General features: G+C 44.6%; 1 protein-coding gene across 3 annotated transcripts; it reads right to left on the bottom strand.

Moving 5' to 3' along the window:
* Nucleotides 1-18707: 18707 nt before the first annotated feature.
* COX18 (cytochrome c oxidase assembly factor COX18) lies at nt 18708-63464 on the bottom strand. 3 transcript variants are annotated; one of them, XM_077476438.1, is made up of 7 exons: nt 63328-63464; nt 41592-42078; nt 37855-37955; nt 35087-35253; nt 23563-23690; nt 20329-20436; nt 18708-18977 (listed from the first exon to the last, which is right to left on the bottom strand). In XM_077476438.1, the coding sequence occupies exons 1-7, from the start codon at nt 63330-63332 to the stop codon at nt 18804-18806; spliced, it is 1170 nt and encodes a 389-aa protein (XP_077332564.1). In that variant the 5' UTR covers nt 63333-63464; the 3' UTR covers nt 18708-18803. The 3 variants fall into 3 exon arrangements, with proteins under 3 accessions (XP_077332564.1, XP_077332565.1, XP_077332566.1); XM_077476439.1 differs by lacking the exon at nt 63328-63464 and adding an exon at nt 41192-41519 and having other exon boundaries at nt 37855-37959; nt 41592-41717; XM_077476440.1 differs by lacking the exon at nt 63328-63464 and having other exon boundaries at nt 37855-37959; nt 41592-41740.
* Nucleotides 63465-72089: the final 8625 nt, after the last annotated feature.

The following is a 72089-nucleotide window of genomic DNA, read 5'->3' as shown; positions in this document are numbered from 1 at the left end:
CCCCTTAATGACCAGGCCATTTTTTGCGATTATATATATATATTTTCTACTTTGCAACTTTAATGGCATCCCAGTCTTAGTCCGTAGGGTTCAATATAGGGTTGGCCCACCCTTTGCAGCTATAACAGCTCCAATTCTTCTAGGAAGGTTGTTCACAAGGTTTAGGAGTGTGTCTATAGGAATGTTTGACCATTCTTCCAGAAGCGCATTTGTGAGGTCAGGCAATGATGTTGGATGAGAAGGCCTGGCTCACAGGTCTCTGCTCCAATTCATCCCTCAGTTGTTCTATCGGGTAAAGGTCAGCACAGTGCAGTGCAGGTCAGTCAATTTCTTCCACCCCACACTCGCTCATTCATTTTTTTATGGACCTTGCTGTGTGCAGTCATGTTGGAACAAGAAGGGGCCATCCCCAAACTGTTGCCACAAAGTTGGAAGCATGAAATTGTTAAAAATGTCTTACTATGCGGACGCCTTAGGAGTTCCCTTCACTGGAACTAAGGGGCAAAGACTAACCCCCGAAAAGCAACTCCACACCATAATTAATCCCCCCTCCACCAAATGATTTTGACCAGTGCACAAAGCAAGGTCCATAAAGACATGGATGAGTGAGTTTGGGGTGGGGGAACTTGACTGGCATGCACAGAGTCCTAGCCTCAACCTGATAGAACACCTTTGGGATGAATTAGAGCGAAGACTGCGAGCCAGGCTTTCTTATCCAAAATCAGTGCCTGACCTCATAAATAGGGATCGGCGAATGGTCCGCCTGAGCATAAGTTTGGGTCGAACTTTCGCTGTTCCGACGCTTGACGAACAGCTGAACAAACAGGTTGTTCGACTGTTTGTTCGCCCCCCCCCCCCCCCCCCGAACCAACCACAATGCATCGTGGCCCTGAACAGAGCACTGCAAGCCCTGATTGGCTGAAGCAGTGAAAGCTTCAGCCAATCAGGGCACAGAACACTGTCAGAGTTATGATTGGACACTGTCATCATGACTTTATCCAATCATGGCTTATTCCCGCCCCACAGTATAAAAGTATTAACGGCAGTTTAACGGCATATAGTTTTGTGTGCGTTACTGACAATTTAACACCATATAGTTCTGTGTGCATTACTGCCAGTTTAATGCCATATAGTTCTGTGTGCATTACTGCCAGTTTAATGCCATATAGTTCTGTGTGTCACTGTACGTTTGGTGCATTATATTGCAGTATGTTATAGTGTATCCGTGAAGTGTGAATACTCAAATTAAAGTGCACCAAACACCTCTTTACATTGATTAAAGTGCATCTACATACAGATTTCAACTTCTTCTTTACATTTACTTATAAGATTCACCCCCTCCCTTCCAATAATGGTTGGGAGAACAGCAAGGAGAGGCAGACATTCCCTTGGCACTGTAAGGGGGCCAGCAACAAATGTGTCCACAAGCAAAGGTGGACGTGGTGGTCAGTCCTCAGGCAGGGCATCATTTCATCTGTTTAGTGAGTTTGCCCATGCTATCCAGCCACAGCATGCAGAGGAGGTGGTGGACTGGCTTACTAAACCTTCCTCATCCTCTGTCACGCAAGCAGAGACAAGGGTGCAGCACCCTGCAGTTGCCAGAGTGGATAAACCTGTCTCCTTGTCCACGTCTATTCCTGCCATAGCCCCAACATCAGCCATTGAGGAGTCAGCTGAGTTATTTGACCACAACATCAGCCATTGGTCCTTGATGATGCCCAGCCATTACTGGATTCAGGTGTTGGTTCTGAGGTTGAGGATGACAGGAACATGAGCCTAGAGAGAGGGAGGAACACTGGTAAACAAATTGGCATTCATGTTCCCCAAGCCGCAGCGTATTGCCAAGTTGTCTCCAGTGGTAATGATGAAGATGAGGTCACTGATGCAACTTGGGTGCCAGATAGAGCAGAGGAGGAAACTGAAGGTGAGGCAGCACAAAGCCAAGGAGGCCGACATCAAGAAAGAGTAGAGAGCAGCCACCCTATTCCATCACATTCTGTAGCTGTTATCTCTGGGGCCCACTCCCCACAGCTCAGCTGACAGGCAAGGCAGTCAGCCATAAAATCCACCTTACCGCCTGGCACATGTCCTCGATTTGGTGGTGCAACGTTTCCTAAATACGTACCCAGGGTTGCAAGATGTGCTAAAGGTGGCCAGAAGAGTCTGTAGCCATTTCAGGCGGTCATACATAGCCAGTGCTCGGTTGGCTGAAATTCAGTGGGAAATCCACCTGCCCGTAAACTGCCAGATTTGTGACATACCCACTAGGTGGAACTCGACTTTGTCAATGCTGCAGCCGCTATACATGCAGCAGAGGGCTGTCAACGAGTACTTGTGCGAATACAGCACTACAATAGGTACAGCCTTGCTCTGCTTTTTTTCCCCACACCAGTGGCTGATCATTAAAGATGCATGCACTGTATTGTCACCATTTGAGGAGGCCACAAGGATGGTGAGCCGTGACAGTGCACGCATCAGTGACACAATCCCTGTTGTGTTCCTGTTGGAGCAGAGTGTGCATGGCAATATGGACAGGGCACTGGAGGCAGAGCAGCCGGAGGAAGAAGAGGACTTCCTTTCCTCTCAAGGTCAACTTTATCCAGACACCATAATTTCTATGTGACAGAACACATGGGAGAGAGGGGAGGAGAATGAGGAGGAGGATTCTGGCACTTTCATACGCTTCAAAGAAGAGGAAGACGTGTCTTCCAACCCCAGAACCACTGGGAGTAGTATTTGGCTGGCAGGAGGAAGTTCCAGATGCTGTCATCCTGAGTGACCCCAAGGTGTCTGCTTCTCAAGCCTTGGCAAATTTGAGGTGCATGGGCAACCTCATGCTTCAAAGCCTGTGAAAGGACCCAAGAATACATGGCATAAAGGAGAAGGATGATTACTGGTTGGCAACACTCCTTGACCACCGTAATAAGGGGAAGGTCTCAGAACTCATCCCGTCCTCACAGAGTGCAGAAGATAAAATCTCTTGAGGACAAGTTAAAGAGGATTTTATTGAACGTTTTTCCTGACTCCAGTAGGTTACAGTGTCATGGAAAACATTGTTTTGAGTCTTCTGTTGGTCAAGAGAGGAGCATTGGAGAAGGCGTCCGCCTAAGTGAGGCATTTCTGAATTTTTTTAGTCCTCGCCGCCCAGTGCTGTCAGCTTCCATATCCATTGGCAGTGTCTGCGTCACATGGTGGACGATTACCTCTGGGCCAAAACAGAGATGGAGAGCTTTCCTGCTGATGATCCATTGACTTACTGGGTCATGAGAATAGACCACTGGCCAGAACTTGCTCAGTATGCTGTTGAGTTGTTGGGCTGCCCTGCATCCAACATGCTTTCAGAACGGGCATTCAGTGCTGCAGAAGGTTTTGTTACTGATCATAGAACGGGTCTGTCCACAGACTCCATGGACCATTTGAATTTTATAAAAATGAATCAGTCCTGGATTACCAGCTATGAAGCCCCTGATGCCAATGTCGCTGATTAAGTCTTTTTGGAATGTGGAATCTCTGCAGGACTTCAAGGCTGCCTAGCTTTGAGGGTGTTCAATCGTTTCATCACCTTCACCTTCCAGCAGGACAAAGACAGTAAACATACAGCCAGAGCTACAATGGAATGGTTTAGATCAAAGCATATTCATGTGTTAGAATGGTCCAAAGTCCAGACCTAAATCCAATTGAGAACCTGTGGCTAGAGTTGAAAATTGCTGTTCACAGATGCTCTCCATCCAATCTGACAGAGCTTGACCTATTTTGCAAAAAAGAATTGGCAAAAATGTCACTCTCTAGCTGGTAGAGACATTCCCAAAAAGACTTGCAGCTGTAATTGCAGTGAAAGGTGGTTCTACAAAGTATTGACACAGAAGGGCTGAATACAAATGCATGCCACACTTTTCAGTTATTTATTTGTAAAAAATTGGGAAAATAATTTTTGATTTTCCTTCCACTTCAGAATTATGTGCCACTTTGTTTTGGTCTATCACATAAAATCCGCATAAAATACATTTACGTTTTTGGTTGTAACATGACATGTCTTAGTTAAATCAGCTAAATGTATTCCAGGTGCAATAAAGCAAAAGGTGTTCAAAGACTTATTGTTTTTTTTTTTTTTCAGAAAACAGCCACAACCTGAGTAGAAAAGTCTGTCCCCTGCTAGCATTCTGTAAAGAGGACACCTGTTCTCTGTGTGGAAGCAGTGGTCTCTCTGCTGCAGTCTGACACGTCACCTGCTAAATCTGACCTATAACTCATAACTATCAGCAAAGCTTATGTTTCATGCCGATTGGAGAATTCTAGCTCTTGCACTTAGCAGGAGAGATCACTGCTTCCATAAAAACAGAAAGGGTCCTTATTCATAGCATGCTGGCAGAAGACAGGTTTTTCTACTCAGGCTGTGGCTGCTTTCTAAAGAATACAATCACTAAGACTTTGAGCATCTTTTATTTTCAAGCACTTAGCTTATGTTTAGTTGACTTACATGGAAAGGTCAAAAAAGTTTTACAGTGTAAAGTTCACCTTTTCGTGGAAAATGAAAAGAATCAACACCCTACATCCTTACAACCCCACAACCTAATCCCACCCCAGCCTGGTCCCCACTGCACTTGCCTCACTGGGGTGATTGGCTGTCACTGCCTACGCAGCCGCTCCTTTATCACATTTGATTGTCCACTTTGAACGATCGGAATCACTCTGATCCATCCCAGAAGCCCTAACGAAAGATGGAGAAAATAAGGTAGCATTTCAAATTCCTGGGCTGCTGCACCTGCTGTGTGAGCAGTGATAGCTAATCACCCCTTGGAGATAAATGCAGCAGGGGCCAGGGGAGTGGGAAGAATATAGGGCAGTGATGGCAAACCGTGGCACTCCAGATGTTTTGGAACTACATTTCCCATGATGCTTGTGTACTCTGCAGTGTAGTTGAACATCATGGGAAATGTAGTTCCAAAGCATCTGGGGTGTCAAGGTTCGTCATCACTGGTATAGGGTGTTAGGCCCTATTCACACCTAAGCATAGCGTTTTCAGGCAGAAAATTGCATGATTTTACAGCGTTTTGCCACGATTTTGTGCAGGGCAAAAGGTCACCAATGTGAAAAACAGAAAAACGCCCAAATCTGCCTAAAAAAAAAAGATTCCAGAACTTGTTTGAGCTTCAGGCGTTTTGTAGCTTCTGGCTTCAGGCGTTTGAGTGGAGATGTGAACCATCTCCATAGAGAATAATAGATTTTTTCCCCTCCAGCGTTTTGTAGCTTCAGGCTTCAATCTACAAAACGCTCAGGTGTGAATGGGGCCTTAGTTAATCTTTTAATTTTTTGGCCAAGGGTGACTAACATTTTTAAGAATGGCAGTTACGTGAGGTTGTGGTGGTGTGCAGCGTAGTGGTTAGTTGCTAAATTCCTATATTTAGTACAATAAAACAAAACAAGTAATGAAGCATCATAGAGGTTCCCTTGAGGTTAAAGTCAATGGTGCAGAGATAATCCAGAGCTAGAAGTTAAAGGTTGTAAAATATTTGAATGGTGGACAAAGTGCAAACTATCTGGATTACAGTGAAGTGTATAGCACTGCATAACTTGTGATTTCTCTTTATGGGACTGGCATGGTCAAAATGTCAAGCCCTTTCTGCTGTATGTTGCATTTTAACATTTTGCAACAGGTAGCAGGAAAAGCAATTTTTCTTTTGTAGAATGCGTTTCTGCTGTCTCAGGAAGTAAATAATAGTATTTAATGTTATTTTGATGTTTAAAGGTTTGTTGTATTTCTTTTTTTAAAGTTCTGGACAGTTTTTTTTTTTAAATGTCTGCTAAGGTAATGGTATAAATATGAAACACTGCATATGAATTATTCATATTTATCACCTGCAGCCTGCAGGTGGTGCTGCTAGAGCCAGCAACATCAGGTTTCCTACTGTAATTTGCTGCTATGCTGTGAATATCCTACAACACTTTTCTTTTTTACTATTTAGCTTTGTACAGCTGAACTTACAAACTAGATCACAATGAATGATCATTTTGATAAGCTGTTATACTATCAGCTGGTGCAGGTACACTATAATCCTTTATATCAGGGATATGCAATTAGCGGACCTCCAGCTATTGCAGAACTACAAGTTCCATAAGGCATAGCAAGACTCTGACATCCACAAGCATGACACCCAGAGGCATGATGGTACTTGTAGTTTTGCAACATTCTCTGCTTTATATTGTCAGCTGGCCTTGGTGAGAACATGGAAAGTGAACAGAAGAGGTTTGGGTACATTTTAAAGTTGGCAAATACATCCTTGAGACTTAACTAAAATCCTTCAGGGCAAACATACACCCATAAATCTTCAAGTGGGTATATTTATTCCTAAAACAGGATGTGTTAACCTTATTTTCATTGTGTAGTACAAAACTTGTAAATTGACCATGGCCCACTTGCATACAAACAGAGTATAGTATAGTTCAGCCTTTCTCAACCTTTTTCCCCCAGGGGAACCCTTAAAATGATTTTCGGGTCTCGGGGAACCCCTGATAAAACCCATTCATTGGGGGTCAGTCATAACAATGTCCCTTACTTTGGTGTTCAGTGAGAAGAATGCCCTTTTTTACAGTGGTGGTAAGAATGGCCGCCTTACAGAGAGCTATAAAGATCATTGGCGTCATACCACTGGCTCCTCCAAGTGGCACTGGCTCAGAACTATGTAGGCACCATCAAACAGGCGGTAAATCAGCCACAGCTCAAGGAACCCTTAGCTACCTCTGAAGGAACCCTAGGGTTCCACGGAACCCTGGTTGAGAATGGCTAGTATAGTTAATGAGTTGATGGATATTTTATCACTGCACTATTCTGTATTGTTAAAAGGTGATAATATACACTTCTAGATAATATCAAGTACAGCAATAACCATTTCAGCTTAGTGCCTTTTTTAAACAAAGCATTGGATGAAAATATATTTGGAAACGAAACCAGTGTTGTAAAGTTTAATAGCACTGGACAGGTTAGTAAGAAACAATGTTAAAAGGTATTTCCATCCCTTTTCTATTAAAATAACAGACAGACAACTGCATGAATGACCCACTTCTCTTTTAAATGCAACACTTGTTCTATACTGCCATCTATTGATATATAAGCGAATCACAGTTTCCAGAACTGCATATAAAATATAGCAGCGCTTGTCACTGCGCACAAATATACCTAACACGTTTTTCACTTGGGACTATAAATATCACTAGGTGTTCAAAATGTATTAAATCATTTTTAATAGAGTAGGAAAGGTTTACATTCTCTGTCCGGTTATCATTGCTTTCCCTACTCTTGCTAGGAAATTTGTCACCAGAATTGAAAGCAAGGAACATTTTTATTTCTTTTTATTATTTTGTATGTTTTACACAATTTTTTATAAAAACTCCCTGATTAAAAAAAAAAAGAATAAAAAAAAAAAGGAAAGATCCAAAAGTGAAATCTTAAACATGAACATTTATTCTAGTGACAACTAAGAGAGGAGTTCCCTTACTTTTGAGAGATTTTCTCCCACCATTTTGTTGTGCCTCCAGACTGGATAAAAAAAAAAAATCTTCCCAATGGGTCACATATTTCATACTCTATTCAAAACCCCAAAAAATAGGCCTCAGATATATGTTAATGCAATTAAAAAAAAATCACAATACCGTTCATAAAACTGTATAGAGGGATCATCTTTGTATTTAAACCTCAAAGAAAACATTTATTATAGCTCAGCTTACCAATTCTTCTATGAGATGGTGCATTTGTTTTCTTTTTAAGGTTTTCTTTCTTTTATTTTCACCTACTGACCTGGCCAGTAAGTCTGCTTTTCCAAAGAACAAGCTGTTCTGCCGATGCAACAGTCAGAGGGTTGAGACAAACCATTTACAACTGAGAGGGGTGCCTAAAATGATCATCTTTTATTTACCTACAGTGAGGGGAAAAAAAAGTATTTGATCCCCTGCCGATTTTGTATGTTGGCCCACTGCCAAAGAAATTATCAGTCTACAATATTAATGGTAGGTTTATTTTAACAGTGAGAGACAGAATAAGAACAAAGATATCCACAAAAACACATTTAAAAAATATTATAAATTGATTTGCATTTTAATGAGTGAAATAAGTATTTGATCCCTTCGTAAAACATGACTTAGTACTTGATGGCAAAAACCCTTGTTGGCAATCACAGAGGTCAGATATTTCTTGTAGTTGACCACCAGGTTTGCACACATCTCAGGAGGGATTTTGTCCCACTCCTCTTTGTAGATCCTCTCCAAGTCATTAATTTTTAGAGGCTAACATTTGGTAACTCGAACCTTCAGCTCCCTCCACATATTTTCTATGGGATTAAAGTCTGGAGGCTGACTAGGCCACTGCAGTACCTTAATGTGCTTCTTTTTGAGCCACTCCTTTGTTGTCTTGGCTGTGTGTTTTGAAAGGTCATTGTCATGCTTGAATACCCATCCACGACCCATTTTCAATGCCCTGGCTGAGGGGAGGAGGTTCTCAACCAAGATTTAACGGTACATCCATCATCCCTTTGATGCAGTGAAGTGGTCCTTTCCCCTTAGCAGAAAAAACCCCCACTCCCAAATCATAATGTTTCCACCTCCATGTTTGACGATGGGGATGGTATTCTTGGGGTCATAGGCAGCATTCCTCCTCCTCCATTCCTTGCGTTGATGCCAAAGAGCTTGATTTTGGTCTCATCTGACCACAACACTTTCACCCAGTTCTCCTCTGAATCATGCAGAGGTTCATTAGCAAGCTTCAGACAGGCCTGTATATGTGCTTTCTTGAGCAGGGAGACCTTGTGGGCGCAGCAGGATTTCAGTCCTTCATGGCTTAGTGTGTTGCCAATTGTTTTCTTGGTAAATATGGTCCCAGCTGGCTTAAGATTATTGACAAGATTCTCCTACATAGTTCTGGGCTTATTCCTCACTGTTCTCATGATTATTGAAACTCCACGAGGTGAGATCTTGCATGGAGCCTCAGATAGAGAGGTTGAAAGTTATTTTGTGTTTCCTCTATTTGCGAATAAATGCACCAGCTGTTGTCACCCTCTCACCAAGCTGCTTGGCAATGGTCTTGTAGCCCATTCCAGCCTTGTGTAGGTCTACAGTCTTGTCCCTGACATCCTTGGACAGATCTTGGGTCTAGGCCATGGTGGAGAGATTGGAATCGGATTGATTGCTTCTGTGGAAAGGTGTCTTTTATACAGGTAACAGACTGAGTTTAGGAGCACTCCCTTTTAGCCCCTGTACACACGGTCGGAGATTTCGACAACCAAATCCGTCGGATTTTGTCCGTAGGATCTTGTCCGAAAATGTTGCATACACACGGTCGGACAAAGTTGTCGAAAAATCCGATCTTTCAGAACGTGATGACGTAATTTCGTTACGATGGGACTATGGGACTACGATGGGACTACGTTCAGTCCCATCGTATAGTAGCCAATAGCTTTGATGTAGGAATTTGATCTAAGCATGCGTGGCACTTGGTCCGATCAAAATTCTCTACACATGATCGGAGTATGTCCGATCGGCCCAGTTGGTCGGGAAATATTTCCAACAAGTTGGAAAATTGGGTCCGACAGAATCAGTCCGATGCATACCACACACAATCGGATTATCCGACAACACGGTCCGATAGGACACATTCCGACGGATTCTCCGACCGTGTGTACAAGGGCTAAGAGTACTTCTAATCTCAGCTCATTACCTGTATAGAAGACACCTGGGAGCCAGGAATCTTGCTGATTGATAGGGGATCAAATACTTATTTCACTCATTAAAATGCAAATTCAATTTATAACCTTTTTGAGATGCGCTTTTCTGGATAATTTTGTTCTTAGGCTGTCTCTCACTGTTAAAATAAACCCACCATTAAAATTATAGACTGATCATTTCTTTGTCAGTGGACAAACATACAAAATCAGCAGGGGATCAAATACTTTTTTCCCTCGCTGTATGTAAAACCTTAATTTCAAAAATAAAAATAAAACTGTAGCTGTAAATGCTTAAAAAGTATTTAGCTGGAGTCTGACTTCAATTTGGTAGTGCATCCAAATCTGCTAGTACATTTAGACACTCCCCTCTGTTTAAAAGCAAAGTGCATTTATCTTTTCCCTGTCCTAACCTTACCCACCCTCCCTCCCCTTGCACAGATGCATGCTTACCTCGATCAGCCACTGCTCCTCTATACATCAAGTGCCTGTAGTCTTCACTGCCATGACTGCGCCTGTGTATTGCAACCCTATATGGGGCCCTAATGTGGGCTGAACAGTGAAGAAGTGTACCACTGAAAGTAAAACAGTGGAACAGTAACTGTTGGGTTGGGGTAAGTATGCATCCATAGAGGGGGAAGATGGCTTAGGCTAGGTCAGTGTAAAAGGGCAAAAGGGATAAGTGCGCTTATCCTTTAAGGTTTTATATTTTGTGCAAAGTAATTTAATAGCTAAAATTAGAACGGATGTTGTAAGTGTAATGTATTTAATACATTAGTACTGGATTACCTCTTAACACTTGTCAAAGCTTCATCCGATGCCCTGTATCTGAAGGACCAAGTCTTTTAAGGATCAGCAATTTGAATGCTCAAAGTCACATCAAAGACATGAAGTAACAATGTGGAAATGTAACGCTCATTACAAAGGAGCGATGATTAGGGTTTAAGGTAGATGAAAGTCTCTGGTTAGAAAATAGGGATTTTCATTTTGCTGAAACTTGACCCTGTTGCTGGAAGAACAACAAAGAGACTGAACTGTATCTCCTATGTTCTGCTGAAAGAGGCTCGCTCACCACAATACAGTGGAGGGTCTGAGGCTCTTAATTAGCTGTGCTGTAAGTTACAGAGACTTAGCCGAAGGTATTACATTTTTCTTAGACCTTTTATAAGTATTCTAGAAGGAAGTAATTAGAAAATTGACTGAAGTCTGTCCATGGTGTGGAAATGTGGAATTATTTAGGTAATGATAATTTTGAAAACTACACGTTGCTATTATTCTGGGATCTGCATATACAGCATTTTTACAGGGACAACGTAAGTAGGATTTAGGCATTTTCCGTAAAAGATTAAAACAAAATAACTGTTAGAGATGATTTTAAAGACACAAGACATATGGCATTGCAGTCTCTTATTAGAAAACCCTCTCTCAAAGCGATCTAAAATCTCAATGGTCTTGGTTTCTGAAGATTTGGTGTATTATTGCTATGACAATGTATCTACTCCCGTTCTAGTTTTTTTACGTTTTTTCACAAATTTATTTAAAAGTTTTAATCCCAAAGTGGTATTAAGGAAATAACGGCTTACATAAAAGAAAATGCAGCTTCCAAAAAAAAAAAGAAGTCTTGTCAAAATATGACATTTGCAGACACCCTATGTCTAACTGATCCTTCAGAGAAAAAAATAACTGGCTGAAATTAATTTTATTTGATAGTCACTGTGTTTTTTGATTTAAGCCAGTATCAGGGATGTATGTTCAGTGCAAAAGCATGCACACATGGTCAAAATGATTGTGTTTATGCCACAATTGCTTTATAGAATGAATGGTGGCAATTAGATCTTCCAGTCTTTATCTCCTGTTTATAGCAAGCCTAAGAACTTGAATTCATGGCCTTGGGTTTCAAACCTGCTATTCTACAAGATTTAGTAGCTAAAGTGAAGCTAAAAATCCAGTCCTGCATAATCCCATGCACTCTTAGCAGACCTTTGGTTTTGTAGTAAGCAGTAGAGCGGTGGTCATAGACAAAGAGGGGAGGGTCCTGTGTCCTTATGTCTTCATCCTACATCACAGGAGAGTTTAATTATTACACCAATGGGACATCCAAAAGCAATACTACAAGGGGTGGGCAACACAGCAAACAAATATATAACATGACCGAAATCCCCAACAAGACAAAACAGGAGACACCAAAAACGAAAAACACACAGTCTGTTGGAGCTTCTGGCTAGAGCCAAAATCTGATGAGGTCAGAATGTCTACCTGGTAAAACTGCAACTTATGGGAACCCACTGGAAGGGCAAAGAGGAAAACTGAATGCCTAAGGAGCAAAGAGTTAAATGCTCACAGTGTATACCATAACCCACACATCAGAGAGAAATCTCCCACTGATGTTTCAGAGTAGAACATAACAAGGAATTATTGATGTCCTGGGGTAGGAGGAAAAAGGGAAAACCTCCTTGGAAAAAAGAACCTGTAAGCTTCAGGAAAACCTTAGCCTTGTGCAACACCATAAAAGGCTCCTTGCAAGATAAGGCTGCCAACTCAGAGACTCACTTTGCAGAGGCGATAGTCATGAGAAGGGCTATCAGCTACCGTGCCATAGTGGTCAGCTAAGAGAATAGCCTGTATAGGCTCAAGAAGTAAGAAGGTTTCTGAAAGGCCGAGAGCACGAAGTTGAAATTCCACTTCAAGAAATCATCAGGGAGTAATAAAAGAAGGAGCAACATGTACAACACACCCTAAAAAAATGCCTTAAAAAAAAAAAAAAAAAAAAAAAGAGAGAAGGAGAGGTTGCAGAAAAAACTGCCATTGCCAAGATTTTTTTCCTTGATGGTTTTTAAAGGCCAAATGCTGGTTTTGACCAGATTTAATGAAGGATAAATTGTGTCCCATAGAGGACTAACTCCCACCATGCAAAATAAGTTTTCCAGGTGTACTGGAAGAATTTTCAAGAAATACGTTTTCTAGATTTCAGCAGCATATGGAGATTTGTCTTCTACAAAGCAGAATGGTGGACCATTCCCTGAGACAGGAGGTCCAGACTATCAAGGAGAGACCACAAAGCGTATGATGGAAATCTGAGTTTATGTCTGAATATCACAATCTCCTGAGCCAGTTTGGTGTAAAGAGGATCACCGATTCTGTGTAGCAGTCAAGGAAGGAGCCATAAAAAACTAGCAAAATCTAAAGGAATGCCCAGGAGGAAGGATTATGCAGGACTGGGTTTTCAGCTTTACTGTGCTAGTGTCCAATCACCTGGAGGTGGGACATAACGCACTGGTCTAAGAATTAAGTCTAAGATGTATGAAATAAGCATTTTTATGACACAGGGTTCCAAGTGTGTATCATTATAACACACATAACCTTATATATAAAAATGCATAACTTTTATTGTACAGCAATTAAAAACTCGTAAAATATACAATCATCATCTCTACTTTTGGGGACCTCAAAGCATTTAACCAATACATAGGATTTTGGGTACAGTAATGTATATCTGCCCTACATTTAAGGTAGTACTACTACTCAGCAATAGTGAGGACCTTACTTGGGTATATTTAAACATGTGGCTGTGGCGTGGGTATATTTAAACACTTGAAGCTTTTTATGCTAGATCATTATTGTAATGCGGTTCATATAGTTGCCAAGATGGACTGGCTCGTTCCATTTTTGGTATTTGTCCTTGCCTCTCCACACCCCAAGACGAACTGAACTTTATTATTTTGTTTCTTTGATTGCTTTTGTAAGTATATATATTTTCATTTAATTTTAATTATATACATAATTTTTTTCTTTCTTGTAAGGATATAGTGGTACTTTTTTTTCAAAAGTTGTACAATGTAATGCCTATGCATATTGGTATGTTTTATTTTTTAGATAGTAAATTCGATACACAATTTATATGTCACAAGCATATTTGTGTCATGTACCTGGTAGGAGTCTGAAATGACGAAGTCAGTCTCCTTTGTATCGCCAGCCCTGGCCCCACTGAGAGTGAGACGGGGTTGCCAAGGGACAGAAGGAAGACGAGTGCCTGTAGGTGTTGATTGCAGAACTTGTGGCAGGAGTTGTGGGCTTGGTGATTCCGGCAAAATATCCGGTCAGCAACTGTGATGATGCTGGGTAGATCAACTGAGATTAAAGGGGAACACCAGGCTTGCAGGTTCAGAATATGTGGCTTGCTGAGACTTCCAGCAGACTGGAGACAGGAGTGCACCGTGTCCAACAGAGTTTGGATGAGAGGAAGCCAGCTCAGGTACTCGGAGGTGGCGTGGAGCCAGATAGGAAACAGAAGTGAAGTCAGAGGATCAGCCAGAGTCAGCAGCGAGGTACCACGGCATCAGACAGAAGCAACATCAGGGATAAGCCAGAATCAGGAACCAGTAATCAGCAGGATAATCGGAAATGCAAAAGGTAGGCCAGTGGTAAGCCAGGTCAGCAACAGATAATACACAGGATACAGGCAGGTCATAGGGAAACAGATGTAGACCAGTCAGTGTTGAGCAAGGGTCAGAGCTCTCTTTAAATAGGCCGATCAGCCGGGTTTTGTATGCACGCCTGATACGTTACAACAGTTCTCTTACAATTTGGCTGAAGAAGCAGCATGTTATCACGAAATGCGTAACTAAACCATTGCACGGGGGAGCAATTTCTCCTTTTCCTGTATGGTTTCATATGTGGATCCAATTATATGTTTAAGAGTTTTTAATTGCTGTAAAATAAAAGTTTGTTTTGATGTTGATTTTTTTGTGTGTATAATTGGACAATCACTTAAATACCAGCAGGCCACCCTTAGAGCACCTGCTTGGTTTATCTTCATATTACTTTTCACTAAATGTGGTTAAACACTTTAATTGGACTTAAATATATTTTTTAAATGTAGAAATTTGACTTTGTATAAATCTCCTCAGCACCCAGACTGGGAGAGGGGCAGACACACTAGAAGTGTCCAAATCTGAAATTAATAGTTAACATGCTGACAGGAAAGAAAGCAGAGGAAGCTCACTGTACCATTAGCATTTTACTTCTAAAAATTTACATTTTATAAAAATTGTTTAAATATCAGCATAATAATGTTGTCCAAAAATCACCAGCGTTTCCCTTTAAAAAGGAGCAATTTGGGGGGCGTGGCCTGGATCCGATCCGAGATGGACGCTTAGATCTGGAGCTCCCGTCCTTGAGGCCAGCTACTTTAGCGATCTCACCCTATTTTTTACCCTGCCATGGTGAGGACACCCAGAGCGACCTCCGCTACACGGTCCCGATCGCCATGGGGCTCAGACGATCTCTCCGCCAGACAAATACCGGAGATATTCCGAGAGCGGCCCTCAGGTAGGATGCAGGCCTCTCCGGCAGAAGCGCGGGATCGTAGATCCCCGAGCGTCAGCCCTAACCGACCAGAAGCATCACACGCTGCCAGCCCTGGTACTGACCGGCCTCATAGCCAAGCAGCAGCGGTGAACATAGATGACCTCCGCAGCGTTGCTGCGGACATCAAAAGCACACTAATGGCGGTGATATCAGACATGAGGTCTGACATAGATGCCATGACTCTGCGAGTTGAGGAGGTAGAAGCAATACAAGCAAGGCAGGACACTTCCCTATGCCAAGTCCAACAGATAACGGAACCCCATGCCGTTCATCTCAGGGATATTAACAGGCACTTAGAGGATTTAGACAATCGTGGAAGGCGCCGCAATCTCAGAGTGAGAGGCATCCCGGAGGCCATTGAACCCTCCCAGTTATCTCAAACGGTTGCCCTGCTGTTTAATGAGATACTTGACCACCCTCCTACTACACAGATCAATTTTGAACGTATCCATAGAGCACTGCGACCCAGAGGGAGAGAAGCAGATCCCCCAAGGGATGTTGTCTGTTGCCTCATGGATTTTCAACTTAAAGAGCAAATCCTACATGCGGCCAGAACGCACAACCAGGTCACAGTACAGGGCGCTACAGTCAAAATATACCAAGACCTCTCTGGTATCACCTTACAGAGGAGGAGGGAACTCCGCCCACTTCTGGAATCTCTGAGAGCTAGATCCATTGTTTATAGGTGGAAGTTCCCCTTTGGCCTAACAGCATCTCATCACGGCAAAACAGCAATTCTCAGAGTGCCTGAAGACCTGGATCACTTTTTCTTCACGCTGGACATCCCGCCAGTGGAACTGCCAGACTGGTACAGCGATTTTCGCCTTTCAACACTCACCCGAGCTTTCTCTATGGACGGTATTGCAGAAGCGGGCAATTTCAGCATTGGACGCCGCCGCCCTCATCCACTCCCTCCTCGTTCGCCCCCGCAAGATATCGGAGCACCAAGGAACGGAAGCCCCACGGCTTCCCCGGCGCACCGCAGGGCCCGGATTCACTGATTTTGTCATCCCAACACCGACATCTGCTCCCATCTGACTCTAAGGTACTGTGATTCACTCCCTGCTTCCTGCCACCCGTTTAACTCCCTTTGTCTCAAGCTTCAAGCTACACACTGAGGCTAAATATGCGGACCATACACTGTTTTATCTAGGGTCTCAGACTGCGTAATGACCCGTCCAGCTTGCCCACTCCACGGACCCTTAACAGACCCCCGAGTCAACTCTCATTTCCCTTCATGTGGCTCCAAAACCCCAGGATTAGCCCATTGCCCCACCAACGCTTAGCCTGTTTTCTTCTTCTCTCTCTCTCATCCCCCCCCTCCCCCCACTTCCCCCCTACGATGGTCCACAGCTGTGAATGTACTTAATTTCCCAGAATTTCACCCCATTATCTTTGGGTCCTTCAAGACAGACACAGAGGGGATGTGCCAGGCCCCCAAGCTTAATGTTTTCTGGTACCACAAATCTATGCTCATACATCGGATTTGATTTACTGGACTGTCATCTGTTACCAATTTTAAGTTGTATACAACAGACTATGCAATGTGCCTTCTGCCTGTCCTCACCTCCTTGCATCCCTGATCTGCTCTCCCCTTCCTCACCCTCTTCTAACTGCTCTTCTCTTCTTCTACTCCTTCTTCCCCCCCCCCCCCTTCTTTACTACTTTTTTTCTTTTTTAAATACTTGTTACCTCTCTTCATAGAAACTCTCTGGTCAATGAACTTGCGTGTTAGATTTAGACGCTCACTGGTTCCTTCTATGGACCCGGGATCCTATTTGACTGAATGGGGCAAGGCTGAGGTTATAATTTTAGCTACAGTAACCAACAAAGAGGAGGCCCTGTTCGGGAAGGAGCTTTCTTCTTCTCCGCCTCAAGGGCACCTAAGTGGGTTTTCCGAACAAGATTGATCCCTGATTGTCACGGTTGGCATTGTGACACCCTCCACCTCCTTCGGAGGGCAAGCGTATTTCCGGGCCTACCAACACCTACTGGAGCCCAGACCTGAACATGGCCTCCTCCACCTCAGCATAGAATCTATTTGTAAGTTACAACATCAAGAGGGGGTTGAACCAGCTTTAGAGCAAGCCTAAACCTCAATTTTTCACAAGATAAGGAAAGTTTTTGTTAACAGTTCATAATTCACATATTTAAAGTTAGGCAGTTAACTCTGTTATTGTAGTAGCCTTTACAAATTCAACATGATACTTTTTCAACCACGCTTGTCAGATGGGTAGCAACTTAATAAGATAGGTAAAAGAAATTATATATTAATCAACTATGTATTAAGTGGTCAGTTTGTTTGTTTCTATTATTATACCACTTCCCAGTCCCATGAATCTAGCCTCACACACACATTGATTTCTGACTACAAGACACACAAGGCGATCTATTTAAAGTTCCACCCTTCTTCTTATAACATTCTGGCATAGCTCTCTTATTCCCCAAATCCCCACATCCTCCAGGGTAAAGACCCCTATTTAAGGAACATTTACTGTTGCCCCTCTCCTGATCTTTTGGTTGAATCTATATATGTCAAACATGGGTCTACCTGATAGTAGCGAAGATCCAATCACTGAATTCACCTCACCATGGTTGATATCAGATGTGCGAGTGGGCCGGTCTCAGGGGAAGCTTCGCTCTACCTGGGTCCAGGACTACCTATATCTCCTCTTGATCCCTTACCCTTAGCCTCGACAGGACATAGAGCCCCCGCTCTCGGTCCGTACCCAGCACTCAACCTCCCACGCAGGAGACTCTGGTAGTCTTGCTGACCTTTACCGGTTAATCCCCCCATCAGGCGTAGGTTTGCAGGTCAACCCCGCCAACCGGTTGTCCTCACATCCCCCTCCCTTGGAGTAATTTAGGGTCCCTTAATCGCCGTTTGCTCTCCTCAAATCACATATCCATTCCCCCCATCCACCTTCATCTACAATTCCCCCCCTCCTCTCTTCTTGCCCCCATCTAACGTCCCCTTTACCTGCACGGGTCTCTGGCTTCCCCCCGTTTCTATCCCCCTACTGCCCCTTGGGCCTCCTCCCAAACCGCCATGTCCCGAGCTCAATCCAATTCGGAACATATTACATTTAAAATCCTTTCCCTGAACGTTAGGGGTCTGAACACCCCAGAAAAACGCTCCCGAGTGCTATCTTACGCAAAACAATCTAAATCAGATGTGATCTTCCTGCAGGAAACCCACTTCTGTTCTAAACATACACCGAAAATGATAAGTCCTCACTTTCCTCAGGGCTATCACGCCACCTTCCCAGTTACTAAATCTAAAGGAGTATCTATCCTTCTCTCCAAAAACTCGCCAATCAACATCACAGATTCCCTTCTAGATGAACAAGGGAGATTTGTCTTTCTCAAAGGAACCTTTAAAAATAGACCCCATCACCCTAGCGGATATAAAAAGGAGCAATTTTTCTATACAAGCAATTGTAAAAATTTACAAACAGATGCTAATGGCCTGTAATGTTTAGAGTAGAGCAATATCTAGCAGTGTGACCATAATAAATAAATTGTGATGAAAATTACTGTTCAAATGAATCCCTATTCCATTCCTGGGGAAGTGCATAAATGTCAGGTGCTATGAATAGAAGAGACGTCATATATACACATTGCACAGAGGTGTCTTATGACAAAATTTAATAGAAACAAAGTTTATTTCTACAATATAAAAGTGTATTGTGGCAGACAAAAAACAAAGGGCAATGTACATAACAAGAACTATTTTTTATTAAAGTACTTTGTTATAAATGCTGACAGTAGGTCTTTGTAGGGGGTGTCGGAGTAGGCCTTGGTCCGTGGAACTCTGAAGATGCGTTGTACGGCTGGCGATTTTAGCAACAAATTGTGAGATAGGCCTACTAAGCTGGAGGAGACCCAGTACAGGGCCATACACTGCAAAAAAAATAAAATCATGTCTGCATTCAGGAGCATTCAGCACCAACTGTCAGTTCAATCTACACATGTATCACCTAAATGTTTGTAATATACGAATAATTAGGAGGATCAGCTGATTACACCCTGAGATAAGGTTCTGGGCTTGAATTAGTTAGCTGTTGTGGAACAGAATATGTTTTATTCTGTTTTCTCCCATTAAGATACCAAAGCTGCTAGTAAATTAAATACTGTACCTGTCTAAAAAAAGTTATTATTAGAACAGACTAATGCATCAAAAACATTCTTTAATGCATTTTTGTTCTTTATTATGCCACATTCCAGGTGTGCAGTATACAGTATGTATTGCTTACTATCGTATGTATTGCTTACTATGGTTTCAGTGATTACCTATTACATTCACGCCTTATACCTTGTGGATTGGCTAGCTAAGGTCTCACAAGCTGCAGGTAGTATGGATTAGTGCCCTTTTTTGTATGTGCATGTTACCATAAGCCTGATGGCTCAATATATTCTTCTTAAAGGGGTTATTTTCCCACAGCTCCCAATCACATTCAAACTCGCAGAGCAGGTCTGATGCCGACTGGGGCTTTAGATAAACAACTCTAGCGTCAAAAAGGATCTTGCTAACACATAAGGCTCTAAGGCCCCTTTTCTCAGCAGGAGATCTGTCCGCTGGTCCCCTGCTGAGTTAAGCAGAGCAGGTGGATGAAAGGCTTGTGATTGCTCTGCTGATGAAGATAGGACATGGACACAGCCCACTCTGCTCCGTGGGCAGTTGGATGTAAACAGAATGGCTGTCCATTTACACCCGACTGCCCTTCAGTCCAATCCGCCCAAATGGAGGGGAACAGATCCCCTTACGTTTTTCTTTGCCAAATCGGATTGGAGGTAGGCGGGTGTAAACGGACACAAGTTCATTTACATCCGCTGCATCATAGAGGAAAATGTAGGGTCTGATATGGTCTACCTGAAAAACTGACAAGAGGAACCGACCAAACCACTCGTGTGAAAAGGGGCCTAAAGCTTGGTACAGACTGAATTTTTTTCGTTCAACCCCACAGGTTGAAGCCGCTGTACTATGCAAAGTTAGTGCAGCGATCTCCCCCGCTGAGCTGTTGTGTTCTGACGCCTGCTGGTTTTCCATTATGCTTATATGACATGGGCCAAATGTCAATTTTTTTGAACCGGCCGATGTCTCCCGTCATTTGGCGCGTGTGTACCATGCTTTAATGTAATGTATAGGTTTGTTGCATGGACATCTGGGAAAGAACAGTGCCCTTTATCACTGCCATCTGTGATTCTTTATCAGGTGAACCATTACGGACAAGGCACAGAGTAAACCACTTACCGAAGGAACGCTGGCTGCAATGGGGATCATCACAACAGAGACTGCCCGAATAAAGTTGGACAAGTATCTCTGAAATTTAGACAGCTCAGTCTTACGAAGGGAAAATATCTGTAAGAAGAAGAAAAAGAAGAAGAAAAGGCATATTGAGCGAATATCTGATTTTTAATGCTTCTCCTGACCACAGGGAAAACCATGAAATGGTCTGATTTGAGTGGTTTCAGGATTACATTTGAGTCAAGTGAGGATTCTGCAGAACTCTAGCAACAGAGACTCCCCACAGCGATCACCAGCAATCCTTCTGGAGACTGCTTTTTAGCCCCACCCTGAGATAAGTTAGAACAGAACAGGATGCTTGCAACCCTTATACCTGCACCACTGAAATAAATTGCTTGACTGGGGGCCATCTAACCTTACATGTTAACAGTATCTGCCTCCAGCCTAAACTTGGCTATATGCACAGAGAATAAAGAAACCTTTAAATTCATCATTCAAATGAATCCATTTCTATCTCCAGCTCAAAGTAATGTGAGGAAAATTCAAACTATTTAGAACCAAATTTAAGAAGACCATTCAATAAAGTAATATATGGTACTATTAGAGGCCAAAATGAATTAATGAGTATGTAAACTCTAACAATAAACTTGTTGGTTTGTCAAAACAACATTTGAAAGATCTTTGTTATATCAGTTCAATAAGTGAAAAAAAAAATGGTTGATCCTGTCAGACATCCTGTAAGCGGATTATTTTTGTGCTCTGTCTCTGCTACCCCTATTATCAGTTATCACTGTTTCCATCTCTCTCTGTGGATTAAAGAACAAACCCCATAATATGAAAGAGAAAAGAGTAAGATGTTCTGCAGTCCTGAACACTTACAGTCCTAGGGTGACAATGATGATCCTACCTCTATACAGAATAAGTGTGTCCCCTATTCTCTGTATATTCTATATGCCACACACACCTTAATCTGTACAATGTGCTAAACATTCCCTATTCCACACTGCCTCATTCCATATGACAATCTGTATGTTCCTTACTCCGCATTGGATCATTCTAAAAGAACGGTTGTACATTTTATATTTCAAACGGCATCATTCTGTATGCAGTGTTGTTCATTTGATACCCCAAGCTGACCCATTTTGTATGTGGGGCTGTACCTCTTAAATTCCACAAAGACTTGTTCTATATTTTTCACCCCTTGGGATGCCAGTTAGATAAACCAAAAATTTAATAGAGCTGAAATGACCCAGGAAAAAAAAATTACATTCTTGAATCCCATGTTCTCTAGGACCTTGGGTTGGTCCCAATTCTCCTTGTTAAAATTCTGCTGCCTGTCTCTTTAATTACTAACTCTACCCTTGGTACTGGGTGGAGCTGGAGCTGGAGCTGTATCTGTCCTGCAGTGGTACTGGCTGCAAGAAAAGCTGAAGTGAGCCAGCAGCGGGCAAGGAAGGCAACAGTTGAGGGTGATCCAGCGACCTTGCACACTGTCACCAAGGCTTATAGGTAAGCAAACAGGAGTGGCAGGCTAGGTTATAAGCAGAAGCAGGGAGGAAAAAAAAAAAAAAATGATCTGCTGGTCTCACTTACCACTAGATTACAACTTGCAGTTCCAGGTGGCGAGGTCAGAAATGACCAAAGTAGCTGCAGCCCCTGTTCCCCCCTACGGAGAAGCAATGCCTATGCATCCTTCCACCGGTGGCAGTGCGTCCATTAAGGGCGCACTGGCACCGCCCCCACTGTCACACCACCCCCTATATGTAAAATGGATAGATTCATGCATAGCATGAATCTATCCATGGCTGCTGTAGCCACCCCCGTACACCGGGCGCCTGAATTACAGCGGTGGGGGGTGTTTTATTGAAGCACCTGATTAGAGCCATAGGCTCCAATAGGCTTCAAAAAAGGTGGACTCAGAGTGCAGAGCATTGCGCTTGGAGCCCACCCAAGTGTGTTAGAAAAGAAAATGAATACACTCTCCGCCAATCAGGAAGAGTGGGACTAATACCTGTCACCTGATTGGCTGAAGGCACAGGCATCCCTATTGGTCGCCTAGCGGAATGGAAGAAGAGCCACACAAGAACCATGGAGAATGCAGGAGCCATCACCTAGCATGCTGCATGTCTCACCGCTGTCACCCGCTGTCTGGCTCGCCACCAGGATGGGGTAAGTACCGGTCAGACGGCAAGCGTGCGTGCGGAGGGGGGGGGGAGGCTCACAGTGGTTGCATATGACGGGCACAGAGGCTGCATATTATGGGTGCACAGTGGCTGCATTTGATGGGGCACAGAGGCTGCATTTGATGGGGCACAGTGAGGCTGCATTTGATGGGGCACAGTGAGGCTGCATTTGATGGGGCACAGTGAGGCTGCATTTGATGGGGCACAGTGAGGCTGCATTTGATGGGGCACAGTGAGGCTGCATTTGATGGGGCACAGTGAGGCTGCATTTGATGGGGCACAGTGAGGCTGCTTTTGATGGGGCACAGTGAGGCTGCATTTGATGGGGCACAGTGAGGCTGCATTTGATGGGGCACAGTGAGGCTGCATTTGATGGGGCACAGTGAGGCTGCATTTGATGGGGCACAGTGAGGCTGCATTTGATGGGGCACAGTGAGGCTGCATTTGATGGGGCACCGTGAGGCTGCATTTGATGGGGCACCGTGAGGCTGCATTTGATGGGGCACCGTGAGGCTGCATTTGATGGGGCACCGTGAGGCTGCATTTGATGGGGCACCGTGAGGCTGCAATTGGTGTTTTTCTCAGTATGTTTGTGCCCTCCACCCCCAAAAAACAAATTTGAGCACCAGCCGCCACTGCATTCCACTATGAACCAATACTCCCTCCCTCATTGAAAGTCAATGCCCGCATTCCCCTTATTGAGCACAAATTCCTCCTCTTCCCCCACTGAGAACCAATGCTCCCCCTGTCCAACCCGCTGAACACCGGTGCCCTCCTCCAACCACTGAGCACCAGTGGATATGGATAATATCAATTTGTTTACTTATGTAATTGGTTTATAAATGTTTTAATGTGTACAAAATAAAAGAATATTTAGAATGTCATGATTTTTTGGTATCCTAAAAGACCCATTATATTGCATGTATTGTGGATTTATCTACTGTGGAAGGTGGATTAAATACACCAATACATTGGATTGGAGATGATCTCTGACATGTATTCATAAAAACGTAAAAAAAAAAAGAAGGCTAGTTTCTTTATAAGAGTATATCTGTACCTCTACAATAAGCAGATTGATGAGACCCAAGGATATTGGGAGGATCCAAGTAGAATCTGGAACGGTGAGATCAGGAAACCAGAGTGCTCCTCCTTCCTGTAGTTGATGAAAATAATATCTCATACTCCCTGTTAATGACATAATTAATGAGTCATAAATGATGATGATTTGTATACAGGTAATAACTTCAAAAACAAGAGAAAGTATAAAAAAATAAAAAAATAAAAAAATAAAAAAGGAGGAGAAGAGGCATCCTCTGCGGGACCCCGGTTGAAAACATCTCATTTGACCTCTGCCAGCTTACTTTGAGCAACTCCTAGAAGAGACCACAAGAAGAGACTGAAAGTAACACTAAACTCTGGTTTAAAAAAAAAAAAATTCAAGTATGTAATATGTAAGATATTTGCATTAGGGCTGTTGACTGTCCAGTTCCAGTGGTTGTTGGACAAAGGCACCATGGCTTGCATTTGAAAGAGAAAAAAAATAGGATTTTTAAAACAGCTTACCTGTAAAATCCTTTTCCTTGATGTACATCAGGGGACACAGAGCCGTAGTAGTTACTACATGGGTTATATCGGCTTATCAGGTGCTGGACACTGGCACGGCCCTTAAGGCTTGAACTTCCCCCATATAACCCCTCCCACTACTGGGAGTCCTCAGTTTTTTAGCCAAGCAATACAAGTGTATACCAAGAAGGGAGGGACCTCTGTGTCCCCTGATGTACATCAAAGAAAAGGATTTTACAGGTAAGCCGTTTTAAAAATTATATTTTCTTTTCTTACATCAGGGGACACAGAGCCGTAGTACTTACTGCATGGGATGTCCCATAGCAATGGCAACTGAAGGGGGGGAGACACAACAAAAAAGGAAGTTAGAGGACTTATACTGCAGCCTGCAATATGCTGCCCAAAGGCAGAATCCTCCTGACCCTTAACATAGATTTGATAAAATCTGGTAAATGTATGAACTGAAGACTATGTCGCGGCTTTACAGATCTGAGCCACAAAGGCCTGATGATGCACCGCCCAGGAGGTACTAATCACCCTGGTAGAGTGTGTCTTAATATGAAAAGGAGGAATCTTCCTCTTTAAACCATAAGCCTAACTTGACTAATCTACTTGGCAATAGTGGATCTAGAAGCTGCCTGTCCTCTCTTTGGACCATCCGGCAGGGGGAATGTAGTAACCTCTCTTCCCTAGATTGAGGCTCTGGGAAGAATGAAGGAAGAACAATATCTTGGTTTAAGTGAAACGCTGTCACCACCTTTGGCAGGAATTCAGGACGAGGGCATAAAACCACCTTATCCTTATGCATAATCAGATAAGGCTCCCTACAAGATAGAGCCGCTAGTTCAGAAACTCTTCTGGCAGAAGAAATGGCAACCAGAAATACTATCTTTCTGGTCAACGGAACCAAGGGAATCTTCCGTAAAGGTTCAAAAGGCTGCTTTTGTAAAGCTGACAGAACCAAGTTCAAATCCCAAGGATTTAGGGGTGTCTTGATCGGAGGACTGATCCGTGTTACCCCCTGCACAAAGCTACGCACTAAAGAGTGAGAAGCTAAAGGCCGCTGAAAGAACACCAACAAGGCCAAGATCTGGCCCTTGATGGTATTCAAGGCCAGATTCATCACTAATCCCATCTGTAGGAATTCAAGAATTCTACCTATAACATATTTCCTGGGGTGCCAACCCCTGGATCTGCACCAGGCAACATATGCCTTCCAGACTCTATAGTAGATGATCCTGGAAGCTTACTTCCTGGCATTAATCAAGATAGATATGACTGAAGGAGATAACCCACGACCCCTGTCAAATTTAGCATCTGTAAGGTAGGATGGAATATCGGACCCTGCGAAAGAAGGTCCGGCCGTAATGGCAGAGTCCAGGGAACTCCTACTGCCATCCTTATGATCTTGGCGAACCACAGCCTTCTGGGCCATGAGAATCACCTCCCTTTGTTCCGCATCTTCTTCGCAGGATCAGACAGGAAGTAGCAGAACTGGAGGAGATGCTTAGATCAGAGAAAACGGATCCCATGGGAAGACTAATGTGCCTGTTCCGCAAGCTAGCGGATCCCTTGTCCTTGATACAAAGTTGTCGACTTTGTTGTTGAATCTGGATGCGGACATATTGCAAGAAAGATGTCGGGGTGAAGAGACCACTCTCCTGGAAGCAGTTGTTGGTGGCTCAAGTAGTCAGTCTGCCAATTCTCTATCCCGGGAATGAACACTGCCGATAGGCAAGGAACGTTGTGTTCTGCCCAAGCCAAAACGTGATTCACCTCTCTCTCTGGGCTGCACGACTCCTCGTGCCCCCCTGGTGATTGATGTAAGCCACAGCCGTGGCATTGTCGAACTGAATCCTGACAGGACAGCCCTTTAGTCTGGCCGTCCAGGCTCTTAAGGCCAGATGGATTACCCGAATTTCTAAAATATCGATAGGCAAAGTTCCTTTCCAACCTGGACCACCTTCCCTGGATAGAATCCTCTTCCAGGACTGCTCGCCAGCCTGAAAGACTGGCATCTGTGGTTACTACCTTCCAGGTGGAAGGAAGAAATGTCCTTCCCTTTTGAAGCAATCTTGAATGAAACTGTGTGTAAGGGACGGCCTCGAAGGAGGCCACCATCTTCCCCAATAATCTCATGCACAACCAAATTGAAGGCTTTTTCTTTGCCTTGATGAGGTGAATTAGTTCTACAATGGAACCGATTCTCCTTGAAGGTAGAAATAACTTTCCCTGCCTGGTATCTATGATTAGTCCCAGGTACTGTACTCTCCTTGATGGCCTCAAGGATGACTTTTCTAGGTTGAGAACCCAGCCTAGAGATTCCAGGTACTTTACCGTTGTCACCAGACCGTGGTCTAACCCAGAAACCGAATGATCTACTAAGAGCAGGTCGTCCAAATAGGCTAGGACCATTATGCCCTGAGCCCTTAACCTGGTTAAAGCAGGAACCAGAATCTTTGTGAATACTCAAGGAGCTGTGGCTAGACCAAATGGCAGGGCCACAAACTGAAAGTGACGGTTTTCTACTTCGAAGCGTAGAAACCTCTGGTGAGCGGTAAATATTGGCACATGAAGATAGGCACCCTTGATATCGACTGAAGCCAAAAATTCTTCTCCTTGGAGGATGGCTACTAAAGACCGAATCGATTCCATACGGAAGGATAGGATGCACAAGTGCTGATTTAGATCTCTGAGATCTAAAATAGGTCTTACTTCCCCGTTTGGTTTCGGGACCATGAAGAGTTTTGAATAAAAACCAGTGCTAGAAGGAGAGCCGCCTTCTTTTCTGGGTCCTTGGGAACCCCTGATCTTAGAAACAGGGGAGACGGCAAAACTCGGAACTCTAGTTTGTAACCTAGAGACACCGCAGAAGCCACCCATTTGTCCTGACATTGCTCCTGCCAGATCTTTGAAAATTGCAGGAGCCTTCCCCCCCACCCGAGAGAGTGGGGGCGCCCCTTCATAAGGAGGCTTTAGTACTCTGCTTGCTGGGCTTCCTTCCCCAAGATCTTTTCTGACTTTGGTGCTGTCCCTGGGGTTTCCCTCTTGAACCTGACGGCTGAGGCCGTCGAGACTGCCTAGAGGCTGATGTCCCTGATACAGGAGAAGAGGCCCGCTTAAAAGAGAAATGTCTAAATTTCTTCTTTACTGGCAACAGAGTGCTTTTGCCAGTGGGAATCTTTTGTAAGTATTTATCCAAATCTTCTCCGAATAGCCATTCACCATGAAAAGGGAAACTGGCTAGGAGCTTCTTACACGGTGCTTCGGTTGACCAACTCTTAAGCCAAAGAACTGCACTAGTCCTGACAGACGTGAAATCTGAATGGACGCATCTCTCATAGCATCTACTGTGAAACCTGTTCAACAGGTAAAAATTTAAGCATCTCCTAAAATTGCTCCTTAATGGCCTGGGATACACCCATTGCGGCCAAAACTGTCTGCACTGCTGAACCAGCTAAAGCCATCTGGTTCTTAGAAAGGTGCTCCAGCTTCTTATCCGCTGGGTCCTTCAACATGAGTGCATTATCAACCGGACATGTGAGATTCTTATTTTACGGAGGTAATCACAGCATCAACCGCTGGAATCCTCCATTTCTTATAGAAATCCACTTCCATAGGATACAGTTTGGCAAACCTCTTAGGAGGATAAAACTGCTTATCCGGATGCTTCCACTCTGTGTACATAAGCTTTCTTAGCCATGCATGGATAGGAAAGGCATCTCCAGCCACTGGAGGTTTTAATGATCCTAACTTAGAGATGGGACCATCAGAAGCCTGCGCTGCAGGTAGCAAAAAGGTTGACCAAACCAACGCAGTGAGAGCGTGCACAAGCAGGCTCTCTTGTAGTGATACTCCTTCACTACTGTTAGGATCGTCAGAAGAGGATAAGCCAGTATCTTTCATATCTTTAGGAAGATCTGCCTGATCCCCAGCATCCTGAACCTCCAGAGGAGGATCTTGAGCACTTGAAGGGGATCTACTGCGTTTAACCCTGCTCTGAAGGGATAAAAATCGCATCAAGCTTCTTCTCTAAGCCAGCAATGGTACTCGTACTCAAGGGCTGAAGCGTTTTGAGCGACTGCAATAACAGCTTCCCCCGACGGCTCAATCTAAACCGGCTGCAACACTTTTCGAAGAGGAAGACATTCTTTTGGACAGGGTCTTAGTTTGTTGTGACCCCCTAGAACCCTTAGAGGAGTTCCTGGCCCCCTTGCCACTCATAGCTTACAGTACAAAGCAGAGGCACTATCAGCAAAAGAATGCAACACTTGCTAGGCTATAGTACCTTACAATAACTGCTATTAGTCCTAGCTATACAGTACACCAAACCTGACCAGCAACCACTCTGCTCTGTCCCTCCATCGCCAGACTGCAGCTCTGACTGTGTAGCTTAAAATACTTTCTCCACGTGTGGCCGGCGTCTGATGCAGTTTAATCACACCCCCCAGTGCGAAAACGCCCCCCTTCCCCTTTCAACTAGGGAAGTGTACAAGTGCTGGCAACATGGCGGCCGCCGGGGAGGGGGGGGGTTTTGGGGTAAAACGGCCGTGATTTGCCCCAAAAACAAAAGTTTTTTTTTTAAAGAAAAAAAGAGGCAGCGGGCTGGCATTCAAAGAAACTGCTGCTGTTTCCAGCGTCAGAATAGTAAGTGCTCAATACAGCCTCCAATGGTGACACAGACATGACAATAAAAATACATGGAAGGAGAGATTCCTTGCAGAACATCTCCCCTACCTTTCCTCGCCACAGGGCTTTATCAGAGATAAAAACCCAATCTTCGCCCTTCACGGTAGGCTCCGAGACATTGAAAGGAAACTTTTAGGAACAGGGGTACACTCAGGTAATCCTGCAATCCTGGACCTGCGAGAAGTCCCTGCCAGTTAACTTTTATTGGCCTTACTACCAAAAAGTACTGGATCCCAGGGCCCAGCTTAAAAGCATTCACAAGCAAAACCTTGTGTCTTCGGATGACGAGGCCCGGGTACCGTTCATTTAATCCATTACGGAGACATCAGAACGGATCCGGTCAGGGTGGCTGGTTTGCATCACAGGATTACTGCCCGTGGAGCTCAGTACACACATCCTTAAACGTGCCCAACACCTTAGACAATAGCGAAAAAACTGAGGACTCCCAGTAGTGGGAGGGGTTATATGGGGAAGTTCACGCCTTAAGGGGCGTGCCAGTGTCCAGCACCTGATAAGCCGATATAACCCATGTAGTAAGTACTACGGCTCTGTGTCCCCTGATGTAAGAAAAGAAAACCACATGTAACAGCAGAAATGGAAATTAGGGCACTTATCTATACGATTGGTCCTAGGTGCTACCATGTCTTTTTTGTCAATGTTCCCACAAACGGCATGGAGTGCAATCTGGAAAGATAGGATCCAGTTGAGATCAGGAAAGGAGAAATCATGATAGCCAAAACATCCCCCTTTGCTAAAATCTGCTCCCATCCCTCCTAAACACAAAAAAAGACCTCAGAATATCCCTCCTTTGGCACTGGGGCCACCTGCATGAAATGTGCATGCATTAGACCTGCTCAGTGTGGCAATTAGTGTAAAGGAACAGTCATTATTTTAAATGCTAACTTTTGCAACGCATGAGGAGGCTCAATAAAAGTTACTATGGCATTTATTTTATCTTTTTACCCTTTAATAAATATTGGATTCTGCTGAGAAAGTACAGTTCTACATTTTGCATCTGCCTGACCTACAAGAACTCTACAATCACCACCCTAGATGTTATTTATTTTATTTATTTATTGTACAGAACAACTCTATGTAGCCATATTGCATTTACAGAGGCTACAGATTCAAAAGAAAAGATAATTTTTAATAACATTCAATTACAATATGACTTGTATCGCAATTGTACACGCTATAATATTTTTTTCTTTGCTATTTCCCCCCCCCACAAAAGTGGAGTTACTCTTTAACCACTTAAGGGACGGAAGGATTTGCCCCCTTAATGACTAGGCCATTTTTTGTGATACGTCACTGTCATTTTAACTGACAATTGTGCGACACTGTAGCCAAACAAAATTGATGTCCTTTTTTTCTCCACAAATAGAGCTTCCTTTTGGTGGTATTTGATTACGTCTGAGGTTTTTATTTTTTGCGCAAGTGGTGTAAAAAAACAAAAAAATCTAAAAAAATCGATTTGCTGAAATTTTGAATCAATTTGACCTCTCAACTTGATTCAAGATTTAAATCGTTTTTTTCCCCAGCCCTAGTGATTTGTTATAATTGCTGCTCACCATTTCTTCATTATAGAAAAACTGGCTGTCCACAGTGGCGGTCTCCCTGTAGTACCATTCATACGTAGGGCATGCCTCTATATCCTTGGTTAGAGGTAGCCAAGAGCAGCACAAGGAACGCTATGGTTTCAACATGGTTTCAAATAGAAGTTTGGATGTAACGTAATAACAGTAAAGAGTAACTGCTCTTAAAGTGAAACTTAAAACAAAAAATTAAGGTCGCTAGATGACCTTAGGTTGGCCCCTTTTGCAGGTATAGATAGCGATTGTAAGATATCGAGGCGATTCAGCTCAAGTGGTGTAAGCGATTTGAAGAAACGTGTCATTCCAGACTGCATTTTCAAGAGCATGGCAGCCCACTTTTATTTAAAGAAAGCAAAAACATTCAAACCACCATTATTGCATCATGGTTATACAGCTTACTGGCTTACCTACTGATGACACAGCTGCTTCAGGCCTCACGCCTAGGCCACAGGTCTGTTCCTCAGACCTGTATGCTTTGGTCAAACTCTCTCCTAGCTTACCCAGGGTTCAAAATGCCACCTGCGGTCTCTCTAAAAGAACATGGGTGTCGTTCCAAAACTCACACATAGGGGTTGATTTACTAAAATTGGAGTATGCAAAATCTGCTGCTTTTGTGCATTAGCTTCCATGTTATATTGTCAAAGCTTAATTGAACAAGCTGAAGTTAGAAGCCGTTGGCTACCATGCACAGCTGCGGCAGATTCTGTGTGCTCCAGTTTTAGTAAATCCCCCCTATATACTTGCATCTGTAGGGTGGAGTCCTCCTGAATCCTCAGCGAGACTGTCTCCTTGGGTGGAGCGGTCTCCAAGTGGGAGCTCTGAGCTCTATCCCTGGGATGCATATGAACCCAGCCCACAGGTGTGCAATCTGTTTACAAGAACCAGGGTAAAAGTGCTAATCCAAACCGTGAAACGGGGTTGCCTCTCCACACTATAACATTAAAAGATATGTGTCTATACTGTTAGGCAGCACTGAAAGGCTGCACTGATGAGTACTTATGGGTGGCACTGATAGATTTCACTGATAGGCATCACTGGCAGGCATTTTTCATTTACACCGATTGGCATTTCCCTGGTGGTCTAGGGTGGCATACCTGGTGCTCCAGTGTGGTGGCCCTCCCTGGTGGTCCTGGGCAGGCATCTGAGGGGGGGGCTGTGCTGATAAACAATCAACACAAGCCCCCCTTGTCAGGAGAGCAGCCGATCGGCTCTCCTCTACTTGCACCTGTCAGACGCGAGTGAGGAAAAGCCGATCAACGGCTCTTACTGTTTACATCGTGATCAGCTGTGTCCAAAGAGTCTCTGTCATGTGATGAGTTAGCCATTTGATGGTTTGAGAGTTTGGTTGAGGACACAAGCAAATATTACTATTAGCAATCCCGGCATTCCAGGAATGTAACCGCTTTATGAAACAGTTAAATTGATGGGTTTAGTTCCGCTTTATGATTTACTGTTGCTCATGAGCTCTGGGCTTTAGCAAAATAACAGCCTGTGGCAAGAATAAAACAGGAGCAATTCTGGAGGCAATTTACAGCACCCACTCATTTTGGTAGCATAATTATTAATGTGGAATGTATGTTCCTTGCTAAAAACGTCATTTTTTGATCAGGTTGTGATGGGTAGTTCCGCTTTAACATGGCTTCGTCAATGCAAGGATAGCCCTTCCATTCTCAACCAGTGGAACAGCCCTACTAAAATTTCACAGTGCAAATTCAAATTCAGTGTTTAATCTGATATAAACTGAAAAAGCTCTATTGATGAAGAGCCTATATTACTTTGGCTTTACACTTACACAGTCACTCTTTGTTTCCTCTTGTTGCATGTCTACATTAACCTCCCTGGCGGTATGATTATTTTAGATTTTATGTGCTGATTATTTTGTATGGAAATTTGGCGTTTTATATTGTAGTCCTGTAATTCTTAGGAATAACTCACTTAAATCTGTCCAAACCAGAGTCTAGTAGACATCCCGGGTATGATAAAGTTTGAAAAATGAAATCATAAATTATAATATAATAAATAATTATACCAAATAATAATATAACAATAATAAAAATGATTTAATAATGTAATCAAATCAAAAACACTGAAATTTGCTTAGTTGCAGAATTGTCACGGTCATTACTTTTCAGTATTTGATGACGGATCTCCCCACAAATCGCTATCACTCAATTCTGCGAGTGATTCTAATTTATTATTGCTGTTTTCTAGCTGGTCTAAAACCATTTTTGATGTAAAGGGACAGTTTTGGTTCCTATGGACAATCTCCAGTTTCCAGGCATAAAGAACAGTTTTTATAATATAAAACTGCATGCAGGGCACTGGACAGAACACTAGGGACAAAGGGGATGGGAAATAATTACATACAGCAATGTAATCTGTAAGATTACATTATACTGTATATAATGTGGGTGTTTTACTTTTTGAATTTGGAGCCATTCTCCATCCCCGCGTTTTGCAACGCTCGCAGGGAACAGAGCTTGGCTCCGTGATAGATCGAGCGGAGGACGAGCCGCTCGCACTGTGGGGAGACATCGCTGGATCCAGGGGACAAGGTAAGTAAACTCATCCTGGATCCAGCAATGCAATCCCGAGTCTGGCTCAGAGTTACTGTTCTTGGTTCTGAATTTTCACCCCGAGCCAGACTCGGGAATACCGCCAGGGGGGTTAAAGTGTTACTAAACCCAGGACTCATATAGTGCATTCAAAAAAAGTATTCAAAGCGCTTCACTTTTTCCACATTTTGTTAGGTTACAGCCTTATTCTAAAATGGATTAAATTCATTATTTTCCTCAAAATTCTACAAACAATATCCCATAATGACAAATATGAAATCTTTGCAAATTTATCATAAATAAAAATACAAAAAAATATGCCATGTACATAAGTATCCACAGCCTTTGTTCAATACTTTGTTGAAACACTTTTTTACTTTTTACAGCCTCAAGTCTTTTTTAGTATGATGCTATAAGCTCAGCACACCTATTTTTGGACAGTTTATCCCATTCATATTTGCAGGACCTCCAAAGCTCCATCAGGTTGGATGGCGAGCGTCAGTGCACAGCAATTTTCAGATCTCTCCAGAGATGTTCAATCAGGGTCAAGCCTGGGCTCTGGCTTGGCCACTCAAGGACATTCTCAGAGTTGTCCTGTAGCCATTCCTTTGTTATCTTGGCTGTGTGCTTGGGGTCATTGTCCTGTTAGAAGATGACCTTCACCCCATTCTGACATGCAGAGCATTCTGGGGCAGGTTATTCCATCAAGGATGTCTCTGTACATTTCTGCATTGATCTTTCCCTTGACCCTGACTAGTCTCTTAGTTCCTACCGCTGAAAGACCTCCCCACAGCTTGATGCTGTCGCCACCATACTTCGCTGTAGAGATGGTATTGGCCAGGTGATGAGCAGTGACTGGTTTCCTCCAGTCATGACGCTTGCCATTCAGGCCAAAGAGTTCAATCTTTGTTTCATCAGACCAGAGAATATTGTTTCTCGTGGTCTGAGAGCCCTTCAGGTGCCTTTTGGCAGACTCCAGGCGGGATGTCATGTGCCTTTTACAGTAGAGTGGCTTCCGTCTGGCCATTCTACCATACAGGCCTGATTGGTGGACTGCTGCAGAGACGGTTGTTCTTCTGGAAGGTTCTCCCCTCCCCACAGAGAAACACTGGAGCTCTGTCAGAGTAACCATTGGGTTCTTGGTCATCTCCCTGACTAAGGCCCTTCTCCCCCGGTCGCTCAGCTTGGCCGGGCGGCCCGCTTTAGGAAGAGTCCCGGTGGTTTCAAACTTCTTCCATTTATGGATGATGGAGGCCCACTGTGCTCATTGGGACCTTCAATGCTGCAGAAATCTTTCTGTACCCTTCCCCAGATCTGTGCCTCGATACAATGCTGTCTGAGGTCTACAGACCATTCTCTGAACTTCATGGCTTTGTTTGTGCTTTGGCATGCACTATTAACTGTGGGACCTTATATAGACAGGCGTGTGCCTTTCCAAATCATGCCCAATCAACTGAATTTACCACAAGTTGTAAAAACATCTCAAGGATGATCAGTGGAAACAGGATGCAACTGAGCACTGTTTTTTATTTTTAATACATTTTCAAAGATTTCAAACTTCTTTTATGTTGTCATGGGGTATTGTTTTTGAGGAAAATAATAAATTTAATCCATTTTGGAATAAGGCTGTAACAAAACAAAATGTGGAAAAAGTGAAGCGCTGTGAATACTTTCTGGATGCACGGTATCTGGTCTCCCACAGTACAGAGAACATGGAAATGCAGTTTTAGCAAATATAAAATGCTTTTGACTTCCATCAAGTACCTTCCAAGCTTATAGAAGGAGTTTTCATTCTTTCATGATTGTCCGATGAGGATGCAAAACCCCTGACCCTCTGTCTAAACAGTACTGATTGGCCCTGTGCTGAGTGCATACACTCTTCCAAGGAAACAAAGCAATACACACCAAACTGAGCATGTGTAGCGTTTCCCCAAGGCTCTGTTCTATGTGGAGATGGTTTGGGAACTCCAGAAGAAGGGGTGGATCAGAGGAGACAGGATTAAAATAAACAAACAGTCTTGTTACACAAAGCAGAGGATTAACCCCTTAGGTTGCGCAGTGAGTATAACAAGCATGCTTTACTGCAGATACAGACTGATTTTAATCTTATGGGTTGAGTAGCACTTTAAGCCCACTAAAATTATATGAACGTTGCAAAAACAAATACATAACAAATTACCTGTGGTGGATTCATTCGTACAAAAGCTGAAATTTCTCAGAGCCAAAGACACAAATATCCACATTGGGATTTGGATCCACATAATCAGGCTGGCTTTAACAGGGTGACAGTTATCCCGAACATACAGTTCAGCTACTATTCTTTTCATGTTTTTACGAAAATGAAATCTGTTTTGAAAGAAAAGGAAAATACACATAATAAATATTGTAATAACATACAGTACACCTTTATAGTTAGTTGCAAAGGTTCTGCAGCACAGCACTAGTGGTGAACGCAGGACAGTAATATAAAATGTGACTGCAGGCTACACATACCTATGTTAAAACGCCTCTGATTATTTATGTAGGTCATGTCTAATTACCAGGCCAAAGACTAGTTCCAGGACTGTCACTCACAGCAGAAATGAACACATAAAAAGGTATGCATGGTTATTTGAAGATTGACATGATTGGAATATGAAGTCTAGACCCGATTTGAGTAGAAAAAGTTAAGTAGTCAGGTTGGAGTCTTCAGATGACAGTTCCCCTCTCCCCTGATATTAGAGTGGTGACAGCTGTGCTTTCTATGCACATAGATTGGGATATGACACAGTCAGGAGATAGGAAGATTGCTTGGCACTGCCTTCATCTGCAAATAGATGGTCTGTGCTTTCAGTGGCTTTCCACAAATAAAAGACAGAGATTCTTACCAGGAAATAAACATCTGGTTTTGGGCTAAAAAACAAAAAAAAAAAAAAAAAACAACAAACTGATCTATAAACCTGTATTAACCTCTTCAGCTCCGGAAGGTTTACCCCCCTTCATGACCAGGCTATTTTTTGCAATACAGCACTGTGTTATTTTAACGGACAATTGCGCAGTCGTGCAATATTGTACCCAAATAAAATTGATGCCCCTTTTTCCTACAAACACAGCTTTCTTTTGGTGGTATTTGATCGACTCTGCATTTTTTTATTTTTTGTGCTATAAAACAAAAAAAGACTGCCAATTTTGAGAAAAAAAACAAAACAAAAAAAAAAACAATATTTTTTACCTTCTGCTATAATACACACACACACACACACACACACACACACAATTTCAAGCACTGCTTACCCACAAACTTCGACCATTCCCTATTACTGCCTTGGTAGTTGACAGCCTCTTTTACTGGCTTGTTGCGTGTCCTGGACAGGGACCGTTCTACCGCATTGGGAGATCTTTCCCCTTCTTTACCTGTTCCTCTCTCTTCTCCGCTTGACCCTTTCGGCGTGCATGCTCTACTGTCGACACTCACTGGCATCATACCTACTAGGATCCTAGACACGCTCACACCCATGCTTCTCTCTTTCGCCCCTCCTCTATTTCCGTGCTACATCTTCTATCTGTTACATTACAACGGAATCCTCATCCACATTCTAGGGGTTCACTTGCCAATTTCTATATCAGTACCTACTGTTTGTTCCTTTACAACTGTTAGTTTATTATGGTTGCAGACAACCACATTCATAATCTACCTATGTGAACCCCATACCCCACTTGCCCTGACGAAACTGTTGTTCGGATGTTTGTTAATCCATATGTACTATGTGAGACAATTCGCTTTTGTTCATGTACGTGCTTGTCTTTCCTTTTAAATTACAATAAAATTAATTCGCAAGAAAAAAAAAAATCAAATGTTTTCATCAATTTAGGCCAATATGTATTCTGCTACACGTTTTTGGTAAAAAAAGAAAAAATCCCAATAAGCGTATATTGATTGTAGAAGCTATAACTTTTTGCGCAAACCAAACGATGGGATTTATTTATGTAATTTGTAATTATTTTTTTTACTAGTAATGGTGGCGATCAGCACTTTTAGCGGGACTGCGACATAGTGTCAGATTTTTCTGCCGCAAAGTGACACTTTTTGGGGACCAGTGACACCAATACAGTGACCAGTGCTAAAAAAAACAAAAACAAACAAAATCTCCATCTTCTCCTCTGACAGAATGGCGATCTGCCTTGTTTACATAGGCAGACCCCCGCTCTGTCTACCTCAGGGACAATTGGCCGGTCCTGGCAGGCATCGGGTCCCCCAGACCTACCGATCAGGCACAGCGGGAGACAATGACAGTGGAAGTGGGTCCCCTGCAGCACACGTGCACGCCCCAGATCCAGCAAACAAAATCCCATACAGGTACGTGATTTTGCACTAAAGGACCTTCCTGCTGCAGTAAAAGTATGTGGGGTGTTTCGTAAGCAATTAATCAGCAATGTAAAAAAAAATATCTTTGGTTTCCTTGAGATTTCACCAAACATTTTGCATAGAGCGGTAGTAAAAGTGCTTGTCCCGACTACAGATCACTGTTTCTCAACTTAATTATATGATTTACCCCTTTACTACACCAAGCACTTGGCAAATACCCCTTGGTGTGTATCAGCCTAATCCATGCACCACCCAAAGTGTGTATTTTCAACCCAATACTAAGCACAAATTCTTCAGATCTCGATACAACCGAGCATCTGTGGAATGTGCCGGAAAAACAAGCTCAGTCCATGGGAGGCCCACCAGTATTTGTAAAGCAGCATTCGAATCTTTAATTGGAACGGATGGAGCAGCATTCGAATACTGCTACTTTAACTTTTATTGCTTTGCTTGAGTATACAAGTGCCTGAAAGCATGTAGCATGCGACTTGTTTGCTCATGCTCTTGTACAGCACCCTATGAGTAGTTATAGGCACCACCTACATATTTCCTCCTTTGCTCTGTTACAGTCACTAATTAGCTATTAATACTCTGAAACTTACTTTGCAACTTTATCACTCCATCCTTGCTGCTTTCCATAGACAGATACCTCATATCGAAGTTGTTTCGATAAACTTTCAATCTCTGATTGCAAATTTTCCACCTAGCTGATGAAAAAACATATATTACAACAAATCAAGAGTTTGTTGGGCATTATATACTGTTGAACGCTGCTTCATATGCAAATATTACAATCTGCTTGGACATTACTCAGAAAAAACACAGGAGTGCAATGACAAGATGGAAGAATCCAAAGCCCCACCTACTACCCAAGATACAAAAAAAAAAAAATCAACAACAATTCAAGCGGACAATACAGACCAGTAAGTGGAATATACGGGCTGATCGGCTTGGGGTGCCGACACCGCAGGATCCCTGGACAGGCGAGTGTCCTTATATTAAAAGTCAACAGTTACAGATTTTTTATTTTTTTCCCCATACTGGAACCCCTCTAAGTTTGCACCAGTTCACAATGGGGTTGATTTACAAAAAAATACAGTGCACTATACAAAGTGCAGTTGCTCCAGAGCTTAGTAAATGAGGTAAGGTAACTTCACTTTGCAAAAAAATACCCAATCACATGCAAGGAAACTTAAAAAAAAACAGCATTTTTACTTGCACATGATTGGATAATGGAAGTCAGCAGAGTTTCTGCTCATTTACTAAGCTCTGAAGCAAGTGCACTTGCAGAGTGCAACTGTACTTTGCAAAGTGCAGTCTTTTTCCCTTTAGTAAATCAACCCCGATTACTGTACTTAGGATTGGTGTTACCTCTCCCACGTGTCAATCTGCAGCACACTAGGTTAAAAGCAGTGTGAATATTCATAGATGCACAGACCAAGTTTAGCAGCGTCAGTATGTGTCAGGTAATTTGACAACAACTTTATGACTAATTTTTCAGCTTGACATCAGGCCTGAGAACTAGGAACACACACGGGGTGGATTTACTAAAACCGGTGTACTCAGAGCCTAGTGCAGCTGTGCATAGTAGCCAATCAACTTCTAACTTCAGCTTGTTTAATTAAGCCTTGGCAAAAAAAAAAACTGGAAGCTGATTGGTTTCGATGTAGAGTTGCACCAGATTTTGAATGCTTACATTTTTGTAAATAACACCCACAGTTCCACATTCCTAGTTCTCAGCTTCAAAGGTTAAGAACATTCTCATTGCAATGGGCATTTTATATCCAATATACACTATATTGTCAAAAGTATTGGGACACCTGCCTTTACACGCACATAAAATATAATGGTATCCCAGTCTTAGTCCGTAGGGGTTCAATATTGATTTGGCCCACTCTTTGCAGCTAGAACAGCTTCAACTGTTCTGGGAAGGCTGTCCACAAGGTTTAGGAGTGTGTCTATGGGAATATTTGACCATTCTTCCAGAAGTGCATTTGTGAGGTCGGGCACCGATGTTGAATGAGAAGGCCTGGCTCAAAGTTTCCACTCTAATTCATCCCAAAAGGTGTTCTGTCGGGTTGAAGTCAGGACTCTGTGCAGGCAAGACAAGTTCCTTCACCCCAAACTTGTTCGTCCACGTCTTTGTGGACCGTGTTTTGTGCACTGGTGCCCAGTCATGTTGAAAAAGGAAGGGGCCACCCCCAAAGTGTTCCCACAAAGTTGGGAGCATGAAATTGCCAAAATGTTTTGGTATGCTGATGCCTTAAGAATTTCCTTCACTAGAACTAATGGGCCGAGCCCAACCCCAGCAAGACAACCCCACACCATAACCCCCCTCCACCAAATGATTTGGAGGGGTGGCCCAATACTTTGGGCAATAAAGTGTGGATGAGAGAGTTTTGGGTGGAGGAACTTGACTGGTCCTGACCTCAACCCGACAGAACAACTTTAAGATGAATTAGAGCGGAGACTTTGAGCCAGACCTTCTCATCTAACATCAGTGCCTGACCTCACAAAGTGCTTCTGGAAGAATGGTCAAACATTCCCATAGACACACTCCTAAGCCTTGTGGACAGCCTTCCCAGAAGAGTTGAGGCTGTTATAGCTGCAAAGGGAGGGCCAACTCAATATTGAACCCTATGGACCAAGACTGGGATGTTCATGTAAAGGCAGGCGTCCCAATACATTTGGAAATATAGTGTAGTTCTTGAGAAAAATTCTAACCGGTAAATGAAAAAGCAGAGAGTTCATTCAGTTTAATCACAGTCCCATGCAACCCCCAATAGGATAAGCAGCCTGTGCTCCATGAAGGCCGATAGGATTGTACTATGTTTTGTTTCCTCTTCCCTATCTGTTTCCTACATCACCAATCACGTTTCAAGGCAGGTCTCAATTTGATTGGTGGCTGGAAGCTCTCTGAGTGAATGAAAGGGGGCAGTAAAGAACCTGTTCTCTTTATGTACAGCTGAATTCAATGTGAACTTCTAAACACACAGATAAAATACCAATTAGGAGCCACTTGATTTGTATTTCCATCCATCCAGTTCTGATATTAATGCAGCTCTGCCACACAGCACAGCCCTATCTGACAAGGCAGAGGACCTGATTATTTCTATGCTGCAGTTAAGTAACACAGCTCTCCCCTCCTCCAACCTGTAATTAAATGGCAAAAGGAAAAGCAGCAGACTTGTAAGCTCATCTCTATGGTTCGCAGCAGCATGCTCCTTCTTAGCACAAGCTATTGGCTGCTTCCATCACTTAGTCTGCATTCTGTTATATGGGGATTTGATGAGGCTGATATCAAGTCAAATTTATGTACTTAAACTGCTTGCATTTAAAGTGGATCTTCACTGCATCTGAGCACCACAATCCAAAAACACTTTTGATTTTTTTTTTTTATATATATTCAAAGTAACCCCCCCACACAGCCATGCCTCCATGCTTTATTTAGTTGAGAAATCACTTTGAAAAAAACACCCCCTAGCATTTGGCCATGAGCATCTCGAGTAAGGGTAAATTATTAATGTAGAATTTATTTCCTGGAATCCACCTGCCCTTAGCTTAAGAATGCAGGCAGGAGGGTGTGCTTAGCTGAGAAAACCCCTCCTCCTGAAGACGCCTAAGATGTATGCCATAATTTGCCTAGGCAAGACTCAAATATGATATACTTTCCTATCTATTTACTAATAGTAGCAGCATGAGGATTTCAATAGTGAAGTTCCACTTTAAAAATACATTGATATATTAATGAATGCAGACCTGGAATAACTGTAATGTGTGTCTTTTATATCTGCCCAGAGTCCAGCTTTAAATCCCATCTCCAGGCAAAATAAAAAAGTTTGGAGCAAACTTTGCAGTATGGAGTGGGGCTGTGCCTGCACAGCAGGGGTCAGCTGCTTGTTTTAGTGTAGGGATTAGGAGAAAGGAGGTTTTACTTACCTAGTCCTCCCAGCACAAAACCAGTCCTGCACTCCCACGCTCCAGTGGTCTTGAGTGGTCATCTTAGGAGTCTTCAGGAGGAGGGGTTTTTGTGGACTGCTGTTCCTGACATCATCACACCCAGAGCAAGCTCCACAGACCAGGAACAGTCCACTGCTGGACCATGGGGGAGTGCTATTGCCTGGTGGTATGAAGGATTGGGTAAATATAAACTTTCTCCTCACCCCTAGACAAAATGAGTAGTTATTCACACCCACAGCCCCATTACATAGGAAAGAAAACTTTTTTTGCCCAGAGTTCGGCTTTCATTTTCAATTCTTGAGTGTCCCTTAAAAAAAAAGAAAAAAAATTATATATATTATATATTAATAATAAATAATACATAAAGAGGACTACGTACCTTAGCTATAATATACATCTGATATATCGACAGAGGGAGGGTTACCGCTGTTCTAAGCATCACAGTTGCACACAAAATGTTGGCCCACCATGGTAATCCTGTAACTTCTTGTAGTGATACAAGCACTCTTTCAGCCAAATGAACAGGAGGTGACTCTGCAAGTTTGGCATACACGCCATGGTCACTAGTCACTGGTCCAGTTGAAGCTGCTGCAAATGAGGCTACAGAGATAATGTTCCTATTAAGGGGAAGCAAGGGCATACATGATGCAAGCAGACGGCTTTTACCACAGACTCCAAGAGAGCTATGAAAATCAGGAGAGATCTGAGCAGACTGTACTAGTCCCTTTTTACGATTTTTGTAATCAACTGTCCCAATGTGCCTTGCATACAGACACCTTCTAGGCTGCAGTATTACACGGGAATTGAATTCACTGCTTCTGGTCCAGACAGCCATGTTCTTCAAAGAATGACAAATCATCACCAATCTGAAAAGAAAACGAAGAATGAAAATTCATCATTTTTTTTTTTTAAACAGGGTACCCAAAGTAAAAAAAAAAGCATACGCAGGAAAACAGCTTTTGATTTTATATTTCTTTACAAAATTTTTTGTTCTGATTACAGTGATGTCACACAGGATTCATTTAGCGCCAACAGTTTGCGCAGTTTACAACAGTAGGGCAGACAGTACAGTTACAATACAATTCAATACAGGGAGGAATCAGAGGGCCTTGCTTGTTAGAGCTTACAATCTAGAAGGGAGGGTCAAGTGATACAAAAGCTAATAACTGGGGGGATGAGCTGATGGAGAAAATAAAAGTACAGTTGTTAGGTGGAGGCAGGATATTTTCAGGGATTGACGAAAAGCGGATCGAGTAGGAGACAGTCAGGAGATTGGTGTAGGAATAGAAGAAGCTCGGGAGAAGCCCTGGAGGTGAGTATAGGAGGGGATGACAAGGGAGCCAGAGAGCAGGAGGTCTTGGGAGGAATGAAGAGAACGATTTGGCTGGTATTTTGAGACGGTTAGTGAGAGGCAGAGTTGTGGGTGGCTTTGTAAGTTGTTAGTATTGTTAATTTAATTTGTTGGGTGAGCGGAAGCCAGTGGAGGGATTGGCAGAGAGAGTAGCGGACGCTGAACAGCTGGTAAGGTTGCAGCAACAATCATGCTAGACTGAAGAGGGGATAGCTTATTTAAAGGTAAGCCAATGAGGAAGGAGTTGCAGTAATCGAGGCAAGAGATAACCAGGGAGTGAATAAGAAGTTTATAGTGTCATTGGTTGAGACAACAAGACTTGGACAACGATTGGATGTGGGTCTGAAAATTCAAGTTAGACTTACCGGTAACTTGTTTTCAGGTAGACTTTCAGGACAGCCACCCGAGAGATCATGGCTCCACCTCCCAAAGGAAACACCTCCTCCATCAGAGCTTTTAGGGAAGTCTCCACGCAGCCTTCCTCAGTTGTTTGTAGAGACTCTCCAACCCCAGCTGCAACACATAATCGACAGTTACTTCATAGTATTACAGCAAATCACATACACCACAGGGCGGGTTATTGCTGTCCTGAAAGTCTACTGGAAAACAAGTTGCCGGTAAGTCTAACTTGAATTTTCCAAAACGACTTTCAGGACAGCCATCCGAGAGGATTACAGAGACTTACTCCATTCAGGGCAGGACAACAGCCTGTAAGACTTTCCTTCCAAAAGCCTGATCCCCAGCCGATAACAGATCTAGTCTATCATGGCGGGCAAATGTCATTAGACTTGACCAGGTAGCAGCCTTACATATCTGTTCAGGGGTGGCGCCAGCTTTCTCTGCCCAACTCACCGCTGTAGCCCTTGTGGAATGAGCCCGGACGTTCACTGGACTCCTCTGACCAGCACAGGAATATGCTTCTGAAATTGTCATTTTCAGCCACCTGGCTATGGTTCCTTTGGATGCCTGCTTTCCCTTTTTAGTGCCAAAAAATGAAACAAAAAGAGCATCCGACTGTCTAAAGTCTCTAGTGGCTTCTAAATAACTTAGAACTGCCCTCTTAACGTCCAAGGTGTTGAAATCTTCTTCTTTCCTACCTGATGGATTAGAGCAGAATGTAGGGAGAACTATCTCCTGGGAATGATTTTGAAGTGATGCCACTTTGGGCAAACAATTTGGGTCTGTTTTAAGGACTAACCTGTCCAGAAAAACAAAAAAAGAACGATTCCCTGATTGATGATGCCTGTAGCTCACTGACTCTGAGAGCTGAAGTAATGGCTACTGTAAAAACGGTCTTCAAAGTAATCCATTTCAGGGAGACTGAACCAATAGGTTCAAATGGGCCCCTAGTCAGGGCCTGTAAGACAGTAGATAGGTCCCAGCCCGGGCAGCTTCTAGATACTACAGGTCTAGAGCAAGAGAGAGATCTAAAAAACCTGATTACCAAGCCGTCCGATGCCAACGGCTTCTCCAAAAAGACCCCTAACGCGGCCACCTGCACCTTTAGGGTGCTGATTGCTAACTTACTATCAGCACCTTCCTGTAGGAATTCCAGAACTGAAGCAATTCGACTTGGTGACCTAGCTGAAGTCTTGCACCAGGAGTTAAACACCTTCCAGTATTAAAAATATATTGCCCTAGTAACTTTTTTCCTACTGGACAATAAGGTAGCAACCAGCCTGTCCGAGAAACCCTTCTTCTTTAAGAGCTGTTCTTCAGAAACCAAGCCGTGAGCCTTAGTTTCTCTAAGTCTTGATGGACTAGAGGGCCCTGCTGTAGAAGATCTTGTCTCAGGGGGAGATGCCAGAGCGGTCTTTGTTGCATCTGAAGAAGGGCCGAGAACCATGGTCGTATGGGCCAAAAAGGGGGTGATCAGAATTACCCCTGCATCTTCTTCCCTGATCTTCCCTAACACCCGGGGAATCAATTGAAATGGGGGAAAGGCATAGACTAGATGAAAATTCCAGCTGTGTGCGAAGGCATCTACTCCCAAAGACCTCTCGTGCCTGTTCAGAGAGAAAAACTGAGGGACCTGGGCATTTTCCTGAGTGGCAAAAGAGATCTACCTCTGGCTGACCCCATCTCTCTCCAATCAGTCTGAAGACTTCTGGATTCAAACGCCACTCTGCCTTTAGAACGTGGTTCCTGCTGAGAAAGTCTGCCTTTTTGTTCAGGGACCCTTTTAGGTGGACAGCTGATAAGGACTGAGTAAACCGCTCTGCCCAGCCCAGGATACCTTTTGCTAAAAACCTGTAGAGCCATGCTTCTGCTTCCTCCCTGTCTGTTCACATATGCCACCACCGTGGCATTGTGCGACAGAATCTGGACGTGTTGCTTTCGAACCACGTCTGTGAAGGCCCATATTGCCTTCTCCACTGCCTTCAGTTCCCTCCAATTTGAGGACCTCTGTGCCTCTTCTATGGACCATGAGCCCTGGACCCACTGGGTGTCCACATGGGCCCCCCAACCCCAGGCGCTGGAGTCTGTTGTCAGCCGCACCTGGACCGGGAAGGACCATGCCAGGCCTTCTGAAAGTAACTCTGGGTTTCTCCACCTCCACAGACCCCTTCTTTCTGAGGCGAGGATCCTCACCAGATCGTCCAGAGAACTCCGACGATGATCCCTAGCCTCCAGCAGGAAAGCCTGAAGAGGCCTGAAGTGATGCTTCGCCCATTGGACCGTCGGAATGGAGGAAGTCAATGTCTCTAGAACCGACATCACCTTCCTGATGGGTTGGGGCTGGTTGCACTGTAACTGCGCTACCCCCTAAACCAGTTTCTCCCTTTTTTCTTCCGGCAGGAAGATCTTTTGGTCTATGGAGCTGATCCGAACCCTCAGGAATGTCACTTCCTGAGCGGGCACCAGGTTTGACTTTTGAAAATTTATGACCCAACCTAGCTTCCTTAAGTGGCCGCAGGCTCTCTTGAGGTCTCTTTGCAACCCCTCTCTGGTCTGGGCAAAAAACAATAAGTCGTCCAGATACAGGATCACCGAGATTCCCTCCAGGCGAATGGGAGCTAATGCTTCCGCCATAATTTTGGTGAATACCCTCGGGGATGACGACAGACCAAAAGGGAGGGCCCTGAATTGTAGATGAACAACCCTGCTCCCTTCCCTTAATGCCAACCTCAGAAATCTCTGAGACCCGCTCCAAATCGGGACATGAAGGTACAGATCCTGTAAATCCACGGATGCCATATAGCATCCCGGGGACAGGAGGTTTCTTACTGAAAAGATAGAATCCATCCGAAACCTCTCGTACCGTGCCGACCTGTTTAGCCCCTTGAGGTTTAAAATTAGACGGAACTTTCCAGAAGGTTTCCTGACCAGGAACACATGAGAGTGAAATCCCTCACCTAACTCCTCTGCTGGGACCGGCAAGACAACCCCCTGAAACATCAGGTCCTGAATTAGGGCCTTCATAGCAAGGGCCTTGACTGGGTCCCTGGGAACATTGGTGACCAGGAATCTTTAAGGGGGGCACTCGGTAAACTCGATTTTGTAACCCTGGGAAACCATCCTCAGGACAAATTGTTTTCGAGTTATGGTCTCCCACTGAGGGAAAAACTCCCAAAGTCTCCCCCCTACTCTGACCAAAGAGTCATTGTGACTTGGAGGTGGACGCAGGAGGATTGAGGACTCCCCCTTTACCCTTGGGCTTCTGTGCCCAAGATTTCCTCCTGTTTTGCGTCCCAACCTCCGCTTGACCCCTAGGTCCCTGGAAAAACCGCTTACGCGCCTGCGCCGGCTTTTTCTTTACGGGAAAGGACTTCTTCCTGTCTGCCGTTCGGTTCAAAATAGTATCTAACTCCGCACTGAACAATAAATCCCCCGAAAAAGGTAAGCCACATAGCCTATTTTTCGAGGCCGCATCCCCTGGCCAGGTCTTCAGCCACAAGGCCCGTCTAACCGAATTGGTCAGGGCAGCTGACCTGGCTGATATACAGACAGATTCTGCCGAGGCATCAGCAATATAGGCAATAGCCGCGGACAGAGTAGCAAAGGAATCCAGGATCTCTTGCTTAGGGGAATCAGCCATAATGTGAGATTTTAATTGGTTAACCCAATGTTCCAGATTCCTTGCCACACAGGTCGTTGCCATGGCTGGTTTCAAATTTATCATCACTGACTGCCAGGCCCTTTTCAGAAGCAGATCCATCTTCTTATCCATAGGTTCCTTTAAAGTGCCCATATCTTCAAAGACTAGATCCGTTGATTTTGATACTTGGGAAAAAGCTGAATCCAGCTTCGGAACCTTGTTCCACACTAAGTCTGGGCTATCTTCAAAGGGAAATCTCTTCCTGCGAGATCTGGAAAAAAAAGTTTTTTTTCTCTGGCTCCAACCATTCCATTTTAATCATGTCGGACACCAGGGAGTGCACCAGGAAGGTGCAAGATCTGGAATCTCCTAGGCCCGCATACATTCGATCATGCAAGGATAGCTCCTTTTCCTCTTCAATACCCAAAGTGGCGTAAATCACTTTAAGGAGGCCCCCCTCTTCTTCCAATGACAACTTGTACTTGGAAGCTGCGTCCTCATCCTCTTCTTCCTCAGAGTCCGATTTCTCTAGGGCCAATGAAAAGGAATCCTGTGAAGCGTCCTGGGAAAACCTCCCCTCAACAGCAACTGTGAACCTCCCGGTTCTAAAGGAGACTGCTGAACTTTAGACTCCCCCGACGTTCCAGGTTCTTCTAACAGCTTAGACCTTTAAGCTCATCCTTAATGGACGATACAAAGTCACCAAGTCACCACATAATGACGGGGACTCCTCCCTGACTAGGCTTGTGATACAAGTCGCACAGAGCGTCTTGGCCCAGGTTTCGAGTTTTTCCTTGCAAACAGGACATCTCCTTTTGACAGGTTGGGCAGAGCTCTTCGCCTAAAAAAAACAGAAAGACAAGAAAAAACCCCAAGCCGTTTTTTTTTTTGCAAACAAATGCAAAAAAACACCCAGGTGCAACTAAGGGAGCAAACAACCATTCCCCAGTGCCCTCGCAAGCCGACACCTCCCAGAACCTTCCACCATTGCAAACCTAGCAAGGAAGGGAAAGTGAGGAGGAGGAGGAGGGGGTGCGGGGAGTGAGGGGGAAAGAAAGGGTGAACACCTCCCCCCCCTCACACAGAAGCATAGGATCCAGTACATCAGAGCCCCGCTCCTACGTTCGCCTTGCTGGCACCTTGGCCTGCCCCCTTGTCCGTATCACTATCCATTGCTTGGACATACACTGCCGCCTGTCCCGGATTCAAAAACACAGCTGCGCCCAACCGTAAATAAGGCGCCAGTTGGTCCTCCTCTCTCTACCTGCGTTCCAACGCCAGGAAATGACGCGGAACACCGCCAGAAGTCCCGCCCCCCATGCCCGAAGGACGCGGCCGAGCCCTCTCGGCCGCTGAAGACGAGCGACCGCGCTCCTGCGATGCAGCGTGTGCTGCACGCGGGAGATTTGAAAAAATGCAGTCGCCACTCTGACCAGGGGACGGAGGAACCCCCCGGCGTGCTGGCTCTCCCCGAGCATGGAAGGAGGAGAGAGAGCCCATGCTGCCATTCACATCAGAAGGAAAATGGGAGGACCAGCTCCTGGAAAAATAAAATAATCCAGGCAAAAGCCCCACGACCTCCAGGACCAGCCCAGAGATCATGGCTCCCACCGGAGGTGTTCCTCCAGGTTGGAGGAAACACAAGAAACTGAGGAAGGCTGCGTGGAGACTTCACTAAAAGCTCTGATGGAGGAGGTGTTTCCTTTGGGAGGTGGGGCCATGATCTCTCGGGTGGCTGTCCTGAAAGTCGTTTTGGAAAGGAGAGTTCAGGATTACAACTAGTAATGTTTTTGTCCTAACAGTATACCAAAAGGGTCACTGGGCCTGGCACTGGTATTTGGAGGTGTAAGATTTGGCCCTGGTGTATTAGATCACTGTAACTGGCAGTGTTCTATGAGGAGCCTTGTGCAGACTGCGCAGCATGGCAACCCAAAGAACTATCCTCCTTTTTGCCCTCAATGTGGTCTTCTGGGTCACTACAGCAAATTACGGGAAAGGCAGAAAAGCTTATACCAGGAAAATTTGAGGACTTTCTTGCAGACATGTGAATAATAGAAGGCAGGTATAGAACATATCAAGCTATCATTAGCAAGACCTCATCTGGAATACGCAGTTCAGTTTTGGGTACCAGTTCTCCAAAAGGATAAAAATCGGGGTACTGGAGAAAGTGCAGAGAAGAACAACGAAATTGATAAAGGGCATGGAGGAGCTCAGCTATGAGGAAAGATTAGAGGCACTGAATTTATTCTCTCTTGAGAAAAAGGTGATACGGGGGGGGGGGGGGGGGGGGAATATGACCAACATGTATAAATGCATGAGTGGTCCATAAACTTGGTGTTGGAGTTATTCACTTCAAAGTGACTGTAAAGCTTTTTTTAAACCAACAACACACAACAAACATGTCATACTTACCTCCACTGTGCAGCTCGTTTTGCACAGAGTGGTCTGAACACAGTCTTCTGGGGTCCCTCGGCGGCTCCTCCCCACACCAGGCAACGCCATAGGAGAAGTGCTCTACCAGAGGGTTACCTCACGGGCATGCTAAGTCCATCATTCGGCGTCCATAGCCGCCGAATGTATGACTTGGCCCCACCCCCCTTGGCACCTGCATCATTGGATTTGATTGACAGCAGCAGGAGCCAATGGCTGTGCTGCTATAAATCTATCCAATCAAGAGCCAAGAACCCCCGGGCAGAGCGCGTCCCTGCCAGATGAAATTCCAGGGCTCAGGTAAGTAAAACGGGGGGGCTGGTCACTGCCAGGTCTTTTTTCAGCTTAATGCATAGGATGCATTAAGGTGAAAAAAAACCACAAGGGTTTACAACAGGGCTCGACAAAACCCGGGCGCCAGGTCGCATTTGCGACTAGAATTAGTGACCTGGCGCCTGGGGCAGAACAGCTGGGGGTATCCTGTCTCCGTGGAACCCCCCCCCCCCGGCATGATCGCGTCGGGCCGCGCCGCGCCGCTGGCGCCGGTAATTGAGGCCGCGGCCTGAGGCCTTCAGCGGTCCTATGGTTCCTTCTAGAATCTGGCACCCTCTTGTGGTGGCTATTGGTATGACAACCAGCAATGCTAATGGGGCTTCCCCTGCCTGTTTCCCTGCCCGCCTCCTTCCCTTTACTTAGAACCCCTAAACATTATATATATTTTTTATTCTAACACCCTAGAGAATAAAATGGTGGTCGTTGCAATACTGCCTGTCACACGGTATTTGCGCAGCGGACTTTTTTGGGGAAAAATAAGTTAGCCCAATTTTTTTTTATATTGTGAACGATAATGTTACGCCGAGTAAATTGATACCCAACATGTCATGCTTCAAAATTGCGCCCGCTCATGGAATGGCGACAAACTTTTACTCTTTAAAATCTCCATAGGCGAAGTTTAAAAAATTCTACAGGTTGCACGTTTTGAGTTACAGAGGAGGTCTAGGGCTAGAATTATTGCTTTCACTCTACCGATCACGGCGATACCTCACGTGTGGTTTGATCACCACTTTCATATGCGGGCGCTACTCACATATGTGTTCGCTTCTGCACACAAGCTTGATGGGACAGGGCGCATTTAAAAAAACATTTTTTTTTCTTATTTTAACTTCTATTTTTATTTTTTTCACTGTTCTTTTAAAAAAAAAATTGTGTTTTATTCCTATTACAAGGAATGTAAAAATCTCTTGTAATAGAAAAAAGCATAACAGGTCCTCTTAAATATGAGATCTGGGGTCAGAGAGACCTCAGATGTCATATTTTAACTAAAATTCAATAAAAAAAAAAATTGTCATTTGAAAAAAAATAAAAATAAATAAAATGTCCCTCTAAGAGCTATAGGCAATGGTTTGGAGACAGGTGGGGGGTGGGGGGGGGGGGTGGGGGGGTGGGCATATTCTCCTCACTCGTCTCCATGTCAGGCCAGGGACAGGTCTGGATCGCCATCACGGACCTGGCTCCTAACTTTTTTAGCTGGCTCCTAGATTCCAAGCAAATTTGTCAAGCCCTGGTTTACAACCCCTTTAGGTCGTCACAGAGGACAAGGTGACACTCTTTGTCTAGAGGAAAAAAGATTTAATCTCCAAATATGGAAAGGTTTCTTCACAGTAAGAGCTGTGAAAATGTGAAATAGACTCCCTCAAGAGCAGGTTCTGGTCAGCTTAATAGATTGTTTTAAGGAAGGCCTGGATTGTTTGCTACATGTACAGTGCCTTGAAGAAAATATTCATACCACTTGAAATTTCCACATTTTGTCATGTTACAACCAAAATTGTAAATGTATTTTATTGGCATTTTATGTGACAGACCAATGCAAATAATTATGAAGTGGAAGGAAAATGCTAAAATGTTTTTCAATATGTTTTACAAACAAAAAATATAGGAAAAGTGTGGCATGCATTTGTATTCAGCCCCCGCCCCCCTTTACTCTGACACCCCCAAATAAAATCTAGTGGAACCAATTGCCTTCAGAAGTCACCTAATTAGTGAAGGCAGTGTGATGCTGTGTGGGTCCTGCTATTCATGTGAATGTTATTTGACACATACCACCTACCTAAATATTGTTGCTGACCAAGTATACCCCTTCATGGAAAATAGGAATTTTTTCATCATACTTACCTGTAAAATCCTTTTCTTTGAGTATATTATGGGACACAGAGTCAGGCGAATATTCATTACCTGCTGGGTTATACTACAGGTGAATGGACACTGGTAGACCAAAAGGTCTTTAGACAGGAAGTGATCCCCTATATAACCCATCCCACACAGGAAGCACTTCAGTCCTGTAGCAAGCACCGAATCCTCAAAAAAGAGGGGAGGGATGTCTGTGTCCCATGATGTGCACAAAGAAAAGGGTTTTACAGGTATGTACGACAAAAAAATCCTATTTTCTTTTTCATACATCATGGGATACAGAGTCAGGCTAATATTCATTACCTGTTGGGAGATCTCAGAGCAATAGCCTTGAGGGGAGGGAGACACCCTGCCAAAAACAATAGTCATCAGAACTTATACGGCAGCCCGCAGTACACTGCGGCTGAAAGCCAAATCCTCAGCTGCTCGAACATCCACTTGATAAAATTTTGTGAACGTATGCACCGAAGACCAGGTAGCAGCCTTACATATCTGAGCCACAGATACCTGATAGCGAAAAGCACAGGAGGTTCCCACACCCCTGGTAGAATGAGCTCCCACCCTAAAAGGTGGAGCTTTAGGTTTCAGACCGTAGGCCTGAATGATCAATTGACGGATCCAATTGGTAATGGAAGCCTTGGAAGCTGCCTGCCCCCTCTTGGGTCCTTTTGGTAAAACAAAAAAGGAGTCTGATCCTCGGGTCTCCGACAGATCTAGGCAAATAAACCTTGACTGACCGGGCAACGTCCAATGAATGCAGTCGCCTCTCTTCCGCCAAGCGAGGCTGAGAGAAAAAAGGAAGACAAAATGTCCTGATTTAAATGAAAGGCCGACATCAGTTTTGGCAAAAAGGATGGAACAGGTCGTAACACAACCCTGTCATGGTGAAGGATCAAGTATGGTTCCCTGCATGAAAGGGCCGCCAACTCCGACACCCTTCAAGCTGAGGTGCTAGCCACCAGGAAGGCTAGCTTGCGTGACAGCAAGTCTAATAGAATTTCCTTGATAGGTTCAAATAGTTGTTTCTGTAACACAGACAGCACCTAGTTCAAGTGACCTATTGGTGGGAAGCAAGAGAGTTGCCCCCTGCATAAAGGTTTGAACCAGTGAATGGGAGGCTAAAGGCCTTTGGAAGTATACTGATGGGGCCCAAACTTGACCTCTGCTCATACTCAAAGCCTGATTTCCACAGCTGACTGTAGAAGAGAGGGAGAGAGAATTCTCCCAATCACATATTTCCAAGGATGCCATTTTTTTGGCTTCACAAAAAGCAACATAAGTCTCCCAGACCTTATAATAGATCTTCCTAGTGACAGCTTTTCTAGCTATAACTAGGGTAGACACCACTGGTTCCGAGATGCCACGGTCCTTTAACACCCTGGCTTCAATAGCCCTGCTGTCAAATTTAGAGACTATAAATAGGGGTGGAATATAGGATGTTGAGACAGTAGATCGGGGCGACTTGGAATCGTCCATGGCCCGTCAATTGTCAGTCTCACAATCTCTGGGAACCAGGGCCTTCTGGGCCAGGCTGGTGCCACCAGAATGACTGAATGCCCCTCTAACAAATCCTGCGCAACAAAATGTGGAATGAGAGAGATCGGAGGGAAAGCATAAACCAGGGATTACTGGCTCCGTGGAACTACAAGAGCATCTGCCAGAGGATCTCTTGTTCGGGACACAAACTGCTGTAGTTTATAGTTGAACCTGGATGCCAGTAGGTCGACCTCAGGCCTCCCCCATCGTTGGCAAATTTCCTGGAACACCTATGGGTGTAGGGACCATTCCCCCAAGCAGATCCCCTAGACAGATTCCCTCGGGCAGAATCACCCGGGCAGCCTGCGGCTGCGATAATCTGCCTTCCAGTTCTCTACTCCTGGGATATGGACTGCCGATAGAATCAGCACATGCCCCTCTGCCCAGGCTAGTATGTGGTTCACCTCCTTCAGAGCTGAACGACTCCTGGTAACACCTTGGTGGTTTATATAGGCCACTGAAGTGACATTGTCGGACTGAACCTCGATAGGGCAGTCCTGATGCTCCAGGACCGTAGGGCCAGATGTAAAGCCTGCAATTCCAGGACATTGATGGGCATGATCTGTGAGCCCATCTAGGGTCGCTTCCCCAGCCTGAGAGAGACTGGCATCAGTAGGTAGTACTCTCCAAGTTACCAGGAGGAAGGATCTTCCCTTTCGCAGGTTCTGATCCTGGAACCACCAGTTTAGGCTTAAGCGTGCCCGAGGAGATAAGAACATTGGATATTCCAGGCCTTGTCCTCTCCTGTTCCAAGCCAACAAGAGGTCGTCTTGTAGAGGCCTGGAATTGAACTGGGTATATGGCACTGCCTCGAAGGAGGATACCATCCTCCCTAGAAGATTCATACAGAGCCGAATGGAGGGTTGTCTGGTGCCCCTTATCTGGACCCGATTCTTCAGGGCACAGATCCTTGCTGGTGGCAAGAATACTCTTGCTTGGGCGGTATATAGAACCAGACCTAAATACTTTAGACCTTGAGCTGGTTTCAAGGCTGACTTTTTAGTATTTCTGATCCAGCCTTAGCTTTTCAAATACCACACTGTGCATATTATGCTCTGTTCTAGAGCCTGTAATGAGTGATCTCTGAGCAGGTCATCCAGGTACCCAAGCACCAGGATCCCTTGGGCCCTTAAAAGACCCAGTACTGATGCTAGGACCTTTGTGAACACCCGGGGAGCTGTAGCAAGCCCGAAGGGTTGAGCAACAAACTGAAAAATGCAGGAACCTCTGATGAGGCTGAAAGATAGGTACATGTAAATACGCATCTTTTAAATCGATGGAGGCTAAAAAGTCTTCCCTCTGGAGCGAGGCTACAACTGAACAAACAGGCTGCATCTGAAAGGACTGGATTAGTAGATACTGGTTCAGGCATCTTAGGTCCAAAAATGGGTTTGTGACTCTGTTTGGTTCGCTCTTTTGGATACAGGAATCTGTACAATCACTCCTTGATGCACTAAATAATGTAGTGCCTGAAGCAATAAGTCTCTTTTTGAAGGATCTGAGGGAATGCTGGATCTTAAAAACCTCAGAGGGGAAACCCCCTGCAACTCCAGCTTGTAACCGCGGGATATAATTGAGGTGATCCACTCGTCCTGAATTATTGTTCTCCAAATGTCCGCAAAGTGCAGCAGCCTTCCCCCCACCCTATGGAGTGGGGGCATTCCCTCAAAAGGAGGACTTGGTGCTGGGTTTAGAAGAATTTTGGACCCAGGGCTTTTTCTGGCCCTGGCCTTGTGGCTTGCTCCTGGAGCTAGCGCCCTGTTGGTGGCGGAACTGCCTTGGCGCTGAGACATTTGAGGAAGCCTTCCCTGAAGTTTTCAATGAGGGATGCCTGGTGCTTTTCTTCACAGGAAGTATAGAACTCTTCCCTCCGGAAATCTTTTGGATATATTTGTCCAGATGATCACCAAATAAACATTCCCCATGAAAGGGGAAAGCTGCCAATAACTTTTCACAAGGAAGCTCGGCTGACTAGTTCTTAAGCCAAAAAAGCCTGTGTATATGTACAGACAAGAGAGCCAAATGAGAAGCCTGCTGCATTGAATCCTTTTAAAAGGCATCAACAGAAAAACATAGCACTCAAGGAATATCTGCCTTATTTTCAGGGAGATCATCCTCCTGGTTAGGCCTATCAGACCGTCTGACCGGATCGTTTACGGACTGGCAGATACCAATTGCTGCAACAGCTGGCTGAATAGCTGAACTGGTCAAAGAAAGGAAGTCTTTAATAATGCCTCCAATTTCTTGTCAACAGGGTCTTTCAAGCCTTGTGCGTTATCTACCGGACAAGTTAAGTTCTTGTTCTACGCCTGGCATGCTCCATTTTTGTTTAACAAACTTTTCATCCATGGGATATAAAAGGGAAAACCTCTTAAGAGGAACAAAATCCTGTCAAGATGTTCCCAATCAACATACACCGCCTCTTCCAGCAGGGGGTGTAGGGGCAAAGCCTGTGCGGCCTGAAGAGGCCTCAGGAATCCCAAGTGGACCAGGGGGGCTCAGTCACCTCTGCAAGAGGCAACTTAAAGGCAGAACAAACCATTTTGGTCAGAGTCAGGAAGAAAAGCCTCTGCGCCTGAGAGGCAGACATCAACTGGATATCCTTTTGTCCAGATTGCTCGAAAGCAGGCTCATCCGCCAGGCCCTCCACAGATTCTCGAGCTTTTAGCTCTTCCCCATTCTCAACCCATTCCTGCTCCAAACTAGGAGGCTCCAGGGAGGGGGATCTGTCACGCTTCTTGCCACCGTTCGGGATGGAGGCAATCATGCCAGCAATCCTGTGCTCTAACCCAACTGGGGCTGAGGACAGTTCATCCTTGGTGATAAAGGGTGAAGCAGCAGCATTGACTGTAGGCACAATACCAGATAGGTGCAGTGGCTCAGATTGTCCGGAAGCCTCTGGTCCTTCAGGGGTTACAACACTAGGGGTATGACTAGGTTCATCAGAAACTGACGACATAGGTGTAACCTTCCCTGTAGTGTTAGTCCCACTCCTCTTTATTTGAATACATTACTAGCCACAAAAAGTGAGTACTTGGGTGTGTTATTAAAACACCTCAGAAGGGAGACCCTTTAGTAGTGCTCACCAAGCCCCTATGCAACAATCAGTACCTTAGCCTGCCGAGCAATACTTGGCGACTCACGTGACCCGGGTAAGGAGAAATGAACCGCTGCAAGTGCCTGTTCAGAGTCTGCTTTGTGTCCCACAGCTGCCTTCTGGAAGTACTGCTTGGCATATACAGCTTAAATGAGCTGGCTGTGCGCCGGAACGTTCTGTACATATGTGCGCATGTACGTGCTTGGTCCCAGCGAATGGGCGTAGCTGTATTTGTGGATGACGCAAATCTACGTGTGCCCAGATAAAGGTTACTGCGTGGCCGCCAAACAAACAAGTCCAGCGACGCTTGTGCGAATGCACATGCAGCCTTGCCGTCAAACAACTGCTGAGAACAGCGGTCATGATGAACCAAGCCGAAATGGCGCACCGATTGGCTGGAAATTGTGGGCACTGATTGCTGGCAGTGGTGGGCACACAGTTCTTGCACTGGTGGGCACTTAATTGTAATCAGGGCACTGATTATCAGTGCTCCGATTACATCCCTAGCTGTCCCCTGTGAGGAGATGCCGCTGATCGGCTCTCCTCAACTCACACACTGAGCGCAGATTACCGGCATCTCTGTGTTTACATGTGACAGAGCAGCGGTGATCGCCTAGCTGCCCTCCCCTGGGGGCGAGCGAGAGTGGTCGTTCTGAGAGGCCATCATTCCACGATGCCCGGGAAGTGGTTAAGAATGGTTTGAGAAACGCAACAATGAATTTGAGGTGTTGACTTTACATTCTCCAGCTCTCAATCAAATAGAGCATCTCTCATCCATGGAGGTACAAAAACACAAGCAGCGCTCTATGGGAAAAAAGTAAAAAAAAATATGTCCATATGTGTATTCACATATACATTTATGTACACCTTGGATTCAATTTAAAAAACAAACACTTAGAGCCCAACAATGTCCACAGAGCTATAGGTAAAAATTTAAACAGTGTATATCCGGGGATACTGGACGGAGCCGAGCATGCGCAAAGACTAAACACGTGGCGTCAGCGCTCTTCCGGGTGCAGAAACCAAATCAATTTGTCAAAGCGCAGGTGCAAGAAACATGTCAGCTACAGCAACCCCTCAGCTTGCGATCCATCTCTGTTGATTTGTTTTCTGCATCTGGAAGAGCGCTGACATCACACGTACGTCTTTGTGCATGCTCGGCTCCGTCCGGCGTCCCCATCTCCTTCACCTCAGCTTCACTGCACTGAAGGCAGTCATCCTAGTCAGCAGCCCGAGTTTGGGGAACACAGAGGCCAGCTCCGAACATGGCTGTGGCCGGCGGGAGTTCCCTCCGCTTTTTCATCTTCACACTCATCAGCCCCGTGACTACAGGCAGAATCCTGTAGTCACGGGGCTGAATGTGTACACACAGAAGTAGAGAGCAACAGAAGGGGGAAAGGGATATGAAAAAATGGATTGAAACAGAGAAAAGGAAAATGCATACAAAAAAAAAAAAAAAAAAAAAGAAGGACTTAGAGAGCCAAAAGAACCAGAAAGACGGATTCTTTCACCCAGCCTTGCAACAGTCCTAGAAAAATCAGTCATGTTGTGAGACCGCCTGCAGATAATAGGCACCAGTGAAAACAAAGTGTTGCCACGCTCTCCAGGTGTCACGGACAGATTCCTCTCGATTGTGTAAGGTAGCCATAAAAGGTCCTCCATGTCACCAAGTTCGTTAATTTAACAGAACCAAAGAGACTTCAAGGGCGGGTGCACAGACCTCCAACACAAGGGAATGCACGCCTTGGCCACATTTAAAAGCTGGATGGTAAGAGAGATCTTGTATTTTTTAATCAGCTGTTGCGTGAGGTGCAGCAGGCATGCCGCAGGGTTGTCCGCCAGGTCAACATTAGTCAGGTATTTAATAGTGCTAGCCACATCTTGCCAAAATGGTTTAATTTTCAGGCAGTCCCAAAAAAATGTGCAACATGGTACCTTGCCCAACGTTGCACCGCCAGCACATATCAGACACTTGAGGGGAGATACGGTGTAAGGTCGTGGGTACCCTATACCACCTTGTCAAAATCTTATAACTGGTTTCTTGTACCTTTGTAGTAGAGCTGCACAATTAATCGTTAAAAAAACGTGATCTCGATTCACCCACTCTGGTGATCTCTCCTGCAGGAGGTTGCCGATTCTTTCATATAAACAAGTGGAGAAACTATCTGCTCACTCAGCTGTCAAAAGAAAATATCTGGGCAGTCTGCCAAGTTTTTTTAACTTTCAACATTGTAACTTGCAACATTGTAAGCTTCCTTCTTAGATCAAAGGGATAGAACTTCTGTGCAAATAATCCAGGCAGACTGACAAATTAACAAGTGTAAATGCAGAAAGTTTAACCACTTAAAGTCTAAATCTTTTTCTGACACTTCTTTGTTAAGTTAAAACCAATATTTTTTGCTAGAAAATTACTCAGAACCCCCAAACATTATATATATTTTAGCAGAGACCCTAGGGAATAAAATGGCAATTGCTGCAATATTATATGTCACACTGTATTTACCCAGCGGTCTTTCAAATGCAATTTTTTTGGGGGAAAAAAATTCACTTCAATGAATAAAAAAAAAAAAATAGTAAAGTTAGCCCAATTTTTGCTTTAATGTGAACGATGTTATGCCGCGAGAATCGTGAGAGAATCATGATCTATCTTCTAAGCAAAATAATTGTGATTCTCATTTTAGCCAGAATCGTGCAGCTCTACTTTGTAGCTATGGAGGATTTCGGAACAAAATGGGAGGATTTTTTTCCTTTTATGAGTCAGTAAAATGCATAGCAAGGCCAGATTCTCACAGCCAGAGTAAAGTAGGAGAAAAATCAGGCCCAGGTCAGGTCAAGACAGCATAGATAATAGACAGGATGTGACAGATTGGTTCCCTCTTACGACACAGACATTCCAGCTCAGTGAGCCGATGAGAGATACCTGGGCTACAGCAGCATTGATGGACAAAAAAGCTGAAGCTGGGGGCCACTCCAGAAATCTAAGGGAGGGTCTACAGCAGAGGAGAGTTTGCTGTCTGACCCCAAGAATCCGAGAGATGAATACAGCCTCCGGACATTAACCAAAGAAACTGGGGGTTCTGTAGACCAGGCTCAAATTCCGCATTGCCTAAAATAGGGATCACGGGGGAAGGCAGGGGGGATATTAAGGTGCAACGGAACCCATCCCTAGATACTTGTAAAGTGTTTTCCAAAGTGGGATGATCATGTAGAGTCTTCGGCAGTAGCGAGGCAATCCATGGCCAGCTTTTTGCCATGCGGCTTGAGTCCTCTAACGCCATGGCCACCCAGTGCTTAGCCTCAGCATGACAATAGCAACCATCCGAATTTGTGAGATGAGTCGCCCTGTAATAGGTCCGCACATCAGGTAATCCCACTCTACCCCTAATTTTAGGGAGATGACGAAGCTGGAGCTGAATGCGTTGCTTCCGATGGGACCACACAAATTCTCGGAACAGGGAGTTTATGCATTTGAAGAAAAGAGGGAGGCAGATACATCAAGTACAGAATCCTAGGTAGTAAAATCATCTGGAGGGCACTACAGCGACCGAACCAGATCAAAGTAGGCATGTGCCAGTGAAGTAAATCAGCTCTTAATCAGTGAACCAGTGTATCAAAATTAGCTGTATAAAGGGCAGCAGGGTCTGGGGTAATGTTAACTCCCAAATAGCAGATAGCATCAGTCAAACATCTTTGATTTGGAAGTAGGACAGTGTGCCATATGTACTCAACGAATGTAACAACTTTGGCAGAGACACCAGTGGGTCAGTCAAAAAGAATAGCAGGTCGTCTGCGAAAGCAGCCACCTTGTGCACCCCAGAAGTCCATATTGTACAAAGAAAAGGCTCTAAGGAGAGAATAACGATGAGAGACTATAGAGGACAACCCTGGTGCTCCCCATTTGTGATCATGAAGAAATCCGAGCACATTTAATTGACCTTGACAGCGGCCGAGGGGCATGAATAGAGAGAGGAAGTCCAGCTCAACATGGAAGACCCCAGCCCAATATGTTCCAATGGGGCTCACATGAACTGCCAGCTTACCCTACCAAAGGCCTTCTCAGCATCCCTAGACAGCAAGAGAAGGGGGTGACTGGCAGTTCTGGCAGCAAGGGTCAGGTTCACAACCCAGAAGGTGTTAATCGCAGGGCTGCTGTAAAGGTAAAACCGATGCCTGGTCTCTGTGAATTAAGCAAGGGATGTGGAGAAGCAACCTGTTTTCCATAATTTTGGCAAATAATTTAAGGTCGGTATTAAAGAGGGCTAGGGGGTGATAGCTTCCACACTGGGAGAGGTCCTTCCCCTCCTTAGGGATTAAAGAGATGTAGACTCTCAAAGTATCTGCAGTCATGGATTGTCCCTCCGTAAGAGAATTGAGCACAGATACTAAGTGTGGTGACAGAACCTCAAAAAACCCATTATAATAAGCTGGAGTGAGCCTGTCAGGACCAATCCAGGAGCTTTCTTAGGTTTGGAATTAGCCAAGGCTGCCCCCAGCTCCTCCACCATAATAGATTCCTCCAGTTCGTCCCTCACCTTGGAAGGAAGAGATGGCATACCCAAGGAGGCTATGTAAGACTGAATTGCTGATAGTGCAGTCATAGGAGAATCTGCTATGGAAGGTGACTGAGATTGTAAAGTCCCTGATAAAAGGTGCGGAAATTATCAACTTCAACTTACAGGACTTTAATTAATGATCTGCTACTGACTGTTTGGTGCCAGATACCACAGCATACGAGTCAACATAAAGTTATGGTGTGTGTGTCTTGGCTGATGTTTAAAGTCTGACTCCACTCCAGCACCATATGGTGTACTGTGATGCCAATGTGAGAGAAGTTATAAAAAGGTACCTACTCAGGAGACTGTGCCTGTAGAAGTAACAGAAATAACATAGTGACCAAATACCATTCTGGTAAATATCTATCCACGGGAGGAACTCCAGGGGCTTCAGGTACTAGTAGGCTGAGTTTGAATCCACCAGAAGGTGTAAAGTAGACACTGCTATCCAGCTATGGGTTACAGCTTCAGCACCTAGACCTGAACATAATCAAAGGTCTTAGGCTAGCCATACATTATACAATTTTCCTTTAGATTTGCCAAAACCATATACTATGAGGTCAAACTTGCAATTTGTATGCAATCAGACAGGCCCTTGCATTAGATAGTTGAGGGTAAATCTAAAGGAAATCAAATAAGAAATTTGTATGGCCAACTTAAGGTGGAATAAAAGCTAATATGAGCCACATACTGTGGAAGCTACATATTTAATCAACGTGTATACCCAGCGATTCCAAAATATTGCTGTACATACCTATGGTAGCTTTACCTATTCACACTCAGGGGAAGACAGTCATAGCTCTCTTGCTCATAAGCTATTACTGAGCCCAAACCTAGTGAAAAATTTGCCTGGAGGCAGTAATTAGTGCAATAGGAAGTCCAACACTTATTTAATGAGCAATCGTTAAAAAAGTGTTTGTCAGGGGTGTGGCCGGAATAAAGACGTTTGGTGCTTGGGCTTCCGACACCAACCCCAGCAATCCGAGCTGTAATGCCAAATCCTCAGCCCCTTATTCCTGGCGCCGTAGACAGCGGTGCCTGTCTTTTTGCAAGTATCTCATAAACCTAGATGGTTTAGGAGATATTTCATGGACCTACAGATAAGCCTTAATCTAGGCTTACCTGTAGGTCAAAGTGGTCTGTAAGGGTTTACAACCACTTTAACTAGAGTCTCTGTGCCCATGGGGATAGTTGCTTCTCCATCAAAACAGTGATGGAGAAGGAGGGGCCAACAACTAGGCAACTAAAAGATAGCTAAACCTAACCAGAAAAGCCCAGCTATGCAACCCCTCCAGGTCCACTATCCCTGAAATAATGGGCAGCAGATACTGTGAGGCCCCTGCAACTAGCTAAAAAGCCTTAGGAAAATAACAAACAGTTTTGATGTTCCCTTTAGGCTGGAGAAAGCACATATAATGGAGAAGACTTGTGGTGGGACTGCAGAATGTTTCTACATTAAAAGTCCTGCTTTTTTTTTTTTTTTTTTCTAAACTAAACTAAAGTTCCACTCTAAAGCCAAGTACATACGGGCTGAATGTCAGGAGGCATCAACCAGTTCAATAGAAATTAGATGACATTCAACTCGTGTGTACTGCAGCTGGTCTGACAATAGCCGTCTTTTGTTGATGGGGCATGATTGAAAAAGGTCTGCCGATCGGCTCCCAATCAGCGTTCTCAGCAAATGGCTGAGATCGCTGACCAGTGTTCTTGGGGCGGCACCCCCCTGTCATAGCATGATAGCACCAATAGCACAGCAAGGGAGATCGATGTACTAACATCGGATTGTTAGTACATTAGCTCATCCTGAGCTGTCAGTTTTTTTTTTCGTTTAGCCCTGCTGGGTTGAACCAAAAAAAACCTACTAGTGTGTACCAGGCTTAAGACAGTGCACTTCCAATCTTCGCCCTGAGCTAACTCATCCACCTTCCCCCGAAGTATACCATCTAAGATCCGACAGCCATTCCCCCTTGTGGTTTCGTACATCCAGCACCTCAAGTCTCAATCTCCTGGCCATGCCTGAGCATCACAGCCCCATAGAGCTCTACTGAGCCATCTCTCTTCAAACACTGCCCCATTAATCTATGGGGCTGTAATTTGCAGGTGTGATCAGGATCGTGGGGCTTGCAGCACTGGATGTAAACAATCGCCAGAGGCTGCAGCCGTTGGATCTAGGTAAGTATGCATCTATGGAGGGGGAGGGTGGGTTAGGTTAGGGAAAAAGGAATACGTGCTTTTTGTAACCTTTCTGCATTCTTCTACACTCCTTCCCCAGCAGCTGCATAAAATGTTATGCAAGGAGGTGGAGGAGCTGGGCCAGCACAGGCAGAAAACACACCCTGCCAGAAGAGGAGAGAGCAATGATGTGGAAGGAGGGAGCTGTGCTTGGAAAAATGACTCTTCGGGGGTAGTCAAATGTCATTGTAATGTGAGCTCTAATGAGCAGGGCCCTCCGATTCCTCCTTTCCTGGGGTTCGTATGCTGACATGATGAGCCCCAGGAAAGGAAAATTACGGTAAGAATGGTAACAATTTTCCATAGTATTGAATTGTACTGTCTGCCCTCATGTTGTAAAGTGCTGCGCACTTTGTTGGCGCTATATAAATCCTGAATAATAATAATATCCAAAGCACATTGAAAGTCAATAGAAAACTATGGAAAGGGAAAACACTGCAATGAAGCATTTCAAATACTTGACTGTTCTGGGCTTGTGCCTGCAAAGTTTTGGAGTTGCTGACAGGGTCTCTTTATTATCTTGCGGAATATGGACAGTGAGAGGCAAGTTGTCATCTAACCACTTAGCCTGTAATTAATAACATATCCCAACCTAAATAGAAATTATCATCCACACTTAGTGTGCAGCAGGACTTCAAATAAAAACGTCACTTTAGTGTCTCTGATACAAATACTCAGTCTTCATAATACCTCATCTACTGTTTTCATGTCACCTCTTCCACCTTTCCGTTCTTCCTCTGATCTATCTTTCACCTTCCTTCTTCCTGACTTGTTCAGGTTCCAAGCCTCGCTTTCAGATAGTATAACCACCAGCACCAAGCCTCACTTTGAGTTATGCATCATGGTTTCCCAAGCCTCATTCCCAGGTAGCCTCTATGAGTTCCAAGCCTCTTTTTCAGATATCTGCATCATGCGTTCCAAACTTTAGTTTCACATAGTTGCATCATGCATTTCAAGCCTCGCTTTCAGCTATGTCTCTTATTCCAAGCCTCATTCTCAGCTATCATATCATGTAATCTAAGCCTCGTTCTCATCTATCACCTCATGTATTCAAAGCCTCGCTCTCAGCTATTAGCTCATAATTCCAAGCCTCACTCTCGGCTATTATGTCGTGTATTCCAAGCCTCACTCTCAGATATTATATCATGTATTCAAAGCCTCACTCTCATCTATTATATCATGTAGTCCAAGCCTCACTCTCATCTATTATATCATGTATTCAAAGCCTCACTCTCATCTATTATATCATGTATTCAAAAGTCTCACTCTCATCTATTATATCATGTATTCAAAGCCTCACTCTCATCTATTATATCATGTATTCAGAGCCTCACTCTCATCTATTATATCATGTATTCAAAGCCTCACTCTCATCTATTATATCATGTATTCAAAACTTCACTCTCATCTATTATAATTATATCATGTATTCCAAGCCTCACTCTCATCTATTATATCATGCATTCCAAGCCTCACTCTCATCTATTATATCATGTATTCAAAGCCTCACTCTCATCTATTATATCATGCATTCCAAGCCTCACTCTCATCTATTATATCATGTATTCAAAGCCTCACTCTCATCTATTATATCATGCATTCCAAGCCTCACTCTCATCTATTATATCATGCATTCCAAGCCTCACTCTCAGATATTATATCATAGTGATGGGAAGTCCGGATCTTTAAAGTGAATCGGTTCATTTCAAACTGCTCACTGAAATGAACCGATTCAATGAATCGATTCTTCGGTTCACTTGCTGAGTCTACTGACAAGCAAGTGAACCGAAGCTCTGATTCTACCATATTAAATGATTAGAATCAGAAGAGTGATTCACACAGAAGGTTGGCAGATCCTGGGGACGTTTACTTTGATTTAGTTCATCGGCGCAAAGCACAAGTCTATTGTTGTCAGATTAGCTCAGTGTCATGAATTTTGGTGATACGCAAACAGCTGTGTTAGGCTGAGTTCACACTTGTGCGATGCGGGAACCCTGCGATTCCACTGCGGGTTCCTGCATCGCACCAGACTCGCACAACAGTTCAGTTCAATGACATATGCGATCTGCTGGGGAGTGTCCTACAATGTTAATGACACCCCCATTTCAGCTCGCATGTCCCACTGCAAAGTGTCAGTTTGGACATGAATCGGATCGCATGGGTGCCATTGTAGGGTTGCCACCTTTTCTTCAAGCCAAACCCGAACATTTTAGTGGTGCGCGGCACTACGCTTGCTTAACTTAACCTATACACCAGAATGGGGCTGCGCTACAACCGTGTGCAATGCACATGACTACAGCGCAGTGTCATTGGTTTTTAGAGGTTAAAAACAGGAGGCAACATTCTTCTTCACCTCTTGTCAAATACCTTCAAAACATGATCCACTATGGATCACTCTTCAGCATGCTCTGCGACTCCGTTTACACTTGTGGTTGGGGGGACAGTAAAAATTAGAGGTTGAGCTGTATTTTAACTGCTACCCAACCATTCCCCTTAAGCTAAAAAGGCAGCAGAGGGGGATGTATACCTGCCACTGCCAAAATGCTTTGCATCACAGTGCGACAAAACATGTCTGCAATGTTGGGTTCACTGAGCAGCATTGCCTGCCGAATGTGGCCCACTCAAGTGAATAGGGGATTCCTGCATCCATGTGCAATGCATTCAATTGCGGGGCGATGCTGTGGGGTCAGAGTGACAGGAAGAGCAGAGTGACAGGAGGGGGCAGTGGGATAGGAGGGGACAGAGTGACAGGTGGGGGCAGAGTGACAGGTGGGGGCAGAGTGACAAGATGGGGCAGGGTGACAGGAGGGGGCAGGGTGACAGGAGGGGACAGGATGACAGGAGGAGACAGTGTGACAGGAGGGGGCAGAGTGACAAGATGGGGCAGGGTGACAGGAGGGGGCAGGGTGACAGGAGGGGGCAGGGCGACAAGATGGGGTAGGGTGACAGGAGGGGGCAGAGTGACAAGATGGGGCAGAGTGACAGGAGGGGGCAGAGTGACAGGAGGGGGCAGAGTGACAGGAGGGGGCAGAGTGACAGGAGGGGGCAGAGTGACAGGAGAGGGCAGAGTGACAGGAGAGGGCAGAGTGACAAGATGGGGCAGGGTGACAGGAGGGGGAAGGGTGACAGGAGGGGGCAGAGTGAAAGGAGGGGGCAGAGTGACAGGAGGGGGCAGGGTGACAGGAGGGGGAAGGGTGACAGGGTGACAGGAGGGGGCAGAGTGACAGGAGGGGGCAGGGTGACAGGAGGGGGCAGGGTGAAAGGAGGGGGCAGGGTGACAGGAGGGGGCAGGGTGACAGGAGGGGGCAGAGTGACAGGAGGGGGCAGAGTGACAAGATGGGGCAGGGTGACAGGAGGGGGCAGGGTGACAGGAGGGGGCAGAGTGACAGGAGGGGGCAGGGTGACAGGAGGGGGCAGGGTGACAGGAGGGGGCAGAGTGACAAGATGGGGCAGGGTGACAGGAGGGGGCAGGGTGACAGGAGGGGGCAGAGTGACAAGATGGGGCAGAGTGACAAGATGGGGCAGAGTGACAGGAGGGGGCAGGGTGACAGGAGGGGGCAGAGTGACAAGATGGGGCAGGGTGACAGGAGGGGGAAGGGTGACAGGAGGGGGCAGGGTGACAGGAGGGGGCAGAGTGACAAGATGGGGCAGAGTGACAGGAGGGGGCAGAGTGACAAGATGGGGCAGGGTGACAAGATGGGGCAGAGTGATAGGAGGGGACAGGGTGACAGGAGGGGCCAGGATGACAGGAGGGGGCAGGGTGACAAGATGGGGCAGAGTGACAGGAGGGGACAGGGTGACAGGAGGGGGCAGGGTGACAGGAGGGGGCAGGATGATGGGAGGACCTCTGGAGTGGACACACTATTCTATGCAGGACATTGTACATTGTATTATGCTGGCACTGGGTCTGACTCCCGATCATTACATACAACACAGAGGTGATAGCAAACAATCCTAAAAATCCCCCTCTCCCCCTCCCTCCTCAGATCTGTGTTTCTTACCCAGCCCAGTAGTGTGGATGGAGCAGGTTTCTGCAGCTGGTCTCCTGCACGGTCTGTTTTCTGGTCAGCTCAGCTGTCTGTGTGATAAATGACATGCTGATTGGCCGATCATGGAGCTCTTATCCCCGATCCAACGCTCTCCTCCAATTCTACACGGACACCCGAACACTGACAGGGCATTGCTGGGCAGACTCTTTCTTCTATAGAGTTTGAGTGCCCTCAGTGTGTGCCGGGAATCTCTTCTCCTCCTGTACGATCTGACCTGGGCATTGCCTGAGAAAAGTTCTGCCAGAAAAAAGCCCTGAGAGCACGGGACAAAATCTTTAAGCTGCGGTTGCCGGCCGCTACATTCCACCCGCGGATACTATAGAAGCGGCATCAGAACTGATTAGATTTTCCGAACTACTTTATTGGCTTAAGAATAGTAATGTTCCAGCTGAACAGTTAGAGCGCTGAGCCACAGTGCGGTAAGGATCATTTGTCCGGGATCCAGGAGGCAGGAGACCCGGACACGTGATTCAAAATTACTCTAAACCCGTACTGTCCGGGTGAATCCCGGACGGGTGGCAACCCTAGTGCCATGCGATCCGATTCTGGTGCGGACCAAAAAAAGGGTCCTGTGCGAGTTTAGTCCAAATGCGATACGATTTCAGCCATACTATCTGTATGGCTGAAATCGCATTGCACGGACATCGCCTGTGATTTGCACTGCAGTGCAAATCGCATGCGATTTTGCACTATGCAGCAGTGTGAACTGGCCCTGAGCCTAGGTTTCCGCAAATTTGATGGTTAGCAATGTTAACTGTGAAGTTGCCCCAGAATGCAGTTCACATGCACACAAACCCCGCTTTTCATTTAGGCTCTGTTTCCACTTGTGCAACTTGTCCTGCGACTTGGGACTGCAAAGTTGCATGACAAGAAGTACCCAATTTCCAATGAGTACCATTCATATCTGTGCGACTTCAAGTCACAGCGACTTCAAAGTAGTGCCTGCACTACTTTGGTCCCATTTTAATGTGACTTGAGGTCCAAAAACATCCAGAATACACAGGCATTGCTTCAAGTCGCAGCAGAATCGTGCAACTTTCAGGCTTTTCAGGCCAACGCAGCCTGAAAGTTGCATAATTCTGCCGCAATTTTGATGCGACTTTAAAGCAATACCTGTGTATTCCGGAGGTCTATGGATCTCAAGTTGCATCAAAGTGGGACCAAAGTAGTGCAGGGACTACTTTGAAGTCGCACAGATACAAATAATACTCATTGGAAATCATAGAGTACAAAGTCGCAGGACAAGTTGCACAAGTGGAAATGGAGCCTAAATGAAAAGTGGGTTTTTGTGCATGTGAACTGCATTCTGATGGGCCAACTTCACAGTTAACATTGCTAGCCATCAGATTTGCCTGTAGCCTTTACAGCGCATGCGCAGGAATGATGATCAGATTTTACTACCACTACCATGGGCGAAGTACCCCTGGTAGTAAAATTCAATCGTTAAGGCTATTTTCACACTTGTGCGACTTGAAAGTCAAGTGCTTTTGCACGACTTGAAGCAATGTTTGTGTATTCTTGAGGTCTCTGCCACAAGTCGCATCAAAGTCGGACAAAAGTAGTACAAAAACTACTTTGAAGTCACACAGATATGAACTGAACTCGTTGGAAATCATGGAGTGTGACTTGTCATGCGACTTTGCAGTCTCAAGTCGCAGGACAAGTCGCACGAGTGTGAAAGGGCCTTAGGCTGTCTGTACCACCTAATCACTGCTGCTACCTCATTGGTTTAGTGTATTGTTTTACTGGTGGTGACACGTGGTTCTTTCAGTGTACTGTGTTCTAAAAACTGATATGATTCTTTAATTCGGTAACTTGTATGATTCTTTAACTCGGTGTACTGTGTACTCCTGACTCTTGTTTTAAGTTTGTATCCAGTTCCTGAGGGTCACTGTGCTTTGAGTCAGCTGATTGGTTGCAGGGAGGGGCGGAGCTCTCTCATTCTAGGATCATATTACCAGGCCTGTTCTGCTATGTACTGAGTGTATAGTGAACTGTTTCAAACGAATCAGTTCACTCAGATGAATCGATTCATCCAGTTCACTGAAAAGAATCGATTCAAAAGAACGATACGTTCATGAACTGGACATCACTATTATATCATGTAATCCAAGCCTCTATCTCCGATGATATATCATGTAATCCAAGCCTCTATCTCCGATATTATATCATGTAATCCAAGCCTCTATCTCCGATATTATATCATGTAATCCAAGCCTCTATCTCCGATATTATATCATGTAATCCAAGCCTCTATCTCCGATATTATATCATGTAATCCAAGCTTCACATCTCAGACTTTTTTTTAATTCATGCCTCCAAGACCCACTTTCAGTACTTTGCCTAGTTTTGTGGCTTTCACTCATAAATTGGGGTGCAACGGATCAAAAAACTCACGGATCGGATCATTCCTCGGATCAGAGTCACGGTTCGGATCATTTTTCGGATCAGCAAATAATAATTGAATTTGCAAAAACCTGTGAAAATTCCACCACCATATAGTCCCCACTGTAATATACATTTCCCCCACTGTAATATTGGCTGAGCATGGCTGGGTAAGGCTGGGTATCGCCAAGTATGGCTGGGTATTACCAAGTATTGCAGGGTATGGCCAGAGTAATGGCAGGGTACTGCAGAGTGTGGCAGGGTATTGGAAGAGTATGGAGGGATGGCTGTAACTGCACTTGTCACAGAGCAGTGCATTGGGCTCTACAGATGCAGCCCACAGCACTGCTGCCATCCGATCTCTCCCCTCCACTGTACAGATCTGATCATCATGATGCCAGTTTGTTTACAAGTGATCGCTCTGTCATTTGACGGAGTGATCACATTGTAAACGTCGTGGGGTGCACCAAGATGGCTGCCGCTTCGGAACTAGGCCAAAACCGCGGCCCTTCCTAAGACCGGATCGCGGCGTGTGCCGATCCGAGCAGGGTGGCCTGTTCAGATCACGGATCGGTGACGATCCGTTGCACCCCTACTCATAAATACCAGGAAGTAAAAAGAAGTAGTCTTTTTTTTTTGCAATTTAAAACACTTCTTTTTAGTGGTTCTAAAGGCAAAACGTGTTTTTCCTTAGCCTGAGTTCACATTGCAAACTTTTGCGAACACAGACATCGAATGTGATTCGCAATGTATTGCTAAGCTGAGCACATGCGATGGCTGAACTTGCATTGGATTCGCACAATAAAAAAGGTGAACGAACTTTTTTCCCCTGCACTGGAATCTGATCGCATGGCTGTTCACACCGATGCAATCCAATTCCTGATCGAATCCACAGTTCACACTGCGATCTGTGGACCAATCTGGGTGTTGTCATTAACATTGTATTGACACCCGCAGCGGTTCGTAGAGGGCAATGTGAACTGCCTGCGGGAGAGATGCGATGCGGGAACCGGCACTGGAATCACAATGGTTCCCGCATCGTACAACTGTGAACCCAGGCTAAAAGTGGATGTAAACCCTCACATATACCTAGTGAGGGGATTGTTCTCAGGTGATACACAGAGAGGAAACAAATCCTCCTGCATAACTTGTTTATCTTCAATCTTCTTTACATTCATTCAAAGTCCAGAATTTATAAGTTTGTCTGTGAGTTCAGGAAAAAAAAAAGGGTACGGAGAGTTCGGTGAGGAGAGTTCTGAGAGTTAATTGAATGGAAAAGACAATACATCCCTCACAGGAACAGAGCTGAGGCTGTCAATCTGCTGTAGATGCCTCCTCTGTCACCATGTTTCTTTTGGTGTCAGGAAAACTAGTCAGAAGTGATTCCCTGGTAGCAGAGGAACAAAGCATCACACAGAAATTAAATGTAGTGCTTTTGATTGAGACAAGTACACACTATAGAGGGATATGCTTTGTTCAGATTTCCCGTCTGAGGTTTACAACCACTTTGATACCGAGCGTTTCTCCCCCTTTCTGCCCAGCCCAATTTTCAGCACTGTAACAATTTGAATAACAATTGCGTGGTCATGCAACGCTGTACCCATATTACATTTTTATCATTTTTTTTCCACACAAATAGAGCTTTTATTGTGGTATTTAATCACCACTGGGGTTTTTAGTTTTTGCTATATAAATGAAAAAAGACTGAAAATTAAAAAAAAAAAACATTTTTGTTTGTTTCTGTTATAAAATTTTTACAAATAAGTATTTTTTCTTGATAAGTTTAGGCCAAGGGTAGGAAGAATAAAATTCAAGGAGGTTAGGTCTCTAATTTTTTTTTCTGGCTGAGGTCCGAATCAAAAGTTTGTGCCATGAAAGATTGTACGCATCTTTCCTTTTTTTTTTCTCTCTGGTGATTTTCCTACTGTTTTCGCCACACACTCTGGTAATACTCTGTAAATGTAAATGCTCTGTTAATGTCCCCCCTAACATCAGGCTCCCCTACCAGAGTAATTTATTGCATTGGGTGCTTCCATTAGACTACTCCCATAAATCACTTGCCACCCTCATAGTACCCCCTTACATCAGTTATTCCCGTCAGAGTGCTCACTTACATCAGGTTTCTTCATCAGAAGGCCCCCTTACATCTGGTGTCTCCCATCAGTGTGCCCCCTTACATCATTTGTCCCCATCAGAGTGCCCCCTTACATTAGGTGTCATCATTAAGAGTGCCCCTTTACATCAGCTGTGCCCTTCATTATGATCCTTTACATTAGGTGTGCTCATCAGAGTGCCCCTTTACATTAGGGGTCCCCATCAGAGTGGCCCCTTACATCAGGTGTTCCCATCACATCAGGTGTCCCAGAGTGGCCCCTTAAGATATTTGTGTGCACATCAGCATCCCCCCCCCTAACATAGCATGCCCCTATTTTATGTTAAGGGGCACTCTAATGGTGGTATTTTGTTAAGGGGCACTCTGGTAGGTAAATTTATGTTAATATTTTGTTGTGCCCTTTACAGTGCCCCTTAACGTAAAATGTGTCCATCAGAGTGGCCCTTTACATAAAATAAGAGGCACTCTGATGAGTACATTTTATGTTGAGGGGCACGCCCAGTAACAAAATATGGCCATCAGTGTGCCCCTTACAAAATATGGCCATCAGCGATCCTCTTAACAAAAATTGTGCCCTACATACAGTGCCTGGAAAAAAGTATTCATACCCCTTGAAATTTTCCACAATTGTCGTGTTACAACCAAAAATGTAAATGTATTTTATTGTGATTTTATGTGAGAGACCAACACAAAGTGGCACATAATTGTGAAATGGAAGGAAAATGATAAATGGTTTTCAATTTTTTTTTACAAATAAATTTGTGAAAAGTATGGCGTGCATTTGTATTCAGCCCCCTTTACTCTGATACCCCTAAAATCTAGTGGAACCAAGAAGTCAACTAATTAGTAAATAGAGTCCACCTGTGAGTAATTTAATCTCAGTATAAATACAGCTGTTCTGTGAA

The sequence above is a fragment of the Lithobates pipiens genome, unplaced genomic scaffold (assembly GCF_037356315.1).
Source record: "Lithobates pipiens isolate NorthernLeopardFrog02 unplaced genomic scaffold, aLitPip1_a1.2 Scaffold_13, whole genome shotgun sequence".
NCBI classification, from domain to species: Eukaryota; Metazoa; Chordata; class Amphibia; order Anura; family Ranidae; genus Lithobates; species Lithobates pipiens.
The sequence above is the reverse complement of the archived record's forward strand: the minus strand, read 5'-3'. Positions and strand labels throughout refer to the sequence as shown.

Bases quoted from the DNA above. Each gene is read 5' to 3' on its own strand.
- COX18 (XM_077476438.1), bottom strand. The intron at 35,254-37,854 runs GTAAGTTTCAGA...CTTTCAAAACAG, and splicing joins TGGAGTGATAAAGTTGCAAA to ATTTCATTTTCGTAAAAACA. The intron at 23,691-35,086 runs GTAATTTGTTAT...TGTCATTAACAG, and splicing joins TACGAATGAATCCACCACAG to GGAGTATGAGATATTATTTT.